Source organism: Triplophysa dalaica, chromosome 2 (assembly GCF_015846415.1).
Source record: "Triplophysa dalaica isolate WHDGS20190420 chromosome 2, ASM1584641v1, whole genome shotgun sequence".
Taxonomy (NCBI): Eukaryota; Metazoa; Chordata; class Actinopteri; order Cypriniformes; family Nemacheilidae; genus Triplophysa; species Triplophysa dalaica.
The window spans coordinates 1,485,910-1,557,998 of NC_079543.1; the positions used below are offsets into that span (position 1 = coordinate 1,485,910).

General features: G+C 35.6%; 2 protein-coding genes and 1 long non-coding RNA gene across 3 annotated transcripts; 2 read left to right on the top strand and 1 right to left on the bottom strand.

The window, feature by feature from the left end:
- Positions 1–1,244: 1,244 nt before the first annotated feature.
- On the bottom strand, positions 1,245–9,284 carry LOC130437399 (uncharacterized). Its single transcript, XM_056768782.1, has 2 exons — positions 9,226–9,284; positions 1,245–3,398 (listed from the first exon to the last, which is right to left on the bottom strand). Exon 2 carries the CDS (start codon positions 3,351–3,353, stop codon positions 1,629–1,631), a length of 1,725 nt encoding a protein of 574 aa, XP_056624760.1. The 5' UTR covers positions 3,354–3,398; positions 9,226–9,284; the 3' UTR covers positions 1,245–1,628.
- Positions 9,285–27,937: 18,653 nt separating this feature from the next.
- LOC130437355 (uncharacterized) lies at positions 27,938–42,907 on the top strand. The gene is made up of 2 exons (XM_056768722.1): positions 27,938–27,974; positions 40,683–42,907. Exon 2 carries the CDS (start codon positions 40,728–40,730, stop codon positions 42,462–42,464), a length of 1,737 nt encoding a protein of 578 aa, XP_056624700.1. The 5' UTR covers positions 27,938–27,974; positions 40,683–40,727; the 3' UTR covers positions 42,465–42,907.
- Positions 42,908–61,054: 18,147 nt separating this feature from the next.
- On the top strand, positions 61,055–63,464 carry LOC130438390 (uncharacterized). Its single transcript, XR_008909322.1, has 3 exons — positions 61,055–61,217; positions 62,430–62,478; positions 62,567–63,464. It is a non-coding gene; the product is annotated as an uncharacterized LOC130438390 (long non-coding RNA).
- The last annotated feature ends 8,625 nt before the right edge of the window (positions 63,465–72,089 follow it).

A 72,089-nucleotide genomic window follows, 5' to 3' on the forward strand; every position in this document is an offset into this window, starting at 1 on the left:
AATTAAATGTGGACTACTTCGCCAGCCAACAGCATTGGACTAGAATTTTATTTGCATTGACAAAGCAAATATACATCGAAAGCATCCAGTTACAGAATGGCAAAAGAACTTCAACATTTAAACATCTAAAGTCAAGAGACTAACTCAAGGAAACACTGATCACCATGATGGTGAGTTTCAACTAAATTAAACAAATATGAATTGTTAACCCGGCCATGTGGCCCGTACATGTTAAGGGTTAAGTATTTTGTATTTGAAATACATGCCCATCCCTGGTCACAGAACACATTGAAAGCACATACTATTACACATTGAGACTCCATCATCTCTGACTGTTTTGATATTATTTAAATATAACCGTATTCTATATTTGATTAATAGCTTCAATCCTGGCACGTAAATTATAAGTGATTTCGAGAAGTTTAAATCTGATGAATTACACAGATGCCCAGACACATGAAGAATCAGTGTATGAAACTCAACAATGATGACATTCAACAAACCTTGACTTACCCAGCATGCATTGCAGCATGAAGCCTTCTTTTCAGAGGTGGACAATCCTGGTGCCATAAAGTAAAAGTTCTGCCATATTTTTGTTTCACCCATTTTACATTTAAATATGACCGGGTCAAAACTCGTAAGATATGGGAAACACAGTTGCAAACGGACTTTACTTTTACATTTGAAATTTGGCAGTCAGTGTGCGTTTGCTTAAACGAAAAAGCAAACGGTAATGCGCGATTTGCAATTGCGTTTGGATTATGTCACATTTTATGCATCCACAAATTGAAAACGCAATTGCAAATACAATTTGCAATTCTATTTTAATAATGTCCGGAATATCGTTCCATAGGAATTCCCTGTAAATTCTTGAAACTCTTTGTTAGAGATTAAGTTGCACTCTGCTCTGGTTTCCAATTTAAAAGAAAGTGTTTTTTTGCTTATTTTTAGGTCCTTTGGTCTTTGTTCACTGCTTAAGGCATCAGTTACTTTATTGATTTGCATCCCGACTTTGTGCATCGATCCCCTAGCCTCTGGAAGAAGAAAACACAAACTACTTGCTGTGTACGTGACACTTTTAGAAATCTGTCCTCATAATAGAGAGAGCAGTTTCTTCTGAGGTGTGATGTTTGTGACAGCTGTGTTCATTATGATCACAGAAAAATAATAAGGTATTTTGTCATATTGTAACAGTGACTCATTTTGTTTAATTAGGCAGGACAAGTTTATTTATATAGCACATTTCATACACAAGGGCAATTCAAAGAGCTTTACATTAACAAAAAGAAATAAAACATATCTTTAAAATGCTAATGATTTAAGATCACAAATACAATTTTAGATTTAAATGACTTAAAATAATTCACTACACTAAATAAAACAAGTCAAATTTAATTGAAAGGGAAAATAGAGATACTTAATTATATCAAATAATTACATCTGACCAGTCAGTAAAAAAAGTTAACAGGCCAAGTTATATCTACCTATTTATTTTGTTTATTATACTCAACTTCCTTAAGTTAGTTGTTACATTTACTTTGGAGTAAAAGTTACTTGTTATTTTTTCAGCGTAGAATGGTTGAGCACATGGTGTCATTTATTTCTTGTGAAATACATTTTTACATCATTTAACAGTTCTGAGGTACCATAGCCAATTTGCCTTTGCTCTTCTCGTTGTAAGCTTTCCAATCATCAGGAAGGACTTCTCCTGTGGAAACCTTACTCATAATCTCTGCCTGCTGCCTGACTTTCATTAAAGAAATTATGCGATTTTGAAATCCAAACTTGGCTTCTTGTTTCTCCGCCTCGATCAACAGGTCTATGTAGTCAGGTGTGGAGAGAGGGTTGGGTTTAAGTGCGATGTCCTGCAGTCGCTCTAAAGACTTTTGTGATTTTCGAATGAGAGAGACCACTTCATATTGCACAATCTCAAACTCCTTGTCAAGCGTTTTAAAGATCTTTTCTTTTGACATGACTTCTCCATGTGTATCCTCAAATCGCTGTTTCAACTCTTTGTGGGTATCTTTCATCTTCTCTGGGACATATTCCCATTTATATTTTTGAATGAAGTGAACATTCCAATCACACTTTCCAGGACAGATCCGACACTTTCCATTGGTCATGGCAGAGCAACGGTATTTATACTTGTCATCTGCATAAGTACAGTTATCATGACATGTAAAATAACATTTTTGGCAGTTGAGCAAGTATCCGCCTGTGGTGTTTTTGATCTGTTTTGGAACCACTCTCTCTACTTCATATTCAAAATCCTTGTTTGCATCCATTTCAGCTTTGTGCTGTTCCAGAGCAGCAGTTGTCTTCTTCATTTCATCCAGTTTTGAAAGACCAGCATTGATCTGGGGCTGGAGACCTTCCACAAGTGTTTCTAGTTGTTGCCGCTCTTTAAGGACCTCCTGTGTCAAAGACAAACTCTTGGTTTTCATCTGTTTAAGAGATGTGAAGAATTTTCTTAAACTGGAATTACCCAACTTCCAGAACATTTGATCAAAGCTTCCACAATCAGGCTCTTCATCCTCAGCTTCCTCAGATTTGTTATTTGTGGTAAAAACGGCAGAGTTGTTAAACTTGAAGTGAAGTGGCTCGTCAGATTTATCTCTAGAACAGGGCACCTTAGAGACTTTTATGGCTTCAAGAACTGGAGGTTTGTTTCCATCTGCAAACGTGACCATCATAATGATGTTGTCAGCAATATCCTTCCCAAATATGGAGAGAATGGAGTCAAAGACGTATTGCTGTGTGTGTGTCAGGCGGGCGAGTGAGGCCTGTACTACGAAACACACAGCATCAATCTGGTCAATTCCTCCAGGTTGAGTAAAAAACTCTTGAATCTGCTTTGTGATCTTTTGGTCATGTGAGATTCCTCTTGTGTTACCAAAGCCTGGTGTGTCCACAATGGTCAGATTATATGGAACGTGAAATCCATGCATGTAATTAATGTCATAAGCTGTGATGGCTGATGTCTGACTTTCAGCCTGTGACTTCTGCTTTTCTTCATCTATTAACATCAACCGGAAGTTGTCTTGCCATTGTACGCCCAGAATGTAGTTAATCATGCTGTTTATTAGAGTGGTTTTCCCTGCACCTGTGGCTCCGATCATCATAATGGTCTTTTGCTCTTTTACTTTTGCTTCTTTTCCAAACATCTCTCTTCGGCAGGACCCATCCGTGTTCAGCCATTTTTCATTCAGGTGGAGTTTAAAGATGGGAAGACATTCCTTGGATTCCTTTTCTATTAGACTGCTCATACTCTCCTTAACAGTCTGTGCAAGACTTGAATCATTTACATTGCTGAGGTCTTTTTCCTGAATTTTGCTGCTCATGTTTCCTGACATCTTCAAGAGGAACTGTTTCTGACAAGGGACAAAAGACCAATGGACCTATAAAGGACAGAAAAAATTGAAAAAAATACTATACATGCTAGCCAAGTAGAAAAATGCAGTTGATTGATAAATACTTCAAGTCAATATGTGAGCATCATTAACCAACTACACTGTTGTTGCTTATATGAAAAAATCTACATTAATATTCAATTTTCTTTCCTTTGCTGCCTTAACGTAATCTTAGAATGATCAGAAATATGATGTTCCAGGTTAAAATTGCCCATGAACACCCGTTGCGTTTCCCAATAGGAAGTTGGGAAATAATTTTGATACCCAAGTTCCTGAGATGGACGAGCCTTAAAGATAAAAGACAAGGTGGATAGTCAAAGACACAGCAGTGTTGCAGTTAAGGAGATAATTAATGGATTAATGAACTGAGGATTGAGTAAAAATGATGAAAAAAGTGAGAATTGAGAAAAACTGTTTCTAAGTGAGAAACAGTGATATAAAAAAGTTATTTATTGTTGTTTGGACTATAATAATGGCAAAGTTTCATATCACATGGGTAAGAAATGTTTATACTATTCACTAGAAATAAAAAAATAATTTAGTAGACTAGACTCATTAAATAGCAGAGGTGTAAAGCAGTCAGGGATCAAATATCTTTACTTTTGTCTATCAATGTTTTTACTTTGGAAATTGGCTACTTCCATGTACTATAAAGCATGGCATATATCATACTTTTTACTCAACTACATTTGGAAACTACATGACAAGTGTTTAATTTTATAAAATTTTGTGGATTAAACTACATTTGTACATTTTTCATAATGTAGTGAAGTAAAATGTCATAAAAAGGAAAATCCTAAAATATAAACTTGTGCAGAGTGTCCTCCAGAGTTTAGCTCTTACACTACATAAACAAACCAAACACACCTGAAAAAACTCATCAGCATCTTCAAGATCAAGAGAAAAACTGACAGCAAGAAATCATTGAATCAATGTTAAAATGTGTTGATTAATCAATATTAATGACATTTAATCAATATCACTTTTGCACTTGCAATTAATGTTGAAAAGATTTGACATTTTCACAAATCATCATTACTGTGATCAGTGTTTGCTTAAGTTGAGCTCTTGACTCTTATGAACGTAGATCTAGCTGCTTTTTTAATTGCTTAGAGTTTTTATGAATAAATAGACGTTATTAGGTAGAGAAGGTGCAGGTTACTTTAATTATGAATATGTAATAAAGATGACACCTCTTGCAAAATAAACTTGAATCTGATCTTTCATGACTGATTAAAATTTTCTGGTTTACGAGCAAAAAATTACTGTGAACATATAAATAAAATGGCACGCTTAGAGATCAACACTCTTCACAAAAATCTGAACAATGGTGACAATCCCCTATTGATTCAGATAAACAGATCAACTACAATGCATGCTGGGAGTCATGAATGAGTTTTGTCCTAAAATGTTACCCAGCAGCATTGCAGCATGAAGTTTTATTTTGTTGATTGTCATCATTGTTGAGCTTCATACACCGATTCCTCATGTCTAATTGAGTCTTTTGAAACTTTCCGGTCAATTGATAAAAATTTGATGCGTTATCTCTGTTTTAATCAAATAAAATAATTTAAAACACCAATTAACATCACTCTCATATGTCCTCATAACAATAGCAACCACCATCAGCTGATTCTAATGGTTCATGTTTCTCTTGATCACAATAATGGTGGCTAACAACATAACATTGATTCAATTGTGTTCATCTGCTCTCTTACTGTCAGTGAAGCTACATGCAGATGTGTTTGATTTGTATTATGAGGGTTGAAGAGAATCTCTGGAGGACACCGACATCGAGGACTGAGTTTGGACACTGCTGAGTAAAATAGTACTAATACAACTCTGAATATATAGCAACTCAATTAGAGTCAAGATCCCAACTAAATCAATCACTGATCACAATAATGATGGATTGTTGATTTCTGCGCTGACAGTCTGCTGGAGTCCTGTAAAGTGCCAGCGCAAGCTTGCTTGCAGGCAGGGGTGGGCATGTATTTCAAATACAAAATACTTAACCCTTAACATGCACAGGGCACATGGGCGGGTTATCGCTTAATATTTGTTTTAATTTAGTTGAAACTCATCATCATGATGATCAGTGTTTCCTTGATTTAGACCAGAGGTGGGCAATCCTTGTCCTGGAGGGACACAGCACTGCAGAGTTTTGCTCCAACCCTCATCAAAAACATCTGATCCATCTAATAAAGACCTTCAGGATCAGTGTTTCATAATCCTGATACTCGGGGCTTCACGTCCAGAATGTTTTACATGTGTCTCTAAATAAAACACCTGATTCAACTCATCGCTCTACTGACAGAATGTTTAAAATGTTTCTCTAATGAACAAACTAACAATCTGATGATTGAATCCGGTGTTTCACAGACACTGAAAACTATGTGGAGTAGGATTTACTTGATTTGTGATTTACTCAGTTTTCACTCAGAATTGAGAGTTCATTTTGAAGGAGCTGTCATGTAAAAGTTAAGCACGATTATCTGAAGCTTCATTAGAACTTTCATGTAAAGATTACTTAAAAATTTGATAGTAAACATCTACCATCAGAAACCACCATGACTAAGATCAGTGTTTGTTTTTGTGCTCTTGAAACTCTAGAAGTTCAGTTGGTGTGTTAATAAATACTGAGCTTTATAAGGTTCCAGAGGTTCATGAGCTCTTTAAGTAGAGATCTTTTTAAGTGATTGTTTGAAGCACAACACTTGAACATATTTAATCATTCTGCATAACTTGTGAATGCAATATATGAAACCATCTTTGAGGCGAAAGTCATGAAGAATCAGTTTATGAAACTCAACATTGCACTCTAAAAATGGCTGGGTTATTTTTTAACCCATACCACTGGGTTGAGTCCGTTGGGTTGTTATGTTGGCTTATTTTTCCACATGTTAAACACTTTTTGGGTAGTTTTAGTTTTCAAGGTGTTGGGTTAAACCCGCTGGGTTAATGTGCTGGGTTGTTTCTGCTCATCGCTGGGTTATTTGAAGAGTCTTGCGAGCTTGCCGCTCTGATGACGTTGAGTGTACTTCGCAACTTTCGTTTTTATAAAGAACAAAGGGGTCACTGGCTGGAGCAATTTAAAGCGAAGTTTTTTACGTTTTAAGTGAATATTTTTTGAAATAAGCATAGTTTGTAACGTTTTGCAAGGCAACAGTGTCTTAACTAACATTATTGATGTAATTTAGACGACCAGCAACCGTTGCCTCAGATCACCATTACATAAATTGACCTCGCATAATCCTTTGAAGATGCGCGGAAATACGAATTTATAAAATTTTAGTGAACCCTATCACATGTAAGCTAAGTTTATGAACTTTAGTGAGAATTTAACAAAATTTGAGTCAAACCGGCGAGTGCCCCTCGAGCGCGGTCAAGCATTCACGGTTCAGGAACTCTTCTCTCGGTGTCCACTCTGGATATTAAGCGGCCAGTCAATTATATTGCTCCCTCTGTTTTAAACCAAACATTTCAAGGTTTGTGCATATGATAAAGAAAGACGAGTGTGGTAGCCTGTATTTAATGAGTTGATTTGCTGCACGTGTGGTTTCTCAGTGTATTAAGTGGTGTAATTCATAATGTGTTATACATAATTTATATGTCTTTAGTTAGTTTTATTCATTTACATTTGTTGCTACATATTGTGGAGTATGTGTATTAGTCATTTCTAATGTTATTTCTAATGCTTGTTAATGTTTGATATGAAACATTTTTATTTATTATAATTAAACTTATTTTATAAGTCTTATTTTAATTATGCAAATCTAAAAATATTGCTGTTCTGGGTGTAAAAGTTAACATTTTTATTAACAATTATTTTTAGTCAAATAAATTTTTTCTTTTTTTAAATAAATGTCAATTGTCTTGATTGACCATGAAGTACAGAATAAATTAAGAACAACCCAGCAAGAATAACCCAGAATTAAACACATGAGTAGTTCTAATGACTACATTTTGGGTTTTTTCAATAACCCAGCATGCTGGGTTATCATGTGTAACCCAGTGTGCTGGGTTACTTTAACCCAGCATGTGTTCTGTCCAATATTTACCCAGCGCTGGGTTGCCAATTGGGTTGTTTTTAACCCAGCCATTTTTAGAGTGTGGTGACAATCAACAAAATAAAACTTCATGTAGCAATGCATGCTGGGTAACATCATAGTACAAACTCATTCCTAACTCCCAGCATGCATTGCAGTTGATCTGTTTATTTGAATTAGTTTGATGATTGTGACTAATTTTGATGTCTAAGTGGGTCAGAAAAGGTTGCTTTTCCATCTAAATATGTAAAATTTTGCTTGTCATTCACACTCATTATTTGAGGAAAATCTGTTTCTAGCTTTTTCCAAGTAAATCCTACTCCACATTTTTTCAGTGTATATAAAACACCTGTTTCAGCTCATCAGTGTGTTCTTAGAGATTTCAAACATTCTTCAGGTAGACTGATGAGTTTAATCAGGTGTTTTATATAGAGAGAAACATGTAAAACATTCTGGGAGTCGTGTCCTGAGGATCAGGATTTGGAAACACTGATCCTGAAGCTCTTGATAAGCTAGATCAGGTGTGTTGGAGCTAAACTCTGCAGAGCTGCGGCCCTCCAGGACCAGGATTGCCCACCTCTGAGTTAGACTCTCAACTGAACTCAACTTTATTTATATATATACCTGTAAAAACAAGAAAAAGGTGAAAACAACAAAGACAGACATACAAATGCTCCACACACACAATATGCACACATATTTACACAAATTGACAAAGACGCACACACACACAAACACACTCTCACACACACACAGTGAAAGCACACAATTGAGATAAAGGAGAGAGAACCACAGGTCAAATATTAAACTGACTATAAATTCTTATATGCAATATTAATTATGTCTAACTTCTGAATTCTAAAGCAGCCCCCCGGCCAGGCAGATAGTGCAAAACAATATGTAAACGGTGGCGAGGAACCCAAAACTCCAATTGAGAAAAAAACCCTCAGGAGAACCCGAGGAGTACTTTTTACACTAGGGACTATGCTGTGAGGGACTCACCCCAGGTCTTGCACAATGGGGGATTGTTTAAACTGTTTCTAATTATTTTGATTCTCTTATAAATATTTTGTGCATTTTCTTCCTTCTAATTAAAAAAAAACATGATTTTCTTCTAATATATGATGTTTCTTAATCTCTTCATTAATAGTAATTTTTAAACAATAGAAATTTGGTAAAAAAAAAAGTTGAGATCTTATTACACTTTGGATTACGTTACTATTCTTTTGGCTTGTTTTATCATAACAAAAGTAGCCAATTACAGGCAATAAAGGCAATTACAAGCATACTTTGAAAATGTTGCTCAGGTATTTAAGAATGAGACCATTACAACATTTCAGATGCTGTTTAATAAGAAATCTGGTTAGTCAGGTTTAATATTTTACAGTAATATTTTACAGTGTAGTGTTTCATAAAAGTGAACAATAATAACAATAAAATAAATAAAAGACATATGTTCCTTTTGCCTAGTTACTTGCAAATTATTTTTATGGTAACATCAAAGCTGCCATCACTAAGAATGATCGCATGAAGCCATTTTTTTATGATTTTATTTAGATAAGAAAAAGTAGCATAACAGTTAACCATTGTAGATGAAATAAAGTCTAAATATCCCAATAGAAGGTTAAGATATAGCATTCAGACAACAATAATGTAATAAAATTATATTTTAATGAATAATAGTAAAATCTATGTTCAAGTTCATAGTAAATTATGTCCTAAATAAATGAGTTAATGGAATTAAATCAAGACAAACGTTTACTTACTGTAATTGATGTGGTCTGGATGATAGTAGTCTTGATAAACTCCTGCTGTCTCTGCAGAAAGGCTGAATTTATAGAAAGGCATTGTTGAGATAAAGACTATAAAACACATGAAGGGGGGGCTTTGGGGATCACGAAACAATGTGAAACTTTGATCCTTTGAACGTTTCACTTTTGTTTTCCTGTAAAAACATTTGTTCATGCATAGCTGAGATAAAGACTATAAAACACATTAAAGGTGGGGGGGGGGGGGGGGGGGTTGTTGGTCACCACACAAAGCGAAAACTTTGATCCTTTAACTGTTAAAAGATCCAAGCGACACATTCAAGTACACTATAAAAAATGATTATGTATCATAGATTATATTATTAATTAAATTATTAATTATGCTTTGTTAAATACAATTGCGTTTGAAATGCAAAAATTATTGAGTGAATTAATCTAAATTTCATCATTTACTTAATATTTTGTGGTGGAACTCTGAGCAGATTACACACGTTTTTTGTTTAAAAAAAACATCATCTTGTAGCTTGATTCACTGATCTCACCTGTGTTGTGTACTTCTCTTTGCGACTGGATTCCTCTCGGGGCAGAACCCAGGTCGTTAGAGTGGGCGAAACCACCTACAAAACCATCACCCTGAGTACAGCAACACCAGCGTCCTTCACCAGATGCTTGAGGTTGGGGAGGGAAGATTACACACTGCAAAGTACTCTACTTGCTGCACTGTAAAAAAATATTCTGCAATTTTTACGGAAAAATACCGGCAGCTGTGGTTGCCAGTAAAATTCTCTAAAAAATACAGGAAAAGAATGTAAACAGCTTTGCAGTTTAAAACTTCAGGGCACAAACTTCAAACTGTGTATGAACTTAATACATTTGAGTCTTTTATATTAACAACATTTCTTTATAGAAAATGAAAACTTGGTCCAAATGCATAAAAGTGATAACATAACATTATCTTAATTTATTTCTTTGTAATTCATTATTAAAGTCACTTTTAAACAAAGCAACATGCAAGCTTGACATCAGAATATCTTTTGCCTGACCGTGAATTAAACACAGACTCCACTCTTCAGCTTAGTGGTGACCCACAAAATATTTTATGTCAGAAAAGAAAAGAGAAAATAGAAATTATGTAGTTTTTACGGAAAAATACCGGCAGCTGTGGTTGCCAGTAAACTACAGTAAAATTACGGGAACATCCTGTTTTTATTCATCCAATCAAATCACAGTGGAAAACATGAGCCACACCCACTATTCATCTTGTAAATACGTCAGAATACTGAAGACGATCATCACTTCTGCGTCACAGGGACTGCAGCCAGGGATGGGCATGTATTTCAAATACAAAATACTTAACCCTTAACATGTACGGGCCACATGGCCGGGTTAACAATTCATATTTGTTTAATTTAGTTGAAACTCACCATCATGGTGATCAGCGTTTCCTTGAGTTAGTCTCTTGACTTTAAACATTTTAACGTTGAAGATCTTTTGCCGTTCTGCAACTGAATGCTTTTGATATTTGCTCTGCAAATGCAAATAAAAATCTATTCCAATGCTGTTGGGTGGTGAAGTAGTCCACATTTCATTCAATTTGTAAATAATATCAGAGTTGTCTGCTATCTTTGAAGAACATATAAAGTGGAATTATTTTTTAAATACAAATACAATCTAAAGCTCCAGGAGCGTTCTGACTCAAACTGACTTGAAGAATGAGTGTATGAATCTAAACAATGGTGACAAACAATAACAACAAAACTTCATGCTTCAATGCATGCTGGGTAGCATCCTAGTTCAAAACTCATTTATGACTCCCAGAATGCATTGTAACATTACGTTTTTTGTTGTTGTTTTTCACCATTGTTGAGATTCATACATTGATTCTTCATGTCTGTGTGATTCCAAGTTTCACTGGCATAATTTTAAATTTGCATGAAACTATTTCTCTACATCAAAATAATTCCACTCTATGTCCTTTCAAAATAAGCAAACGATCCTGAAAATAAATGTAAATTAAATGAGATGATGATCTCTTCACAAGCCAACACAATTCTCCTGAATTTTAATTTGCATTGTCCAATCAAATATACTTTGAATCCATGGAGTTACATGTCATGTACTGGAATGATGTTCTGTACCTTTAAGAAAAGTGGAATGCATCTTGGGAAACGGGAAGTATAAGTCGCTGTTCAGAATGTCAGCATGCGTGTGGCTGAGTTGATTTGACAGATGTGTAAATAAAAAACGAGTACACAACATTGGCGACGAGGATGCAGCTTTGTGGATATTAGCACTGATTGCATGCGATGGAAAAGTCAGGTATTCCTACGTTTGAGTGCTACAAAGATCCCGCAACTCTTGGTCCAAGATGGACGAGATGGCTGACATCGTTTGAACTTTACGCGGACGGGAAAGGCGGAGGCTACAGCAGCAGTTCGTCAGCGGCGCAGAGCACTACTTTTACATCATGCTGGACCAGATGTTCAGGATATTTTTTCAACTCTGGCCGATACGGGCGGTGCTGCTGATTTCGACGCAGCTGTTACAGGTTTGAACGCATACTTCGTCCCACGAGTGAATAACGCATATGCAAGGCAGACATTTTATAAACTTTCCCAAAACTCCGTTGAGACGGTTCAGCAGTTTACAACGCGTCTCAGACAGGCAGCAAGAGACTGTGCGTTTGGGGAGGACATGAATAATCAAATTCGGGACGCGATCGTAGGCAAAGGCTCATCGACTTATGTACGCCGTAAACTCCTCGAGGAAGGAACCAATCTTACACTGGATCGCGCTTTAGAGGTCGCTGCGCTCTGTGAACGGATAGAGGAACAAATGGCTTCTTCTGCGGTGAGTGACGTATCTAAACCGGATACAGAGTCTGTTAACCGCGTCTGGAAAAAAAGAAACTTCAAAGGAAAACAACGAGCAGAATGCAGTAAGTCAAATAAACAATGCTATCGATGTGGAAATACAGATCACTTAGGAAGAGATTCTAAATGTCCCGCGAGAGGTCAGACATGCCATAAATGTAAAGGAAGAGATCACTTCTCAAAAATGTGCAAATCCAAAAATGTAAAGCAGCAAACAGTCAACCAAGTTGAGGCACAACCTGAATATGCATTTGTTATCCAAGATAAAAACATGGACGATAGACTGAATGTGTGCTTGGGAAATGTCAATTTGAAGATGCTTGTAGACTCAGGCGCAACCAGCAATATCATTGATGAAAGCACATGGGAGAAATTGAAATCAAGTAATATCAAATGCCATTCGTACATCCCAGAAATGGAGAGAAAATTATTCTCTTACTCATCTGATCAGCCGTTGCCAATAAAGGGAGCTTTCAAGTGTGAAACAAGAATAGACAACCGGACGGTATATGCTGAGTTTATTGTCATCAAAGGCAATGGAGAACCGCTATTAGGGAGAGACACTGCCATGAAACTTGGAGTGCTAAAGATTGGCACAAACATTGCAGCAGTAATGGATCTCAAACAATCACTTCGTTCGCAGTACCCAGAAGTTTTTCAAGGAGTCGGTAAGCTGAAAACCAAACAAATTAGCTTATACATTGACCCGAAAGTTAAGCCAGTGGCCCAGCCTTTAAGGCGAATACCATTTAATCTTAGGAGTCCAGTAGAGGAAAAAATAAAAGAACTCTTAGAAATGGACATTATTGAAGAAGTAAATGGGCCAACACCATGGGTTAATCCAGTAGTAATGGTGCCAAAAGCCAACTCTGAAATCAGACTTTGTCTTGACATGCGACAAGCCAATCAAGCAATCATCAGGGAACGATACCCCATCCCCACTGTAGATGAACTTTTGCAAAGCATGAATGGATCCATGGTCTTTAGCAAGCTGGATCTCAAGTGGGGATATCATCAACTGGAGTTAACACCAGAGTCTCGCCAGATTACCACATTTGCAGTCCATAATGGGGTGTACCGATACAAACGACTGATTTTTGGAGTATCATCTGCAAGTGAACAATACCAACATGAGATAGCGTCTGCTCTTGCTGGAATAGAGGGAGTTGAAAACATATCAGATGATGTGATTGTGCATGCGCCTGACAGCGAAACACATAACCAACGTCTCCAGGCCGTCTTGAAACGTCTTAAAGAGTGTGGACTAACTCTGAATGAGATAATTAAGTGAGTAATTAAATGATGATTGAGTGATGAACACCGGCTGTTATTGAGATGTTGATGTTTTATTGGTTATATGATGTCATCATCATGGAGATCAGTGTTTGCTTTTGTTGGACTCTTGACCCTATAGTTAGATTTTGCACTGTATCAATTTATGTACTGTTATAATGCAGAGAGATCAGTTCTGTGAAGTGTGTAATTCTTCACTTATTTTAAATGATGAGTTGATCTAAAGCTGAAATGTTTACAGGCGAGATATTTCTTTTAGATCATAATCATGTTAATGTTTAGCATAATGAACCCAGTACACTCGGTTTTTAAACAAACTGTTTATCTAAAAGTATCAGTGAGAAAATTCAATAGCAACAAAGCACATGCTAAATTAAAACTTCTAGACAGACATCAAGAACCAGCATATGAAGCTCAACAATGGTGATGCTCAACAAAATGCTTCAAGCTGCAATGCATGAAAAACTCCCATCATGCAATGCAGTATGACTTATAATTGTCACCACTGTTGAGGTTCATATGATAAATGTTCATGTCTAATAGACTGATCCCAATATTGAAGCTTTATTGCGCCATTGATTTATGAGGTTTTATATCCAAATGCAGATCATAAACCTAGAGAGATTTAAACCAGAAACACAAACTATTTTCTGTTCCTTCAAGATTTGATTCAGTATTGAACAAATGTTGCCGTGAAAAAAATATTGTAATTATTTAAGAAGCAAGTATCTTTGAATAAATAAGCCATTTATATAACGCTCGGTTGTGTATTCCTGTACACCTAAAGTGCTTAATAATCATATGTGGGGAGTCTGTGAGACCACCAGTGCGCTCACGACATACCAGCATTCGGTTGAGAGAAGAGACAGAAAAAGACCCACAACCTATTACTGAAAGGATCAAGAGCACAACTAAAGCAAACACTGATCACAATTATGGTGAAAATGTTTTTTTTTTCAGCTGATGTCATCCAAGGCTGTGGCTGAAGTCAGTTGTAGTTCTTGTGTTTCTCTTTTCTTCAGTGATGTTGATTGTTAACAGCAGATGTTCATCACTCAATCATCATTTAATTACTCACTTAATCATCTCATTAACTTTAACTCTTTGAGGACTTGAGATTTGACTTGAGACTTGCTTGTGACTTGAAAGAAATGTTTTGGTTCCTCCGCTGGTGAAATCAGCTGCTGAGTTCATGGGTGAAACAAAAATATGGCAGGACTTTTACTCTTTGGCCCCAGGATTGTCCACCTCTGACCATAAGCCGTTAGAGTCAATATACGGTCAACACTCCAAGCCCTGTGCCCGGGTGGAGAGATGGGTTTTGCGTCTTCAACCTTACAACTTTAAAGTTGTCTATGTTTCAGGAAAGGAAAACATTGCTGATTCCTTATCGAGACTCCTTGGAAGCACAGCAATGAGAGAGAGACACTTGCATGAATCGGATGATTATGTGAGATTTGTAGCTGTTAGTGCCACCCCGAGAGCCTTAACCACAAGGGAAGTTGAGGAAGCCTCAGAAAAAGATCCAGAACTCAAAGAGGTGAGAAAAGCAATTGAAAGTGGACATTTTGAGAGGTGTATGACATATGCACCTGTAGCTAGCGAGCTGTGTGTTGTAGGTTTTCTGGTCTTACGTGGAACGCGTATTGTTCTTCCTAAAACAATACAAGCACGAGCGGTTGCACTGGCACATGAGGGTCATATTGGTATTGTTGGAACCAAACAACATCTAAGAACAAAAGTATGGTGGCCGGGCATGGAAAAAGCCGCTGAGAGGTATTGCAAGTCATGTCATGGTTGTCAAATTGTGTCTCGCCCTGATGCTCCAGAACCATTGAGGTCGTTACCATTGCCAGATGGACCGTGGCAAGATTTGGCAATAGATTTACTTGGACCTTTGCCATCAAAACACTCAATTCTTGTTGTAGTGGATTACTACAGTAGGTACTATGAATATGAGATACTGACCACCACAACAACAGCAAAGGTGATTGACTGTCTTGAGGATATATTCAGCCGACATGGACTCCCACTCACATTGAAATCGGACAATGGGTTCTCAGTTCAGGTCAGATGAGTTCAAGGATTTCTGTGAAACTAATGGAATCAAACATCTGAAAACCACACCTAAATGGGCCCAAGCGAATGGCGAAGTTGAGCTCCAAAATGCTTCGATCATGAAACGAATCAAAATTGCACAGTCGGATGGACTTGACTGGCAAAAAGAACTCAGGAAGTATGTCACAGTGTCCAGGGGAATTGTGCATAATACAACAGGCAAAAGCCCTGCTTAGGGGTGGGCGATCTAGAAAAAAATTCAAATCACGATTTTTTCCAGATAGATCACGATTTACGATTTTATCGCGGTTCTTCTTCAAGTTGGTTTTAAGACTATTTTTTAAAGGGGCTTCAATACAGCCAAACTAAGTCCCCATATAAAAATATACTCTTTACCATTTATATTTTGAAGAATATTTTAATCAAGTTAATATTTGATGCAAGTGCAAGACCATAAATCAGCTGTTAGCAAAAACTTTACATTTTGAATTTTGTTTTTCATCTTGTTGCGGAACTCGGAGTAAAGCTGTGGAATGGGCGTGGAGGATAAATATTTTTGGCTGGATATTTCGTAACGTGGATCTACGACTTTGAGCAGTTTTTTAAAGCCCTCATTTTCCACAGTCTTTATGGGAATCATGTCTTTGGCCAGGTAAAATGCGACCGCATCAGTGACATCTTTCCAGCGCTTGCTCGTTCTGTCATACGGATACGTGTTTTTTTTTCTCAAATGGTTCTTTCGCTAAAGTCGTTGTTTAAGCCCTTTAGTTTCCGTATGCTTGGTTGTACCTGATTTACTCGCGTGGGATCCCTTTATAATTTGACTGTCGGCATACTCTTTCAGTCCCTTTTATTTTGAGGTGGTTAAAAAGGTTCGTTGTGTTGCCTTACGACGCTCGAATCTTATCATTGCCACATTTGCAAATAACTGTTGTTTGGGCCGTGTCAGTTGGGGAAAACCCAAACCATTTCAATATTACTGATGTAGAATTTTTTTTAGGGACCAAGTCCTCCGTGTTTCCCTCTATCTTCACTGACCGCGTCACTTAATCTTACTGAATTCACAAGCAACGTATACGAGCTTGTTAACATGGCGCAATCTATTGCAAGTATGTTGACGAATTCTATAGAACAGCACTATATAGGACGATTTAACGATTTTCCCGAAAAAGTGGATCGTGCAGTCATTTTAATCGTTCACGATCTAATATCGTCATATCGCACACCCCTAGCCCTGCTGAGCTTCTGTTTAAAAGAAGGAGGAGAGGCAAGTTACCAGATCTTACGTCAGTGGAAAGAGATCTTGAGGTTCAAGACCGTGATGTTGAGAAAAAGGGGAGATACAAACTGTATGCAGATGAACATCGCAAAGCAGAATACTCTGATGTCAGGGTTGGAGACCAAGTCCTGTTGAGGCAGGACAAGATCGACAAGTTTACCACACCGTTTAATGCAACACCCCACACAGTGGTCAGCAAAGCTGGGAACCAAGTAATTGTTAAATCACCTACGGGAGCTCAATACACTCGCAACACAGTGTTTGTGAAGAAATATGTAGAGCGAGAGACAGAAAGCAACCAGGATAGCAAGAACGTGGGTTGTGGTGACTGTGCTATGAATGCAGAACAACAGACATTACCTGAGGACACAGAGAGACGTGTGCCTAATGTGATGTGTAACCAAAACACTATATGTGTCAAGCCCCAAAGGGAAAAGAAATTGCCTCAAAGATTTGCTGACTTTGTAATTGGTTGATATACAACACTGTTTTTTTGACCTGTTAATTGTTAAGAAACTATGTTAGAAATGTGATAATTCTAAGTTAAGGGAGTATGTTATTTGTTCTACCGAATGCAGGGAACACTTTATCTTAAGGAGCTAAAGTTTAATTGTTTTAGTTCTTTATCCGACTTTGGGGGGATGTCATGTACTGGAATGATGTTCTGTACCTTTAAGAAAAGTGGAATGCATCTTGGGAAACGGGAAGTATAAGTCGCTGTTCAGAATGTCAGCATGCGTGTGGCTGAGTTGATTTGACAGATGTGTAAATAAAAACTGAGTATACAACATTACAGATTGGCTAAATATGCTTGATACGTTAACATCAAGAGTCAAGAGCCTAACTCAAGGAAACACTGATCATCATGATGGTAAGTTTCGACTGAATTAATACAAATATTAAGTAATAACCCGCCCATCGGCCCTCTGCATGTTAAGGGTTAAGTATTTTGTATTTGAAATATATGCCCATCCCTGACTGCAGCATAACATCCATGACTTGATGCTTTATTGGTTTATTTAAAGTCACCGTGTGACTTTTGATCAGTGTTTGCTTTAGTTGCAATCTTTCAGCCGTCATAAATAAGTTTACAGTTATCTTTGTGCTGCTATGACATTGTTTTATATAAATCAAATGAAAGTGTGATTAGGTATTTACTAAATCTTTATCTGGGATGTTGTTTAATAACGTATTGTATGTTTTGTTACAAATGCATCAATGAATTTACTTTTAAAATTCACATTTCATGCAACAATCAATCAAATTTTTGAACCATTAAAAAACTTGTAATTTGTCTTTAACTCAGACATCAAGAATCAGAGTATGAATCTCAACAGTGTTGACTAACAAATGAAAAGTTTACAGCCGCAATGCATGCGGGGAGTCATTATTGAGTTTTGTGCTTTGATGATACCCAGAATGCATTGCGTTTATCTTAAGTGGTGTTTCTGTTTCCCCATTGTTGAGACAAACTGTTATATTCTAGATATCTGCTAGAACATTTATGATGTTTTTATGTGCTGTTAAAGACTTTCAGTATATTAATTAATTTTATTCAATATCATAAATGAGGACAACAAGTAACTTTAAAGCACTACCTAAACTCTTGAACATGTACATATTCTCCGTCCCAATTAATTTAATGCGTTAGCTTTATCTGAGCTTTCCACTCACGTGAGTCAGTGTGTTTTAACTCATAGATGTCAATACTGGTCAAAGAGCTTCTTCACATGGAAAGCAAATGGTCAAGACCACAACTAAAGCAAACACTCTTCACCATAATGGTGACTCAACAAAACCATCAACATGTAAACTTGTGTTAATTTTCAATTAGAACTTTTGTAGACGTGCAACAGAAATAAAGTGACAGTGGTGTCTGTAAGTGAAGGTGATAAAAGTGTTTGTGGAGTTAAAAAAACTTCTTGTGAAAACTTTGGAATTTCACTGTTCATTTCCCAGAGAATTTGACAATGTTATCCGTATTTTTATGGACGTTTTTTGACAACAGTTTTCTCTGTGAAAACTACAGAATTTCACTGTTAATTTCACAGCATTTTTTACAGGGTTTTTCCGTAAAACAAAGGAATTTTTGCTGTTAATTTTACAGACAATTTTACAGTGTTTCTCCGTATTTTTTAAGGACGCTTTCTGATAACAGGTTTTTTTTGTGAAAACAACAGAATTTTACTCTTAATTTCACAGGCATTTTTTACAGTGTGGCCTCTGTTACACCAAAGCTGATGTAAACATGTGCTGTAAGTAAGACCATTTGTGATCGCGTCTTATGCACGCTTTAAAGAAAATCTAAAGGAACAAACACTGCATTTGAAGTTGCTCATGTTAGAGCCCTGCGAAACCTTTAACATGAAAAACATCTTGGTTTAAATGCAAGATGTTTGAGAACTTATCAGCATGGCTGTTGAACGAACTGCACTACGGCCCAGTTTACACTGGCAGTCAAATGTTAAAACGCATGCATGGGAAAGATTTCCCCATGCAAGTTTACACCATGATATTAATATAGTGGAATTATAATGTAATGTTGTACAACAATGTAAGGCAGGAGCCAAGATGTCCCGACCAGAGAAATTATGTTTCTCCTTGGAAACAAAGGACGTTTCTAAGCACAGTGGGGAACCTAAACCAAAAGGGTGCCCTTCCTGAAAAACAACACACCCACTCCTAATCAAAGATAATTTTTTTCGAATAAAGACAGGGAACATCTCTCAGTACAGTGGGAGACCTGAACCAAAAGGAACCAAACCTTCCTTTGAAAAACAACAGACTTCCTCCAGTACAGCAAACTCCCTACTGACATAAGATTTACATCTCAAATGACACATACATGTGAATAACAAATTCACACCTCACCCTGCACCCCCAACTGTTCCTTTCTTCCCCTCTCACTCAACGCAGGTCACCCAAAAGCTCAACTAAGGACCTTACACAGGAAAACACTACACATAAAACGTACACATGTTTGTTATCATACAAAATGTCTCAGGGTAACTGGTACAATGGTCTCACTCCCATAACCACAGAATGTAACAAAAAAGATTTTCAAGAACTTAACCAACTTTCCTCAGTGCTGGAACATGTCTAACACATTTGGTAACTTTCACTAATCACCTACTGTATGTAGATTAAACACTGCCCCTGGGATCACAAGACCCAATCAAAGCCAAATTCCTAATTCTGAAGAATTTCCATAATGCTTTGTTCTGGTTTGGTATTTAAGGATAGTTGTCGAAAATATCGGGGAATCTGTAGTCAGATCTCCCGCACAAAGAACTGTGTGTCGTCTCTTGTCAGGTATGCAACATTGAATTTCTCTTTACTTATATTGAACCATGATGATTGACATTTGATTATTGAATTGAATATGTGAATTGGATTTGAATTATGCTTTCTATACCTGACTAATAAATTGTTATGTTAGAAATTGCTCCACAGAATTATGAATTTATAAACATGTTCTTATATTATGTATTCAGTATAAGAATTATATTGTATCCCGATACATCCTTGTAACCGCAAATCCCCGCTTAGGTTAGTAACGGACTAGAATCCTGTCTAGGTGGCAAAGACAAACCAGCTGAGAATTTTAGAGATCCGGCGAACAACTTGGCATTAGTTTAAGTGTACTTAGATCTTAGAGGCTGTTAATGAGAATTTCCGTTTAAAACAACGCAAGGGTTGTCTGACTAACCTAAATAGGGTAAGTCTCAGACTCAGACTCTCAGATTACAGTAATAATATTCCAGTTAAGTGTACATGGGAAACCATATCATGATTATATAAAGCTTCCATAAGAGAAGGTAAGATTGGTCTATCTATCGCTGTGGAGTGGTCATGACCTCTGGCTGAAAATAATTGTTGCTTGTTATTAGGTGTTAATAATCCAGGCCAGGGGTGGGCAATCTTGGTCCTTGAGGGCCGCAGCTCTGCAGAGTTTAGCTCCAACACACCTGATCCAGCGAATCAAGAGCTTCAGGATCAGTGTTTTCAAATCCTGATCCTCAGGACACGACTCCCAGAATCTTTTAGATGTGTCTCTCTATTTAAAACACCGTATTTAACTCATCAGTCTACCTGAAGAATGTTTGAAATCTCTAAGAACACACTGATGAGCTGAAACAGGTGTTTTATATACACTGAAAAATGTGGAGTAGGATTTACTTTGAAAAATGCTAGAAACAGATTTTCCTCAAATAATGAGTATGAATGACAAGCAAAATTTTTACATATTAAGATGGAAAAGCAACCTTTTCTGACCCACTTAGACATCAACATTGGTGAAAATCATCAAACTAATTCAGATAAACAGATCAACTGCAATGCATGATGGGAGTCAGTAATCAGTTTGTACTATGCAGGGGTCAGGGATGGGCATGTATTTCAAATACAAAATACTAAACCCTTAACATGTACGGGCCCCATGGCCGGGTTAACAATTCATATTTGTTTAATTTAGTTGAAACTAAAATCAGTGTTTCCTTGAGTTAGTCTCTTGACTTTAAATGTTTTAATGTTGAAGTTCTTTTGATATTCTGTAACTGGATGCTTTTGTCAATACAAATAAAAATCTATTCCAATGCTGTTGGGTGGTGAACTAGTCCACATTTCATTCAATTTGTAAATAATATCAGAGTTGTCTGCTATCTTTAAAGAACATATAAAGTGAAATTATTTTTAAAATACAAATACAATCAAAAGCTCCAGGAGCGTTCTGACTCAAACAGACTTGAAGAATGAGTGTATGAATCTCAACAATGGTGACAAACAATAACAACAAAACTTCATGCTTCAATGCATGCTGGGTAACATTCTAGTTCAAAACTCATTTATGACTTCCAGAATGCATTGTAACATTACGTTTTTTGTTGTTGTTTTTCACCATTGTTGAGATTCATTGATTCTTCATGTCTGTGTGATTCCAAGTTTCAGTAGCACAATTTTAAATTTGCATGAAACTATTTCTCTACATCAAAATAATACCACTCTATGTCATTTCAAGATAAGCAAACGATTCTGATAACAAATGTAAATTAAATGAGATGATGATCTCTTCACAAACCAACATTATTCGAATGAATTTTAATTTGAATTGTCCAATCAAATATACTCAACATGTAAACATCAAGAGTCAAGAGCCTAACTCAAGGAAACACTGATCATCATGATGGTAAGTTTCGACTGAATTAATACAAATATTAAGTGATAACCCGCCCATCGGCCCTCTGCATGTTAAGGGTTAAGTATTTTGTATTTGAAATACATGCCCATCCCTGCCAGGGGTGGACAATCCTGGGGCCATAAAGTAAAAGTTCTGCCATATTTTTGTTTCACCCATGAACTCAGCAGCTGATTTCACCAGCGGAGGAACCAAAACATTTCTTTCAAGTCACAAGCAAGTCTCAAGTCAAATCTCAAGTCCTCAAAGAGTTAAAGTTAATGAGATAATTAAGTGAGTAATTAAATGATGATTGAGCATTAGTGATGAACACCTGCTGTTAACAATCAACAACACTGAAGAAAAGAGAAACACAAGAACTACAACTGACTTCAGGCAGGGATGGGCATGTATTTCAAATACAAAATACTTAACCCTTAACATGCAGAGGGCCGATCGGCGGGTCATCACTTAATATTTGTATTAATTCAGTCGAAACTTACCATCATGATGGTCAGTGTTTCCTTGAGTTAGGCTCTTGACTCTTCATGTTAACATGTCAAGTATAATTAGCCAATCTGTAACTCTATGGATTCAAATTATATTTGATTGGACAATGCAAATTAAAATTCATTTGAATTGTGTTGGTTTGTGAAGAGATCATCATCTCATTTAATTTACATTTATTATCAGAATCGTTTGCTTATTTTGAAAGGACATAGTGGAATTATTTTGATATAGAGAAATAGTTTCATGCAAATTTAAAATTATGCCAGAGAAACTTGGAATCACACAGACATGAAGAATCAATGTATGAATCTCAACAATGGTGAAAAACAACAACAAAAAACGTCATGTTACAATGCATACTGGGAGTCATAAATGAGTTTTGAACTAGGATGTTACCCAGCATGCATTGAAGCATGAAGTTTTGTTGTTATTGTTTGTCACCATTGTTGAGATTCATACACCCATTCTTCAAGTCAGTTTGAGTCAGAACGCTCCTGGAGCTTTAGATTGTATTTGCATTTTAAAAATAATTCCACTATATATGTTCTTTAAAGACAGCAGACAACTCTAATATCATTTACAAATTAAATGAAATGTGGATTACTTCACCACCCAACAGCATTGGATCAGATTTTTATTTGCATTGGCAAAGCAAATATACATCAAAAGCATCCAGTTACAGAATGGCAATAGAACTCCAACATTAAAACGTCTAAAGTAAAGAGACTAACTCAAGGAAACAATGATCACCATGATGGTGAGTTTCAACTAAATTAAACAAATATGAATTGTTAACCCGGTCATGGGGCCCGTACATGTTAAGGGTTTTGTATTTTGTATTTGAAATACATGCCCATCCCTGACATCAGTCACAGCCTTGGATGACATCAGCTGAAAAAAAAACATTTTCACCATAATTGTGATCAGTGTTTGCTTTAGTTGTGCTCTTGATCCTTTCAGTAATAGGTTGTGGGTCTTTTTCTGTCTCTTCTCTCAACCGAATGCTGGTATGTTGTGAGCGCACTGGTGGTCTCACAGACTCCCCACATATGATTATAAAGCACTTTAGGTTTACAGGAATACACAATCGGGTGCTATATAAATGTTTTATTCTTTCAAAGAGAATTGCTTCCAAAATAATTACAATATGTTTGTTACAGCAAAATTTTGTTCAATAGTGAATCAAATCTTAAAGAAACGGAAACTGGTTTGTGTTTATGGTTTACATCTCTCTAGGTTTATGATCTGCATTTGGATATAAAAACCTCTTAAATCAATGGCACGATAACGCTTCAATATTGGGATCAGTCTTTTACACATGAACATTTATCATATGAACCTCAACAGTGGTGACAATAATTAGTCATACTGCATTGCATGATGGGAGTTTTTCAAGCGTTGCAGCTTGAAGCATTTTGTTGATTGTCACCATTGTTGAGCTTCATATGCTGGTTCTTGATGTCTGTCTAGAAGGTTTTGTAAGTTAGCATTTGTTTTGCTGCTTTTAAACTTTCTCAATGATACTATTAGATATATATTTTGTTTAAACCATGAGTGTACAGGGTTCATTATGCTAAACATGAATATGATTTAAAAGTGATATCTTGACTGTAAACATTTTACTGTTAGATCAACTCATCATAATAAACAGTGAAGAGATAAACACTTCACAGAGCTGATCTCTCTGCTCTACAAAAGTACATGACTTGATGCAGTGCAAAATCTAACAATACACACTAAGAATTGCTGGGTTAGAAAATAACCCAACCTTAACCCAGCTGCTGGGTAACTATGGGACAGAACACGCGCTGGGTTATTTTGACCCAAGTGCTGGGTTGAACCATTTGACCCAAAATGCTGGGTTGTTTGTTTGACCCAACTAGTGGGTCGGGTTAACTGTGTTTCTGGGTTAACATAACCTAAACATTGGGTTATATGTTGTCTCATTGCCTTGCTACTTTTATATTTACCAATAAAAATAAATATTCTCAAGGGAATGTAAAATTATTATAATTTTTCTGTAATACAATTACACAAAACAAATGCAATTGTAAATATGCATTTTTATTACATTTATTGAATGGGTGCAATTGTCATACATTTCATCCAACACCTACAGACACATAAAAACAAGTTTTTGTAGATCAGTTTCTTTAAAAACACAAAACTGGGTGAATTAGGCATTGTAGATTCGTATTCTATATGTCAACATTGCAGCATTAGAACACTCAAAAATATATTATTGGCACATGAGAATCAGTCCAAACAGTGTGCCATCAAAACTAAGCCAAACAAAGACTCAAAACAACAGACAATACATGTGACAACTTAAAGCATGTTACAAGTGCCCAGAAAAACTGTTGTCCTCAAAAACTTCCCACATGAAGACTCATGTCCATCAATACGATAAACTGCATGCTGGAGATATTTCTAAGTAGGAAGAGACTGCTTAGTTAACATCAAGCACAGAAAAGGACTTGAAACAGATCAACTGAGCAACAAGTCAGTTTCAATGGCATGTCCCGAAACAATGGTGAAGGTCTGGGATGTCATTGCTGCCTCGTCCCCAAGGCACAAAATGTGCAGATTACATCACTGTTCTCTGCATTTTGCAAGTATTTCACAATAAAAGTCCCCACCTGTTAAATATATGACAGTTAGTCTTAAAACATAACCAACATTTAAGTTAAGTGCATTTAATGAACAAACACAGAGGCCTTATAAAAATGCTAATTTTAGAAGAAAACTTCAAACTTCACTTTTAGTATTTTACTTCATTCACTACATTCATACTGTATATCATTTACTTCTGAGGATATACATATCACACAGTGATGGCCAAAACTATTAGAACACTAGTATTTTTACCAGCTGGAAAATGGTATAAAAGTCAGTTATTTCTATCGTTTGCTGTCGTGTGTCAGAAGGAAATTTCTGTTTAATTTTCCAAACATTATTTTTGTCATTAATTGTAATAATCAGTGAGATTAAGAGGCCTAGCTTTTAGCTAATGCAGCTAACGGTAACGTTACCTGAGGGGAAAAAAGCGCGAAAATGCTAAATTTTAAATTATTGCTAGTTGGTTGGATCCGGCACGTCACAGACACTTGAAAAAATATCCCCTTAGATTAAGTTTTGTATGAAATTATCTAATTCGGACTAAACAATACAAATCCAAACAGTAGACAAACAGTAACCGAACTATACCATGTATTTCTGACCTAAGGCTAGTTCATACATTTCCATGAGGATTTAACGTGAAGGATAAAAACCCTTTAAAGTAAAAATAAGCACACGTACACACACACATATATATATATATATATATATATATATATATATATATATAACATAACGATAAAGCGATTGTTAAGACCTTTTTTGTATAACAATTAGCATGCTAAACTGCTAAATTACTTAACGTTAATCAATCACAGAATAAAACACTTCCTCCGCACAGACACAGATCAAATACTGCATTAAACAGTAAAATCAGTGTGCTCTTACCACAAGTTATTACAAATAATCATATTATCATATTTATTTACCTTATAAAATCAGCTTGCTGTGATGTGCGTTTCCGTCTGACAATGAGACGAAGGATCCAGAAGGTTCGATGAAGTGGTAAAATAAACAATCCGGTTGGGTTAAAATAACCCAACCCAGCTGTTCAGTGGTGAAAGAACCCCTACAGTCCATTTGACCCAGCATGAGCAACCCAACTGTGTGTTTACAGTACCTCAAACAACCCAAAATTATGACCCAGCACAAATAACCCAAAAATGTGTTTACAGAAATAACCCAGCATTTTTTAGAGTGTAGAGTCAAGGGTCAAGAGTCCAACTAAAGCAAACACTGATCTCCATGATGGTGACATCATATAACCAATAAAACATCAACATCTCAATAACAGCAGGTGTTCATCACTAATGCTCAATTATCATTTAATTACTCACTTAATCATCTCATTAACTTTAACTCTTTGAGGACTTGAGATTTGTTTTGAGACTTGCTTGTGACTTGAAAGAAATGTTTTGGTTCCTCCGCTGGTGAAATCAGCTGCTGAGTTCATGGGTGAAACAAAAATATGGCAGAACTTTTACTTTATGGCCCCTGGAATGTCCACCTCTGGCGTTTAGCAGTGAGTTGCAGGGGGCAGCCACCTAAATGTTACTGGTCTCTTACCTCTGGCAATGACCAAGACTGGCGAGTTTGTGACCGTGAGATCCGCGTATAAACGGCCGGCGCGAGACTCTAAGCGACATGAGAATCAAATGAGTAAATATAGTTTAGAGTAAAGCGGTAATCAAGCATTTACCTAAATTTCATGATTAAGGTAAACAAATCATTTAATATCAGAAAATGTAAGCGAAAATACAAATTCTGTAGTTTTGTTTTGAATCGTCAACAGGTCTGGTCTTTGACCCACACATCTAGAATCAGTGTATGAATCTTCAGATCGGTGACCAACATATGAAAATCTTACAGCCGCAATGCATGCTGGGAGTCATAGATGAGTTTTGTGCTTTGATTATACCCAGAATGCATTGCGTTTATCTTAAGAGATGTTTTGGGTTGTAACCATTGTTAAGACAAACCGTTTTCTTCTTGATATCTGCTAGAACATTTTTATTCGATTTTATTAAAAGACCATCAGTAAATTATTCAATTTCATTCAACATCATAAATGATAACAACAAACCACTCCATGCTGCTATCTAAACTAAAGCATGTAATAACTCTCCAAAGTACAGAAGATATTGTTAAACTTTGTTGATCTTTATCCTAATAAGTCTTGTAGTTTGTTTTAACACATAACATTAGAAGGAAAGCGTGAAGATCCCAGCTAAAGCAAACCCACATCACCATAATGGTGAATGAACAAAACCATCAACATGTAAACTTGTGTTCATTTTCAATTAGAACTTTTGTAGATGTTCAACAGAAATAAAGTGACAGTGGTGTCAGTAAGTGAAGGTGATAAAAGTGTTTGTGGAGTTGAATTTTTTACAGGGTTTTTCCATATTTTTTACGGACACTTTCTGAAAACTGGTTTTTGTGTGAAAACAACAGAATTTTACTGTTTACTTCACAGGCATTTTTTACAGTGCGGGCTAACGAAGTCCGCAACTTAATTATGTCGTGACCCCCAACTGCACCCAACCACTCCCCCCCCCCCCCATTTGATGTGTTTTGAGGCTTTTGTCTCAACTAAGCAGCATCAAAGCTTCTACAGGAATTTAACAGTGAGACGATAAAAGGAACAAAGTTTCGTTGTGAGTCGGGACCCCAACCGCACCAGACCCCCCCCCCCCCCCATTTGATGTGTTTTGTAGCTTTTCTCTCAACTATGCAGCATCAAAGCTTTTACATGAATTCAAAAGTGAACCGATAAAAGGAACAAAGTTTCATTGTGAGTCGGGACACGCACCGCACCCAACCCCCCCTTAATGTTTTTTATAGTCTTTGTCTCAACAATGCCTTTCTATAAATTCAGCCTTTCTGCAGAGACAGCTGGAGTTTGTCAAGAACTACTATCATCAAGACCACATCAATTACAGTAAGTAAACTTTTGTCTTGATTTAATTCCATTAACTCATTTATTGAGGACACAATTTACTATAGCAACTTGAACATAGGTGGTACTGTTATTAATTCAAATATCATTTAATTACATCATTGTTGTCTGATAACAATTAATCCTTGGTTAGTCACAGCTATATACATTTTGTATTTCATTTTTGTTCATATTTTAGCAACCACTGTGTGACGATAAGAAAAGTCTAAATCTTGTTTTGTACAAAACAAAAAATGTCACTTTGGTAATATTCCCAATTGGCATACTTTATGATGTGAAAGATTAACATATGATATACGTAACATATAAATAAGAAATGTATAGTTATTATTAGATAAAGCCATATATTATTAGTCATTAACAAATCCTGTATTGGTGTATAACTGCAGTTCTCTTAACACTGGCTTTATTTGAGCTTTACTTTGCTGTTTAAAATATTTAAATTCCAAACATTCTCAATCATTTTAAGCAGATAAGTGACTATGCAGATTATAGTTCTATTGTTGAACAAGTTATAAATGTCTGCTGAAGCTAAAAATCTGCTGTAAAAAATGGTAATATTCTTAAGTTAACTATTATCATTTAAAACAGTCAAATACTGCAGAAATGTAAAATGTAAATTGTGAACTGTTTTCTGAGAAATATTATTAAAGCAATATATGGTGAATTTACAGCGCTCAGAGACCATGCTAACACTGTAAAAAGTGCTTCACTGACAAAGTAGGTTTTATTTAATTTAAATGGTTTTAATCTACTTAATTTTATTTGTTTTATACTAAAACGTATCAAAATACTTCCTCTTTACTTAAAATATATCAGTTTTTTATAAAACAATATATTTTAAGTAAAACTAATTCAATTTTTTTGGGTGGTTCTTTTTATGTGGTTATTGTGTACAAGAAATGTTATAAAAGTGAGTTGACAAAAACAATTTATTACACTGTAAAAAGTGCTTCACTGACAAAGTAGGTTTTATTTAATTTAAATGGTTTTAATCTACTTAATTTTATTTGTTTTATACTAAAACATATCAATATACTTCCTCTTTACTTAAAAATATATCAGTTGTTTATAAAACAATATATTTTAAGTAAAACTAATTCAATTTATTTGGGTAGTTCTTTTTATGTGGTTATTGTGTTACAAGAAATGTTTATTACACTGTAAAAAGTAATACCTAGATCTAACTTATAAAAAATGAGGCAAGTGGCTGCATTGAACTTTTTAAGTTGAATCAAATTGCAGCCTTTTTTAAGTATAATACACACTTTAATATTACTTAATACAAACGCAACAAAATCAAGTTGAGCTACCCCAGATAGCAAATTTTTGCGGCCCAAATCTGGCCCACACATTACTCCCCATACTTACTCATCTGGCCCACATACGGCGTGGAATGATGGCACTTGTGCGGTCCGCTCCTGTTTGCCAGATTTGGGCCACAGGCATGCCAAAGCTATGCCACATGTCAAACACCAAAACAAATAAAGCAGAGCTGAACCAAAATATAAACAACAGTTCATTTAAATTCTGACCCAGATTTATCCCAAAATCAACACCTTTCAGTGCTCCAGTTTGACAGAATTTGTATTGAGTTTCATTATTATTATAGTGATGATTGAGTTATTAGTGATGAACATCTGCTGTTAACAAACAGCGTCACTGCAGAAAAGTTCAACAAAAACTACAAAAAAAGTATTTACCCAGAGAAACATAACCACTACAACCTGAAATACAGCCTGAAATACAACCCAGCTAACAAAAAATTGTTATAAGAACGTTCATTGGAGGTTTTTCACATGTTTGAATACGTAAAAAAATGTTTTAAGCGTTTTAAGAAAGTTACCATCATGGTGATCAGTGTTTCCTTGGGTTGGGCTCTTGACCCCTGAACAAAAGTGTGTTTGAACTGCTGAAACTGGGTGCTCATAAAGTGCACTTGTCATGGCAGAGCAAATATGAACCTAACCAAATGATATTGGTGAAACCTCTGTTATGTTATAGCTTAATGCAAATAAAATCAGGAAATCTGACTCTTTTTAGATATCTGGAAAGATTTGTGAAAAACGGATGTATTTTTATCAAAAGACATTTTAGAATCACACAGATATCAAGAATCAATGTATGAATCTCAGCAATGGTGAGAAACAACCAACTAACTCAGATAAACGGATCAACCGCAATGCATGCTGGGAATTATTAATTAGTTTTGTGCTATGATGTTACCCAACATGCATCACAGCATGAAGTTTTCTTTTGTTTATTCTTACCATTGTTGAGATTCATAAACTGATTCTTCAAGTCTGTGTGTCTAAATTCTGAGTATATTTTTTCAAAAAAGCTTTGGAGACTGAAAACTGTAATCAAACTCCCAGATGTTTTACTGTAATTTCAAGATCAGCAGGACAGTAATTTATTCAAATGTAAACATGGTGACCACCAACCAACACCATTGCTCAGACCAACATTTCAATTTCTTTGACAAATGTACTTTATAAGTACATCTATGTTCAAGTGTAAAGGTCAAGGGTCACGAGCCCAACTCAAGGAAACAATGATCACCATGATGGGGACTTTTGTCAGCTGGAAATGATCTTAAAACATAAAATACTGACATTTTGAATATTTTAAAAGGAACGTTCTTTTAACGAACTTTTGTTAGCTGGGTTGTATTTCAGGTTGTAGTTGTTGTATTCCTCTGGGCAAATATTTTTTTATTTTGTGTACGTGTGTGGCCACATTTATTGCCTGTTTTGTAGTCGCTGTAAAAGTGACACTGGTTGACATTTTATAAATGTTATTGTCTTCGATCTATCTTCCCATCTTTTTTTCTTCAATTGAATTTGTAATTGTCATTGACAATGTCTGTTTATGTAAAGTTAATTACCGTAGTGCTTAGAATATAGACATTTAGATTTATTTTTTGATGTTATAGCCAGGACTCAATTAAAATGTTTATTCACATATGATTAGTTTAATTTTACTAAGAAAAATTTAAGTTCATAATACCTAAATATAATGATTACAGGTTACTTGTAGCAACCCATAAATAAGTTCCCTCTACCAATAAAAGTAGGTTTATCTAACTGAGGAATACTGGTACTATTTGTTAGCTCAACTTGATTTTGTTGCGTTTGTATTAAGTAATATTAAAGTGTTTATTATACTTAAAAAAGGCTGCAAGTTGATTCAACTTAAAAAGTACAATGCAGCCACTTGCCTCACTTTTTATAAGTTAGATCTAGGTATTACTTTTTACAGTGAAGGGGCCATTTACACAAGGCCGCTTTCAAGTGAAAGTGCAAAACAATTTATGCGATTTGGCTGTTTGTTTACACAGAAACAATGTTTCCAGGGACTGATAAAGCAAACTTTTGATAACGGGTTTGAAAGTGCAAATTTTTGAAAACCACTGCGTTCTCATTTCTGTGTAAACCCTGAAGTACGCAAGAATGAGAAAACGACATGTGCGCATTCGTATTAGATGTGGGGGTGTGCGCATGTACACCCAGACACAACAAACAACAAGAAACAAATACAACAGTGTTGGATTACATGGGACTTTTTGTACTTCTCAATAGTTTGATTATGCTTATGCTGCAAAGTGTAGATTTACTAGTCCAGTGCTATAACCACCAGTGGGGACAAATAATTTATTATACTATAATTATTTATATTATTTATTTATATGTATTATTATGTAATTATTTTATATTATTTATATTATTATTTACACTCATTCACGGCAACGAAGTTTTTTTTTTTTTTTTTTTACGGCGCTTTTGGATCAGACCCGGGGAGGACGAGTAGATTGTGGGACAACTTTATTGATGTCGCCAACTGCTAGTGTGGCATGTGTGATAATGCGTTTTAGTCATTTTTGCAGATCTGTGTTACGCGGATTGTTTTAATAATGTTGTCATGTGTACGTGAAACTTTTTAAAAACATAAAAGAAAAGCTTTTCAGTTTTCATCGTGTAAACGTGGCCCAAGAGAGTGTCTGAAATCACACCCTCATGACGCAAAACTGAACCTAATAATGTAAATGAATATAGAAGTCATTAATGATGAACACTTGCTGTGAACAAGCAAAATCACTGAAGAAAGTATGAAAAAGAACATCATCAACTATAAATAACAGATGAACACATTTAATCTGTCAAGATCTCACCAGAGAAGAATAAAACACCAACAACACAACTTTCACTTTATTTCTGTCATACATCCAGGGCCAGCCCTAGCATTTTGGGGGCCCTAAAATGATTACAAAATGAGGCCCCATCATATAATGTACACAACAAATCTGTACAGCTTTCCCATTGCTCAGTGGTTTGAGCATGGTTCTAGAAATGCCGAGATCATGGGTACGATCCCAGGAATTGCACGCTTGCCCTTTTCTTGATTCTTTCTTTTCTTTTCTCATCTTCTTCTTATTATTCTCTGCACCGGACTGATAGTGCCGCCTTTTCATTTTTAATCTTAGCACAGTTTAAAGCTAACGCACATGATGATTGACACTGATACAACGAGCAAGTAAATAAAACTTTCACCCACGGCAGGGGCACCCTAGTGGCCGCGGAGACCCCATGCAGCTGCCTATATAGCTTATGATGTAGAACAGGTGTTGTACCGAAATCCGACTCCCGGGACAAATCATACTCCCCTCGCGTGCATGCGCATTATTCACATTTGATAGGCGGAGATAAGAGTTCTGTTTGCTGCGGTTCTATTTCACACTTCTAGCCCCAAGAATGAATGTGTAAATTAGTCGTTGTCAAAGTCCTAAAATCTACGATCACCAAAAGATGTTAAGCAATACTAAGGATTAAAGATGGGTCAAGTAAATAAATACACAACAGCGTGGTAGATCGATTCAGCTCGCTCGTGGAAACAATATGTTCAAGACCACCCGGACAATTTTACATGGATTATCACAGTAAAGGGATAGTAATGCTTTTTATGCAGACTAATTTGGATGCCCGATGTCATTTATCTGTGCACAACTTTGTTCCAAAAAGTAATGTCACGATATCTTTGGATTCATGGATGACGGTTTGCTGTTGTCATGTTACTAATTCACACCGTCTTTCAAATAACTTGTAGGCTGATCCTTTACTTTTCCTTTGATACTTGCATATGAATGTCATTTAAAATACAAATATTCAATCATTGAAGTATAGAGAAATACATTTATTCAAGGTTATAATGTGCTCTTATAGAAGACGGTGTTAAAAATGCTTGTCAACGTTATACTGCCAAAATTCTTTCATTTATCTCTATTTTAAGGATTTTTTCCCTCTGTTACATTTTCGCGATTAAATCACGATTAAAAGACAAAACAAACAGTTTTCAATTGTCTTCGATAATGATAACATTGAAAATGCGTTATGAGTTATGAAAATAAAAAATATGAGTTGTTTTGTATCAGGCTATTTAACAGACCATTCTAGATTCCTCTATTTCTTTTCAGGTCTAAATATTCTATTCAATGTATGTTTTTCTAACCTTTGTGTTGTGTTAAAATACTGGAACAAGAAGCACTTCATTTCTTTAATATATCTTTGGTTGGTGGCCTCATGAACAATAAGCTTTACTTTTTCTAGAACGAGTTTAATGGGGGAGTAAAATTTCCACAATTTTAAACTAACACCTGTCAAAAATGTACTCCCCTCTTTATCTCACTTTAATATTATCACAGGCACATCACATATAAAATACTGACACATCTTTATATAGAGGTTGAGTCTTTAAAAGCATTTGACTATAGCTTCAATACAGTGGGTTTATTATAGGGGTATAATTTCCACAACAGTAACCAATATAAACGTTAATAATGTACTCCCCTCTTTATCTCACTTTAATATTATCACAGGCACATCACATATGAGATACTGACACATCTGTATATAGAGGTTGTGTCTTTAAAAGCATTTGACTCTAGCTTCAATACAGTGGGTTTATTATAGGGGGTATAATTTCTACAACAACAACCAATATACCCGTTAATAATGTAATCCCCTCTTAATCTCTCTTTAATATTATCACAGATTTGGGTCACAGTCATGCCAAAGCTATGCCACATGTCAACAAAAACTAAACAAATAAAGCAGAGCTGACCCAAATATAAACAACAATTCATTTCAATTCTGACCAAGACTTATCCCAAAACCAACACCTTTCTGTGCTCCAGTTTGACAGAATTTGTATTGAGTTTCATTATTATTATAGTGATGATTGAGCTATTAGTGATGAACATCTGCTTTGTAAAATAAAATAAATATTTACCCAGAGAAACACAACAACTACAACCAAATACAACCCAGCTAACAAAAGTTTGTTATAAGAACGTTCCTTGGAGTTTTTTTCACATTTTAAAATATTCTAAATGTCAATTTTTTATTTTGTAAGCTCATTTACAGCTGACAAAAGTTCCCATCATGGTGATCAGTGTTTCCTTGAGTTGGGCTTGTGACCCTTTACATTTACTTTTGTACATAATTATACTTTGAAAGTACATTTTTAAAAGGTAATGAAATGATTCTCTCATCAATGGTGTTTGTTGGTGGTCAGTCAGAAATCTACCATGTTTACATTTGAAAAAATTGCTGTCCTCCTGATACTGTAAGTATATTAAAACATCTGGGAATTTGATTACATTTTTCAGACTAAGAAGATTTGTTGAAAAATAAATCTGAATGTAGACACACAGATATGAAGAATCAGTTTATGAATCTCAACAATGGTAAGAATAAACAAAAGAAAACTTCATGCTGTGATGCATGCTGGGTAGCATCTTAGCATAAAACTAATTAATAATTCCCTGCATGCATTGCGGTTGATCCGTTCTATCGGAGTAAGTTGTTTGTTTCTCACCATTGCTGAGATTCATACATTGATTCTTGATGTCTGTGTGATTCTGAAATGTTGCTTGATAAATATATGTCGATTTTCAAAAATCTGTCTAGATGTCTAAATAAAGTCAAATATAACTGATTTTACAAAGTTCTTTCAGGATTTGCAGCATAGCACTCAATCTGAATGAAAGTACAGAATGAATTTATAACACCACAGTGGTTTCACCAATACCATTTGGATAGATGCACATTTAGTCCGCCATGACAAGTGGACTTTCTAAGCACCAGCTTTCAGCAGATCAAACATAATTTTGCTCAGGGGTCAAGATCACAACCCAAGAAAACACTGATCACCATGATGGTATGAACATTTAAAAAAATGATGTATTCAAACATGTGAAAAACCTCTAAGGAACGTTCTTATAACAAATCTTTGTTAGCTGGGTTGTATTTCAGGTTGTAGTTGTTATGTTTCTCTGGGTAAATAATTTTTGTTGTTGTAAATACTTAGTTTTTGTTGAACTTTTCTGCAGTGATGCTGTTTGTTAACATCAGATGTTCATCACTAATAACTCAATCATCACTATAATAATAATGAAACTCAATACAAATTCTGTCAAACTGGAGCACAGAGAGGTGTTGGTTTTGGGATAAATCTGGTCAGAATTTAAATGAACTGTTGTTTATATTTGGGTCAGCTCTGCTTTATTTGTTCTGATGTTTGTATTTAATATACATTTATAATAATCTTGTTCTGATGTTTGTATTTTATAAACATTTATAATAATCACTGTGCATGGAGACTTTAGTCCAGGACTAGGCATTAATATAATTAGGATATTTAAGCAGAGGTGTATAGTACTTGAGTTTTTTTCTCAGGGTTGCCCAAACTCAAGGTCGGTGTCCTCAATAGTTTCTCTTCAACACAAATCAAACAAATCAAACACACCTGCATGTAGCTTTGCTTTCAAATCAAAGTCTGCTCCTGGAGGGCCGCAGTCAGGGATGGGCATAAATACATGTAAATGTATTTAAAATACAAATACAAAATACTGTGTGGAAAAGTGTATTTAAATACAAATACAAAATACTGTGTGGAAAAATGTATTTAAATACAAATACAGTATTTTGTATTTTGAAAATACACAAAATACATGTGAAATTGGTGATTCAGTGCAGGTACCCCTATTAGGCTAAAATCTATCTGGGCCTATTCTAAATGCCAAAAAGCATGATGTGTTTAACTGCTAAGAAACTTTCGTTTTCATTTTATTTACCGCTTCCCTTCCCCTGCCTGGTAGGAAATACATAACTACAAAAAAAGACACTTTATAAAATGTTTTATTTTATTATGTTTTATCACCCACGGTGGCTTAACGGTTAGCATGTTCGCCTCACACCTCCAGGGTTGGAGGTTCGATTCCCGCTTCCGACTTGTGTGTGTGGAGTTTGCATGTTCTCCCTGTGCCTCGGGGGTTTCCTCCGGGACTCCGGTTTCCTCCCCTGGTCCAAAGATATGCATGGTAGGTTGATTGGCATCTCTGGAAAAATTGTCCGTAGGGTGTGAGTGTGTGAGCGAATGAGTGAGTGTGTGTGCCCTGCAATGGGTTGGCACTCCATCCAGGGTGTATCCTGCCTTGATGCCCCGTGACCCGAGGTAGTTCGGAAAAGCGATAGAAAATGGATGGATGGATGTTTTATCACCATCATAACTTCAAACTCAGTAACAAAAATAGAAAGTTTGTCTAAAATAAAAAATAAATAAAATTAGAATTTGGCATTATTCAACCAAAGGTTGTTTTTTTTCTACTAAAAGCTAAAGATTTTGTGTGGTGTATCATTAATCAGTGTCATCACAGATGCACACAATCAATACAGATTGTTGGGTTGTAGCTACAGCTGAAGCTCACGTGCATGAATGTTAGGGCTGGGGAAGGGCGTGTCTGGCCTGAATTATGTTGGTTGATGCACGAAAACACCCTGATAAAAAGGTTGACTGGCTCAAAGTATTTTGAGTATTTTGAAAATACAAAAATACTCATCTTAAATGTATTTAAATACAAATTACATTAGATTTTTCCAAAGGCTTTAAAATACAAAATACAAAATACTATTTTGTATTTCAAATACGTATTTTAAATACATGTATTTGAAATACTGCCCATCCCTGGCCGCAGTTCTGCACAGTTTAGCTCCAACCAGCTCTAAACCAGTGGTGTAGTCTAGTTTTTTGTAGTGAGTATACTCTGATTCCCCCCTAGCCTACTCATCCGTCCCAGGTCGACAACCCATGAGCACCACCACACTCACGAATGCAAGGATAGAGTTTGCCTCTATATGTAATCAAGAAAGATTTACTGTAAGCAAGATTTCAATAGCCAATGACAGCTGTGGGACTTGCTGGTTTTAAATCAGTCAGTTAAGAGTTTTATTTATGTATACAGTCACTAAAGTACAGGTTTTATCAGCTGGCAATTTTCAATGGACATTAGTGATCCACGAGAAAAGTTATTAAGTATTTCTACATAAACCCATCCTGCTAAAAATAGTATTACATACATTCTAGTGGTTTCCATTTAAATACCATTATGAAACATATTTCTTTATAATTTTTTATTTTATGCCTTTTCTATTGATTCCCATTTGCATCTCTTGAGTTTTGGGCAGGGTTCTATTGTTTTTTTAAGCAGGGCAACTACATAATGCAAAGAATATTTTGTGAAAGTATAAACTTTAGATTTTGATTTAGTTTGACTAAGGCCAAGTCAGAGACTTACAGTAAATCATATTGAAAAATATGGTTAAAATCAAACTCTGATACTCAGAGGTGGACAATCCTGGGCCATAAAGTAAAAGTCCTGCCATATTTTTGTTTCACCCATGAACTCAGCAGCTGATTTCACCAGCGGAGGAACCAAAACATTTCTTTCAAGTCACAAGCAAGTCTCAAGTCAAATCTCAAGTCCTCAAAGAGTTAAAGTTAATGAGATGATTAAGTGAGTAATTAAATGATGATTGAGCATTAGTGATGAACACCTGCTGTTATTGAGATGTTGATGTTTCAATTCATACACTTTTGTAGAGCAGAGAGATCAGCTCTGTGAAGTGTTTAACTCTTCACTGTTTATTATGATGAGTTGATCCAACATTGAAAAGGTCACAGGCAAGATATTTCTTTTTGATCATGTTTATGTATAACATAATGAATCCTGTACACTCCGTGTTTAAAAACATTCACGTTTATCTAACATTATCAGTGAGAAACTTTTAAAGCAGCGAAACAAATGCTAACTTAAAATCTTCAAGTCATACATCAAGAACCAACATATGAAGCTCAACAATGGTGACGCTCAACAAAATACTTCAAGCTGCAATGCTTGAAAAACTCCCATCATGCAATGCAGTATGACTAATTATTGTCACCACTGTTGAGGTTCATATGATAAATGTTCATGTGTAAAAGGAGGTTTTTATATCCAAATGCAGATCATAAACCTAGAGCGATTTAAACCAGAAACAAAAAATATTCATTATTTGATTTAGCATTGAACAAATTTTTGCTATAAAAAAAATATTGTAATTATTTAAGCAATTATCTTTGAATGAATAACACATTTATATAGCGCTCAATTGTGTATTCCTGTACACCCAAAGTGATTAATAATCATATGTGGGGAGTCTATGAGACCTCCAGTGCGCTCAAGACAAACCAGCTATATGTGTAGAGGAGAGACAGAAACAGATCCACTTCCTGAAAGGCTCAAGAGCACAACTAAAGCAAACACTGATCACAATTATGGTGGAAATGTTTTTTTTTACAGCTGATGTCATCCAAGGCTGTGACTGAAGTCAGTTGTAGTTCTTGTGTTTCTCTTTTCTTCAGTGATGTTGATTGTTAACAGCAGGTGTTCATCACTCAATCATCATTTAATTACTCACTTAATCATCTCATTAACTTTAACTCTTTGAGGACTTGAGATTTGACTTGAGACTTGCTTGAGACTTGAAAGAAATGTTTTGGTTCCTCCGCTGGTGAAATCAGCTGCTGAGTTCATGGGTGAAACAAAAATATGGCAGGACTTTTACTTTATGGCCCAGAATTGTCCACCTCTGCTGATACTCGTCCCTAATAACTAGATTTTTCACACACTTGAAGTGTGAGAGTTGCATCTATTATTGACATTGATAGTTAACTATAATAATTAACAATGAACATTTGTGCAGTTTTATGAAACAAATTTCTAGGTAATCTTTACCTTAAAGTTCTAATAAAAGCTCCAGAAAATTGTGTTTAAATTGACAGCTCCTTTAACATGACAGCTCCTTCAAATTGAACTCTCATTTCTGAGTGAAAATTGAGTAAATCACAAATCAAGTAAATCCTACTCCACATAGTTTTCAGTGTCTGTGAAACACCGGATTCAATCATCAGCTTGTTAATGCATCATTAGAGAAACATTTTAAACATTCTGTCAGTAGAACGATGAGTTGAATCAGGTGTTTTATATAGAGACACATGTAAAACATTCTGGGAGTAGACTCCCGAGGACCAGGATTGGGAAACACTGATCCTTTAGGTCATGATTAGCTGGATCAGGTGTTTTTGATGAGGGTTGGAACTAAACTCTGCAGAGCTGCGGCCCTCCAGCACCAGGATTGCCCACCCCTGATCTAAAGCTTTGTGATATATATTTTTTCCATTCCAGTTCATGTTTTCAGTGATTGTGTTTGTTAAGGAAGGTGTTCACCATTTTGACTCGATTACCACTTAATTAATCCATTAATTATCTAATTAACTTCAACACTGCAGCTGTTTCTTTCACTCTGTAGTGTAGACACTGTTCAGTGTTTATTTTGGGATTTAAAGGTGAAAAGAGTAAATGTATTTTATGGCATGACACTGTGAAAAAAGTACAATGCTGGCAGTACTTTACTGTTTAATTACGATGAAATGAAGGAAAACCGAAGTATACTCTTAAACATAAGACTCAGATTTAATGTGCAAAACAAGTCAGTTTCACTCAAATGTTACTCAAAGTTGTTGATAGAAACGGTAGAGTAAATGTTGCATGAAATTTCATTTTACGTGTGTAATGTTTTGGTCACCATTGAGCTGATAAGTAGAGCCTCTGTTTAATGCTGTCTTCACGTAGTTTCTGAAATGCAAATCTTTTCAAAGTAATGATTCAGAGCTGTGTGTATTTATGCCGCTTCAATGTTGGGTAAATTGATAGATGCCAGATTAATGCTTGCGTTTGTCTTGGGGTAATCCTATATGATTATTTTTTTAACTGTACATTCTACTATGTACATTTACATCTAGTCATCTTTCTGAATATTCTGCTATATTGGTGTCATACATGTTTTTTTCACAGTATTAAAAACATACAATATGCTTCAAATGATTAGACTTTATTTGAAAGTACTAATTTAACGATAACAAGGCAATGAAGTTGTTGTTATAAAACGTATAAATCATATCTGTCACTGCAGAAATCCTTCTCCCATCCACCATGTTTAAAGTTTAATGCTCATCCATCTCGGGAACTTGGGTATCAAAATTATTCCCCAGCTTCCCAGTGGGAAACAAGACATCAGAGGGCTTTCATGTGCAATATTTATCTCGCAAACTTAGATTTCCAATAATACTGAGAGCATATGCAGGCAGCGTAAGACAAGGATAGGAAATGGTATATTGATATTTTGCTTCGCTTATAAGTTGTGTAGTTGGTTAATGATGATTTCACTCAAATTGAGTTGAAGTGTTTAGCACTACTTTTGCTACCTGGGCAGTAACTATTGTCATTGTAATTTTCTGATTTCTTCCCCTCTAAAGGTCTATTGGTCTTTTGTCCCTTGTCAGAAACAGTTCCTCTTGAAGATGTCAAAAGGAAACATGAGCAGCGAAATTCAGGGAAAAGACCTCAGAAATGTAAATGATTCAAGTCTTGCACAGACTGTTAGGGAGAGTATGAGCAGTCTAATAGAAAAGGAATCCAAGGAATGTCTTCCCATCTTTAAACTCCACCTGAATGAAAAATGGCTGAACACGGATGGGTCCTGCCGAAGAGAGATGTTTGGAGAAGAAGCAAAAGCAAAAGAGCAAAAGACCATTATGATGATCGGAGCCACAGGTGCAGGGAAAACCACTCTAATAAACAGCATGATTAACTACATTCTGGGCGTACAATGGCAAGACAACTTCCGGTTGATGTTAATAGATGAAGAAAAGCAGATGTCACAGGCTGAAAGTCAGACATCAGCCATCACAGCTTATGACATTAATTACATGCATGGATTTCACGTTCCATATAATCTGACCATTGTGGACACACCAGGCTTTGGTGATACAAGAGGAATCTCACATGACCAAAAGATCACAAAGCAGATTCAAGAGTTTTTTACTCAACCTGGAGGAATTGACCAGATTGATGCTGTGTGTTTCGTAGTACAGGCCTCACTCGCCCGCCTGACACACACACAGCAATACGTCTTTGACTCCATTCTCTCCATATTTGGGAAGGATATTGCTGACAACATCATTATGATGGTCACGTTTGCAGATGGACACAAACCTCCAGTTCTTGAAGCCATCAAAGTCTCTCAGGTGCCCTGTTCTAGAGATAAATCTGGCGAGCCACTTTACTTCAAGTTTAACAACTCTGCCGTTTTTACCACAAATAACAAATCTGAGGAAGCTGAGGATGACGAGCCTGATTGTGGAAGCTTTGATCAAATGTTCTGGAAGTTGGGTTATTCCAGTTTAAGAAAATTCTTCACATCTCTTAAACAGATGAAAAGCAAGAGTTTGTCTTTGACACAGGAGGTCCTTAAAGAGCGGCAACAACTAGAAACACTTGTGGAAGGTCTCCAGCCCCAGATCAATGCTGGTCTTTCAAAACTGGATGAAATGAAGAAGACAACTGCTGCTCTGGAACAGCACAAAGCTGAAATGGATGCAAACAAGGATTTTGAATATGAAGTAGAGAGAGTGGTTCCAAAACAGATCAAAAACACCACAGATGGATTCTTGACCAACTGCCAAAAATGTTATTTTACATGTCATGATAACTGTACTTATGCAGATGACAAGGATAAATACCGTTGCTCTGCCATGACCAATGGAAAGTGTCGGATCTGTCCTGGAAAGTGTGATTGGAATGTTCACTTCAATCAAGCATACAAATGGGAATATGTCCCAGAGAAGGTGAACAATACCTACAAAAAGTTGAAACAGCGATTTGAGGATGCACATGGAGAAGTCATGTCAAAAGAAAAGATCTTTAAAACGCTTGACAAGGAGTTTGAGATTGTGCAATATGAAGTGGTCTCTCTCATTCGAAAATCACAAAAGTCTTTAGAGCGACTGCAGGACATCGCACTTAAACCCAACCCTCTCTCCACACCTGACTACATAGACCTGTTGATCGCGGCAGAGAAACAAGAAGCCAAGTTTGGATTTCAAAATCGCATAATTTCTTTAATGAAAGTCAGGCAGCAGGCAGAGATTATGAGTAAGGTTTCCACAGGAGAAGTCCTTCCTGATGATTGGAAAGCTTACAACGAGAAGAGCAAAGGCAAATTGGCTATGGTACCTCAGAACTGTAAAATGATGTAAAAATGTATTTCACAAGAAATAAATGAACGAAATGCTCAACCATTCTACGCTAAAAATAACAAGTAACTTTTACTCCAATTTTTCATTTTCAAGTTTTTGCTTAGTAAATTTAATACTTGTTAAATTAAGTACAACTTACTTACTTAAGGGATTTAAGTAAAACTAACGAAGTAAATAGGAACATGTGACTTGGCCTGTTAACTTTTTTTCACTCAGTGGTCAGATGTAATTATTTGATATAATTAAGTATCTCTATTTTCCCTTTCAATTAAATTTGACTTGTTTTATTTAGTGTAGTGAATTATTTTAAGTCATTTAAATCTAAAATTGTATTTGTGATCTTAAATCATTAGCATTTTAAAGATATGTTTTATTTCTTTTTGTTAATGTAAAGCTCTTTGAATTGCCCTTGTGTATGAAATGTGCTATATAAATAAACTTGTCCTGCCTAATTAAACAAAATGAGTCACTGTTACAATATGACAAAATACCTTATTATTTTTCTGTGATCATAATGAACACAGCTGTCACAAACATCACACCTCAGAAGAAACTGCTCTCTCTATTATGAGGACAGATTTCTAAAAGTGTCATGTACACAGCAAGTAGTTTGTGTTTTCTTCTTCCAGAGGCTATAGGGGATTAACAACCTAATGCATCTTGATATCGAATCAAATATACAACTCATGAAGACTCTTTAAAAAGTGGTTTCAATTAAGCTTTCCCAGATGCATCACTACCTGTGAAAGTCCAGCAAAAACTACAAAAAAATGATTTACCCAGAGAAACACAACAACTACAACCTGAAATACAACCTGAAATACAACCCAGATAATAAAAATGTGTTATAAGAACGTTCCCTAGTGGTTTTTCACATGTTTGAATACTTAAAAAATATATTTGAATGTTTTAAGAATGTTAGCATCATGGTGAACAGTGTTTCCTTGGGTTGGGCTCTTGACCCCTACACAAAATATTGTTTGATCTGCTAAGAGTGGGTATTCTGAGTATTATTTTTAACCTTTTAAGCTGAAAAATGTAATCAAATTCCCATATGTTATAATGTACTTTCAGGATCAGCAGCGCAGCAACTTATTCAGATGTAAACATTGTAGCATCATTTCAATATCTATTACACAGAAAGATGTTGGTTTTGGGATAAATCTGGTCCAGAATTGAAATGAACTGTTGTTTATATTTGGTTCAGCTCTGCTTTATTTGTTCTGATGTTTGACATGTGGCATAGCTTTGGCATGCCTGTGGCCCAAATCTGGCAAACAGGAGAGGACCGCACAAGTGCCATCATTCCACGCTGTATGTGTGCAAGATGAGTAAAGTATGGGGAGTAAGGTGTGGGCCAGATTTGGGCCGCAAAAATTAGCCTATACAGGCTCTGGCATGTTACCTAAAAACAGTAGCCTAATGCAAGCAAAATCTGCATTAAGGAAATTATTCCCTAGATAGGAATATGACTGCAATCAATTGGCAGTTTACTAGGTTACTTTGGCTAAAACTGATGTAATGTAAAAGTGCAAATGACAAATAAAAACCTCACAGTTTCAACACAAACTGAACAATTTTGTGTATTTACTCTATAGCAGAACTGTAGTTTTTGCTGTGGGAACCTAATGAATTCGGATGTGTGACGTTACGGGGGGGAGGGGCTGATCGCGTCGCATAACAACAGTAATGTATGGATTTACACCTTTGCTGCTGCGAGCAATTGCTGTGGCTAACTGTTCACTTAAATGTCACATATTAAAAGCAATAATGCTTACAAACTTCGACTGTATAAGTTCTGGAAAGTATTGTATGTGAACGTTAGGCATTGTCCAATATTATATTTTTGAGATAATTTCCACCGTCATGTCCTCCTCTCTCAGTGTGACTCGGGAGTGAAAAGTACAAACGAAGCATATAGAAATGCACTTGATCCCGGTACTTCACCCTAACCCACATACTAACCCTAACCTTACTCTAACCATATAAACTACATATGATTGTCAGAGCTGGACAATCCTGGGCCATAAAGTAAAAGTCCTGCCATATTTTTGTTTCACCCATGAACTCAGCAGCTGATTTCACCAGCGGAGGAACCAAAACATTTCTTTCAAGTCACAAGCAAGTCTCAAGTCAAATCTCAAGTCCTCAAAGAGTTAAAGTTAATGAGATGATTAAGTGAGTAATTAAATGATGATTGAGCATTAGTGATGAACACCTGCTGTTATTGAGATGTTGATGTTTTATTGGTTATATGATGTCACCATCATGGAGATCAGTGTTTGCTTTAGTTGGACTCTTGACCCTATAGTTAGATTTCGCACTGTATCAATTTATGTACTGTTATAAAGCAGAGAGATCAGTTCTGTGAAGTGTGTAATTCTTCACTTATTTTAAATGATGAGTTGATCTAAAGCTGAAATGTTTACAGGCGAGATATTTCTTTTAGATCATAATCATGTTAATGTTTAGCATAATGAACCCAGTACACTCTGTGTTTAAACAAACTGTTTATCTAAAAGTATCATTGAGAAAATTCAATAGCAACAAAGCACATTCTAAATTAAAACTTCTAGACAGACATCAAGAACCAGCATATGAAGCTCAACAATGGTGATGCTCAACAAAATACTTCAAGCTGCAATGCATGAGAAACTCCCATCATGCAATGCAGTATGACTTATAATTGTCACCACTGTTGAGGTTCATATGATAAATGTTCATGTCTAATAGACTGATCCCAATATTGAAGCTTTATTGCGCCATTGATTTATGAGGTTTTATATCCAAATGCAGATCATAAACCTAGAGAGATTTAAACCAGAAACACAAACTATTTTCTGTTCCTTCAAGATTTGATTCAGTATTGAACAAATGTTGCCGTGAAATATTTTAATTATTTAAGAAGCAAGTATCTTTGAATAAATAAGACATTTATATAACGCTCGGTTGTGTATTCCTGTACACCTAAAGTGCTTAATAATCATATGTGGGGAGTCTGTGAGACCACCAGTGCGCTCACGACATACCAGCATTCGGTTGAGAGAAGAGACAGAAAAAGACCCACAACCTATTACTGAAAGGCTCAAGAGCACAACTAAAGCAAACACTGATCACAATTATGGTGAAAATGTTTTTTTTTTCAGCTGATGTCATCCAAGGCTGTGGCTGAAGTCAGTTGTAGTTCTTGTGTTTCTCTTTTCTTCAGTGATGTTGATTGTTAACAGCAGGTGTTCATCACTAATGCTCAATCATCATTTAATTACTCACTTAATCATCTCATTAACTTTAACTCTTTGAGGACTTGAGATTTGACTTGAGACTTGCTTGTGACTTGAAAGGAATGTTTTTGTTCCTCCGCTGATGAAATCAGCTGCTGAGTTCATGTGTGAAACAAAAATATGGCAGGACTTTTACTCTTTGGCCCCAGGATTGTCCACCTCTGGTGATAACCCGCCGACAGGGATGGGCATGTATTTCAAATACAAAATACTTAACCCTTAACATGTACGGGCCCCATGGCCGGGTTAACGATTCATATTTGTTTAATTTAGTTGAAACTCACCATCATGGTGATCAGCGTTTCCTTGAGTTAGTCTCTTGACTTTAGATGTTTTAATGTTGAAGTTCTTTTGCCATTCTGTAATTGGATGCTTTTGATGTATATTTGCTTTGCCAATGCAAATAAAAAATCTAATCCAATGCTGTTGGGTGTTGAAGTAATCCACATTTCATTTAATTTGTAAATAATATTAGAGTTATCTGCTATTTATAAGGAACAAATAAAGTTGAATTATTTTTAAAATACAAATACAATCTAAAGCTCCAGGAGAGTTCCGACTCAAACTGACTTGATGAATGAGTGTATGAATCTAAACAATGGTGACAAACAATAACAACAAAACTTCATGCTTCAATGCATGCTGGGTAACATTCTAGTTCAAAACTCATCTTTGACTCCCAGAATGCATTGTAACATGACGTTTTTTGTTGTTGTTTTTCACCATTGTTGAGATTCATACATTGATTCTTCATGTCTGTGTCATTCCAAGTTTCAGTGGCATAATTTTAAATTTGCTTGAAACGTTTTCTCTACATCAAAATAATAACACTATGTCATTTCAAGATAAGCAAACGATTCTGATAATAAATGTAAATTAAATGAGATGATGATCTCTTCACAAGCCAACACTATTCAAATGAATTTTAATTTGCATTGTCCAATCAAATATACTTTGAATCCATGGAGATACAGATTGGCTAAATATGCTTGACATATTAACATCAAGAGTCAAGAGACTAACTCAAGGAAACACTGATCATCATGATGGTAAGTTTCGACTGAATTAATACAAATATTAAGTGATAACCCGCCCATCAGCCCTCTGCATGTTAAGGGTTAAGTATTTTGTATTTGAAATACATGCCCATCCCTGCCCGCCGATCGGCCCTCTGCATGTTAAGGGTTAAGTATTTTGTATTTGAAATACATGCCCATCCCTGCTGACAGCCTTATTAAGGAGAACTGGGTAAATTGCATTCTTCGTCAATCATAGAAAAATGTAAAGAGAATATATGTATTTTTATATTTTAATTTCACAAACCTGTCATTTTAAAATGTGTTGTGTAGGCTAAGAACATGCATGTTATGCTATATTGTATTTTGCCAATGTTGGCAATATCACATTTTCAAAGAAATGTAGATATGATGGCTAATTGGATTAATCAACCAAAAACATAATGGCCATCAATTTCTACAATAGTAGATAGCATTTTGTAAAGTTAAGCCAAATAAATAATCTGCCTTATTCAGTCAGGCAAAATAACAAGCAAACATACTTTTTGGGAATGAGTATTGTGTTAACATACATCTTAACATATTTTGGGTTTGTTAATAATTTCATAGATGCATAATTAATAATGGGTCTCTTTCTTTGTCGTAGGCTATTGAGGATATTGGTATTGATGCAATGACGGAAATGGAGAGACTTGCTTTGGGTGTCTACATTGTTCAACGTGATGGAACAGATGCTACAGATCCACCTGAGGTTTTTGGCATCGTCATTGAAGACTGCACAGTGCTGCGAGATCTGAGAGAGATTGCAAATGGATGTGCAGTCCTGTTTGGCTTGATCTACTGTTTAAACTTGAGTTATCCCAAGGAGTTGCGATACACTTTCGAATTTCTTCAGAAAGTGTTAATGGAATTGGATGGGAACAAGCTCTCCACTAAAGTGCAGGTCCTAAAAAACAACTGCATGAGTAAAATCACCGGCACCAGACAAGACTGTACCCGGCGTTGGACTTTTGTTGACTATTACTTTATTTTTGGACTGCTGCTAGACAAAATAAAGCTGTGATCAATGATGGTTTGTAATAATCGCCATTACATGTGGTAAGATCACCTAAAGCAGACAAGACTGTAGTTGGTCATCGACTGAGGCTAAGTTCTTTGGATTTTGGACTGCTTCTAGACAAAACATCTAGCAATCTAAAGACAGAATGTTGGTTTTGGTAATTGACATTTGTTTCGTGATTTCAAATTGGATCTAAACGTATTAAATTGTACGCCGTGCACTGGTTTGTTATAATGTTGAAATCTTAAAGAATTTAAGGTTGTTGTTTCTTTGTTCCATAAACATTATGCATAAATTGAACATTATTGGATGGTAAAAGCTTCACAGACAAGTTTTATGTTTTTGAATTTTTATTTATATTCGTCTGTTTGTTTTTTGTTTAGTTTTTTAATTCATTCATTTGATGGTAATTAAACATGTGAAGTGCTTAAGTTTACTGAGGCCTCAAGGTAAAATATGTGTTTATGAAAATCTGGCATATAGTGGACATATGCTGTGTAGTTTGTTAGTCAGAGTGGTCAAATTGTTTTTTTTTTCTTCCTTGAGAAACGTTTATATTTAAAGCAGTTTATTAAGCTAAACAACAATAAGGATTTGCCTTTAGTTTTTTATTTCGGCAGGCAACACCTGTTACATGTTATTGACGTTGTCAATGGGATTAAACATCAGATGGTGAAAGAGATTCACAGATATTTGTTTGAATTTTTATTTAAATTGGTCTAATTGCATTTTGTAAGTGGATTTATGTTAGTGTCTTAAATTGTATTTGTACACTTTGTATTTGTATGTGAGTTTTGCTTACATTTTTTCAATCATTTTGTCATTCATGATAGTCCCAGATATAGTGAAGGTCAAAATGACCAATTATATTTCAAAACCAATGTTGAATAAAAGTTAAAGTGACTTAAGTAGTTTTTATTTGACCTACAGACTTTGTTGCTCTAAGTTTCAATCATTAATCAACACAAATGAATAACATTAGCAAAGCTTATTTCTGTGAAATAAATTGAATTTAATCAGGTGATCTTAGATCAAGCTTTAGTCATTAAATTCAAGACAATAATTTACATTTATTTAAAATAAGTGTGTGATGTTCCATTTAATTAACACAGTTATGAGCGATTTACTTAAAACATTATGTTACAATTATTTGTATATTACCTTTTCCATTTAAGCAACTAAGTTTTGTGGGATCGGTTGACATAACTTTATTAATTAAATACAACATTTCATTTCTAAGTGTACGTGGAAAAGTGTTTAACACCACATCAGGGTCTGAACAGACATACACACGTTTTCATCTGCGAGTGCTGCAGGTTTCATTTGACAAATGAGGCCTCTGGTATCTGTAGTTTATTTCAGTTTGTGTGATTGATGTTGTGTTCATTTCAACACTGAAGAAACATCTCTTTATGACTTTAACTTAATTCTCTTGTTTATTTTATATTGTCAACAAGATTTTTCAGCATTACCTGCGATTGCAAAAGAAATGATGATAAAATACTGTTAACATTGCACATTTTAACATTTAATGGTCACTTCCTTTTTTGGGAATGACAAAAACACACAAACAACTAAAATATGATACTTAATTGTGTAAATGGTAAGAACAGCTTTAATGAAAAATAAAATCACAAAATACAAGCACTGATATTTTGTTTGTAACAATTGACAAACATGAAGCTTATATTATGTGTTGCGGTTTTCGTTGATTTGTTCTTGTCATATTTTCACCAGCAGGTGTCGCCAGTATACTGTGAACATAAAACAAGTGTATATGCAAAGAAAATATCAAAGAATGTTTGTTTCAGAAATTGAATGAGAGTGAAAACAGATCACATTAACATTCAGAGGTGTTTAGTACTTGAGTATTTTACTCAGCAGTGCACAAACTCAGTCCTCGAGGTCGGTGTCCTCCAGGGATTCTCTTCATCCCTCAACAAACACTAATAGCAAGAGAACAGATAAAAACAACTGAATCAATGTTAAAACAATGTTCATTCGTCAATGTTATGTTGTCAGCCACCAGTAGTGTGTCCTTCATAACATCTCTTTCTTTATAAATGCACACAGAAATGTATTACTTTCTCACAGAAACACTATTGTAAGCACTTATAGAGGAGCAGGAATTAAGTGAATAAGAGTCAAGAGCTCGTCTAAAGCAAACACTGATCACAGTAATGGAGATTTGAGGATTTGTCAACATGTGTTAAACATTAATTGCAGGTGCAAAAGTGATATTGATTAAATGCCGTTAATATTGGTGAATCATCACATTTTAACATTGATTCAATGGTTGTCAGTGTTTCTCTTGATCTTGAAGACGTTGATGAGTTTGCTCAGATGTGTTTGATATGTTTGAGTATAGTAAGAGCTAAATTGCTCTAAAGTAGAAAAAAAAACTTTCTCTCAACAGGTAGTGGTCTAGCTTTAGTTGAAACCAGTAACTTTGTATTGGCACCTAATGTATTATTGCTCCTGTATGACATATTGCTTATTGATGAACTCTTTGTAAGTCGCTTTGGATAAAAGCGTCTGCTAAATGATTAAATGTAAATCTAAATTGCTCTCGCTCTACAATGAAAGCAGATATAAATTAAGAAAACCAACCAGCTACAAAATATATTGACATTACAAATAAAAGATAAAGAACACTGCAGCACAATTTAATCTTTTCACAATAAAACCCATTCTGTAATGATCCGAATGTACTGTAACATTTAATGATGTTACAGAAGAGCGATGAAGCCCTGGTCATCCAACACTTGTAAAGCAATGCTCTATACTGTTACTGTAACATCCAGAACACATTTTTAATGGAAAAATTAGGAGGTAAATTAAATCATTATTTCGGCAAAAATATTAAGGAATAGCAACATTATAGGCACAGAGACAATTCAAGAAAAGTAAAGATAAGTGCATTATCAGTTCAAGTTTATTTATATAGCGCTTTTCACAATGTGTATTGTTTCAAAGCAGCTTTACAGGGGCAAACAGGAAAAACACAGCACAGTGCATGGTATTTATACAACGAGTAAGTAAATAATATCTAATTTCTAAATAAATAAATAAATGAATGAATGCAGTCTCCCGGTGAGCAGGCCAACACTGCCCTGCTGTGGCGAGGAACCCAAACTCCAATGATTAATTAATGGAGAAGAAAACCTCGGGAGAAACCAGGCTCTGGCACCGGGAGGGCCAGATCCCCTCTGACGTGTCATAGCTGCACTCAAACTGCTGACGTGTGGTTTAGGTTTAGCATTGAATACCAGATATTGTAACTTCAATCACTCTGAGTCACTTGAACTTTGTTTGTGCTTCCGGGTAAAACTGAACAAGTAAAGATAATAAAAGTCATATGTGGATTTCATGGTCATGATGCATTCAGGGATAATCTCTTTCAGTTTGGTCTTTCCATAGCAAAAGAAACCTCAGCACAGCATTAGAAATAAAGAAATATCAGGTAACCCGTGACGAGCCTTTTAGACAAATAACTGAATCCATAAATTAGTGTTAATAATAAATGATGTTGCACTTTTGTTTTGAACACACAAATCTCAACCATGGTAACAACGATATTAAAGCATAAATTTAGCCAGCAAGAACTAAAACACTAATCTTTAAAAGAAAAACAAATAAGAAACACAGAATTGAACATGCTGCAATGCATCTTGGGAACTTTCAAGTATTTGCAATATTTTTGTTCAGAATACACTGTTTTGTAAACTGGGCAAACTTTCTGACGCATTTTGGCCAACACTTTAGAAAGTCCATTGAACAAAATAATCTTTGTTAGAAACATGTTAAGGCTCATTTTGTTCAGTATATGCAAAACAATCACTTTGATTCCGTTAACTAAAAATGCTTTGTTCAAGTTACTTATTTATCTTTGTAGAGAGAACAGTTTGCAAGTTGGATTTTTACAGTGATTCTTGAGGAGGCTCTGCTGTGTTTTGAGAAGTGATAAAAAACATGTTTGGACTTCAGACTGAAGAAGAAGAACATTGATAGACCACAACATGGTTCAGACATGAATGAGAGGTTTATCACCAGCTATTTAGAAAAGTCATTTATTCTCTGTTTCTGTTCATATGTGTGAAAATAATCTTTTCATTACGTTCCAGTATTAAACTGAAGAGGACCAAACTGCCTTAGATCATAGAAATAAAAAAGAGTTTTCAATGCAGAAAGTCAAAGTGTGTCTGAATGGAGATAAAGATCATCAGTTGATCTGTTTTGAGAATCTATTGTATACGTGTCTGTTGTAGAATCATTATACAGTTGAACTTGTGAAACTAGTTTAACTTCACATTAAATCACAGATTGTTTCTCATTATTCTTGTCATCATTAAACACACACTCTTTTTTAAACTGACATCAGGTGAATGTTCTAGTAGGTGTGAGATCAGGGCGTCTTAGATGTTGTGAATACATGATTATATGATCAAACTGAAGCAGATACATTATCAGATCATATGAGACAAGAGATCAAAACCACAGAAAATGGATTGGAAATCTCTTGATATCTTAATGAACACAGATAATGTGAAATCAACAATGTCTGTAAATATATGTGATATATGTGATCAATAAGGTAAAGGCTGTATTGTAGTCACTCACACAATACACATATTAAATAATAATAACATTCATGTATTTTAAATGCATGTGTATGAATGCATTATATTACTGATAGCACATTATTTATTATACTTTGCATCATGTCCTATCATGTATATATATTTGAAATACTGTGGCTCAATTACTTACTAATAGATCTCATTCTGAAACTCTATTTTCATCAGAAGCAGTCGTGTTTTACTGAGGACACTGATGCATTGATGAAACAGTCTTTAGTTTTATAGCTTTAGTTGACCTGACTACATCATTTAGGAAACAGGAGTGATGAGAATTAAAAAGGATTAGTAAAAGTGCTTAGCCCAAAAAACAAATGTTGTTTTTGTGGTTGTTGTTGTTGTTGTCAGGGGCGCCGCCAGGAATTTTGGGCCCCATGACAAAAAATCAAATTGGGCCCCCCTCTGTGCAGCTGTTGTCACCACCACCTTGACAACTGTCCCATCAAAAGCTTTACATAACTTTAATTAAAGGCTTACAACTGTCCTGCTTCTTGTATTCTAATGCTAGTAGTAGCACAATATTTACTGTTGGTGATTTGTATATGCATGCAAGTCTAGTATGCAGTTTACTATTTGATGCAAGATTAAAAGCAACCATAAGAATGTGCTGAGGGCTTTCTTTTACAGTCTCAATGTATTTTTATTGTGATATTTGACAAAAAAATAATTTTCTTAACAAAATTATTATTAATGAAAGATTTAAAAAGAGAAATACGAATAAACTTAAAAATTACATCATCTTCTCAAAACAATGAAAACGGCAGATTTTTTTACTAAGCTGCACATATATGGCAACAAGATAATAAAGTGGACATGTAAAATGGAATTTCCACATCAGGCTTTTTATAGTGCTAAACGTTTCCTACCACTCACAGACTATAGGTCAGTGGTTCTCAACTCTGGCCCTCGAGATCCATTTTCCTGCAGAGTTTATCCCCAACTCTGATATAAAACACCTGAACAAGCTAATCAGTGCCTTTACAATAGATGCGTTCAATTTAAGAGTTGGTTCTAAACTCGGCAGGAGAGTGGATCTCGAGGGCCAGAGTTGAGAACTACTGCTATAGGCTACACACCTTTCTTGGTGAAAAACTGGGTTACAGTTTGACACGCTTTCCTTTGTCTTTCCTCTCTTTTATGGAAAACCAGATTTTGATTTAACGTTACTAGGCAACATTGTGGTGACTGTAGTTCTAGCGCATCTACTGACGGCAACTAAACACCGTCACTGAGAGCGCTAAGACAGGACCGAACGATTTCATGCAGATACAAGGGGGTGGTCGGTCGATATGGATGTTTCATTAATTTTTAAAACAAAGCGATCATTAATTGTATTATTCTATAAAATTATATAATGAATGATGATGGTTTGATAATGTTATATACGTTTTTACATATGTTTGGGGTGGGGCCCCTGTCAGTCATGGGCCCTTGGAATTGTCCTAACTTTTCCCCCCATACGGCGCCCCTGGTGGTGGTGGTGGTGGTGGTTGTTGTTGTTGTTGTTGTTGTTGTTGTTGTTGTTGTAGATTATGTAAAAATTCAGAGCAGGTTGGCAAATGTTTTGCTTGTCCAAATAAATCACATCAAAACTTATCACACCTCAACAATGGTGACAACAGGAAAGTTCTGTTCCTATGTATTCATGCTGCAATGCATTCTGGGAGTCATGAGTTGTTTACTATGAGCTCACCCAGCATGCAAAAGCACTTTTCAGACCATTTAAGGGAGACAAGCTCTGTAAAGAAATCTTTTTCACAGTTTAGTTTCACTTCAATTTTCACTTTCTTGTTTATCAAAGGTCTCATAGCTTGTGCTGTTGTGGTGTCTGCTGTTTCTAAACAACCTTGAGTTGCACTCGTTGTGAAGTTTCTGGCAAAGGATAAATGGATTTTCAGTACTTATACACGCTACAGTAGAAATAAAGGTTGGTTTGATCGCAGCATCCACCACCAGTGTGTCCTTGAGCAAGACACTTTACTCCATGTTGCTCCAGAGGCATTGTCCCTGTAATAAGCAAGTCGCTTTGGACAAAAGTGTCTGCCAAATGTATGGAAGCAAATAAGAGACATAATGTTTTGAAATTTAACAGCCTATGAATAATTGATATTGAATTATTTTACTTTGGAAACCATCTATCTGAATTTATTTGTTTCGAATTTACCTCTATGAAATTTAAATATGAAAATTCTTGATTTCCAATTTAAAAATCTGAATTTAATGCTCACAGATTCAGATACAAAAAAAATCAACTTACAGAATTTCAGATAAAATACATTCAGATTGATCAAATTTGATTGCTCTTATTCAGATCTCAAATTTCAAGTTAATACTTTTCAAAGAAAACATATGTCTAATTCGACTGCTCAAATTCAGATCGAAAAATTCAAGTTAAATATTCACATGGTAACATCCGGGCTACCCAGGATAGGAAAAACAGTTGAGCCCAGAGACCGTCTGCAATTGAACCGAACCATTGAACCGAATCAATGAACCGAACCAATGAACCGAACCACTGAACCGAATCAATGAACCGAACCGACGTCGAAAAATAATAATAATAATAGTTCCAAAAAATAATTACCAACAACATACTTTTGTTCTGTAGAGTCTGATTGTACATAAATAGCAAACTTACCAGAGCGCCTTCGTTTTCCCTAGAAGTCATCTTCTTTACAGGTTTAATATCCGTGCCTTGGCCTCTTCTTGGATCATGACAGACAGTCAGGTTGTCGTGCTCTGATAGGCCGGCCGACGTCGGTTCAATGGTTCGATTCAATTGTTCGGTTCAATGGTTCGGTTCAGTGGTTCGATTCAATTGTTCGGTTCAATGGTTCGGTTCAGTGGTTCGGTTCATTGGTTCGGTTCAGTGGTTCGATTCAATTGCAGACGGGCTCTGGGCTCAACTGTTTTTCCTATCCTGGGTAGCCCGGATGTTACCATGTGAATATTTAACTTGAATTTTTCGATCTGAATTTGAGCAGTCGAATTAGACATATGTTTTCTTTGAAAAGTATTAACTTGAAATTTGAGATCTGAATAAGAGCAATCAAATTAGATCAATCTGAATGCATTTTATCTGAAATTCTGTAAATTGTTCTTTTTTGTATCTGAATCTGTGAGCATTAAATTCAGGTTTTTAAATTGGAAATCAAGGATTTTCATATTTAAATTTCACAGAGGTAAATTCGAAACAAATAAATTCAGATACATGGTTTCCAAAGTGAAATAATTCTAAATCAAGTATTCATAGGCTGTTAAATTTCAAAACATTATGTCTCTTATTTGCTTCCATACAAATGACTAAATGTAAATGTTTTCACCTGCTCTCTTGATATCTAAGGTTACTAGCAGATGAGTTGAATCTTCTGTGAAGCTCCACCAAATAACCTCATCTCAACCTTTAAAAAACTCCACATCGTGACCACATCGGAACGTTCTGGGAATGTATTCGACACCAGCAGAGACGTTCTGAGAACAAAACATTTCTTGGGAGGACTAGTTGCATTACTTTCACAGGAATTCACTGTAAGAAAATGACAGAAAACTTCTGGAAAGTGACAGCGGAATAAAACTAGTTGCATTACATTCACAGGAAATTCTGTATTGTGATTTCACAGTTAATGACAGGACAGGCAGTATTTTAACTGCATGTGTTATAATACACATTTAAGCTATAAAATACTATTTTGTTTTTTAACCCTTAGCGTGTGCAGGATCTGTGGGCGAGTAACACCCCAGCAAGCAAAAATGTGTTCCTTAGACGTTCTTTAGACGTTATTTAGACCACTCCAGTCCACGTGCATTACTACAGGGAATGTTTTGGATGTCTCCCTAAACAACACATGAACAAGTTAATGAGTAAAATCATGTTGAGTTAAGTAATCAATCATCACTTTATTATCTCAGTAATAATGAACAGCTGCTGTTAACAAACACAAACACTAAAGAAAACATGAGCAATAAGAAGTCACCATAATAGTGTTTAGTGTTTCCTTTAGTTGAGCTTCACCCTTGATTTATATGAGAAGTTTTCTGAAGAACAAATCTAGCAACCAAGAAAAGTGAAAGTAATCTTGATTCTTGTTGTTGGGAATGTTTGCAGAACTTTTGAGTGCTGGTGTGTTATTTATTAGACGTTTGTGTCCCCAGATTACATCTCTGTTTTGACAGCTTAGATGTAAGCAGCAGAAATCCAAAAGATCTCAAAGAATATACAGTTAAAACTTCCAGACATCAAGAATCATCTTATGAATCTCAACAATGGTGACAAAGTTGAGTTGCATCTTTTCTTCGTGCAGCAATGCATGCTGGGAGTCATTCAGGAGTTCTGTTCTAGGCTGTTACCCACAATGCATTGCAGCATAAAGCTTTCTTTTGATGAGTGTCACCACTGTTGAGTTTCATGAGCTGATTCTTGATGTCTGAATTGTTCACGTGATATTTCTGCTGTTGAAAGAGTCAAAAATATTTTCCTTCATAAAATTTTTCAACTCTCTGTCACACAATATCAAAACAGGTCTACATCATGTCCTCTATTGTAATCACCACCTGATAGAGAAACAATCCATCTCTGCTTTTGTCAAGATGTTTTGAATGTGCTTCAAAAACACACAATAACAACTATCAAGAAACTTTCCACTATAAATCAAGAGACCCCCACTAAAGGAAACACTAAACACTATTATGGTGACTTCTTATTATTTCTGGTTTATTTCACTGATTGTTGTTGTTATTTCATCATTAATGAGATAATGAAGTGACAGTTGATGCCTTAGGACGGTCAACCCGATTTAACTTCATGTGTTATTTAGAGAGACATCCAAAACATTCAGGGTGGGAATGCTCGTGGACTGGAGTGGTCTATGGAACAAACCTTTTGCTAGCTGGGACGTATCATTTTTTGTTTTGTTGAAAGTAATTTGTTTGGATGTCACCATCATGGTGATCAATGTTTCCTTGAGTTGAAATCTTGACATTTTCAAAACAGATTTTTAGATTCATCACCTGGTGTTTTTAGAATTAATAACTGTGTTTCTGTTCATGTTTAAACGATGTTTTCATTATATTGCAGAAGACAACTAAGATTTCTTAGTTGGTAACAGTGACAAAAGTCTAAATGGAAATGGAGACAAAGATCATGAGCTGATCTATTGTGAGTATCTATTGTATACATGTCTTTTATCAAATCTGATGTTCAATCATTAAACAGAAGAACCTGTGAAACTGGATTAACTTCACATGAAACCACTGAACGTTTCTCATTATTCTTGTCCTGTATTTTTAAACTGACTTTCTTGAGAATATTTTAGTAGGGTGTGAAATTAGGGAGTCTCATGTTATGAATACATGATTATAGGATCATATGAAGCAGACACATCATCTAATCATGTAGTCAGAGGTGGACAATCCTGGTGCCATAAAGTAAAAGTCCTGCCATATTTTTGTTTCACCCATGAACTCAGCAGCTGATTTCACCAGCGGAGGAACCAAAACATTTCTTTCAAGTCACAAGCAAGTCTCAAGTCAAATCTCAAGTCCTCAAAGAGTTAAAGTTAATGAGATGATTAAGTGAGTAATTAAATGATGATTGAGTGATGAACACCTGCTGTTAACAATCAACATCACTGAAGAAAAGAGAAACACAAGAACTACAACTGACTTCAGCCACAGCCTTGGATGACATCAGCTGAAAAAAAAACATTTCCACCATAATTGTGATCAGTGTTTGCTTTAGTTGTGCTCTTGAGCCTTTCAGTAATAGGTTGTGGGTCTTTTTCTGTCTTTTCTCTCAACCGAATGCTGGTATGTCGTGAGCGCACTGGTGATCTCACAGACTCCCCACATATGATTATTAAGCACTTTAGGTGTACAGGAATACACAACCGAGCGTTATATAAATGGCTCATTTATTCAAAGATACTTGCTTCTTAGATAATTACAATATTTTTTTCACGGCAATCATTTGTCAACGCTGAATCAAATCTTGAAGGAACAGAAAATAGTTTGTGTTTCTGGTTTAAATCTCTCTAGGTTTATGATCTCCATTTGGATATAAAAACCTCCTTTTACACATGAACATTTATCATATGAACCTCAACAGTGGTGACAATTATAAGTCATACTGCATTGCATGATGGGAGTTTTTCATGCATTGCAGCTTGAAGCATTTTGTTGAGCATCACCATTGTTGAGCTTCATATGCTGGTTCTTGATGTCTGTCTAGAAGTTTTAATTTAGCATGTGCTTTGTTGCTATTGAATTTTCTCACTGATACTTTTAGATAAACAGTTTGTTTAAACACCGAGTGTACTGGGTTCATTATGCCAAACGTTAACATGATTATGATCTAAAAGAAATATCTCGCCTGTAAACATTTCAGCTTTAATGCAGTTATTGAAGTTATAGTGCAGTAGATGAGGTAATGAAGTTATTAAAGTTACAGTGCAGTAGATGAGTTAATGAAGTTATTAAAGTTACAGTGCAGTAGATGAGTTAATGAAGTTATTGAAGTTACAGTGCAGTAGATGAGTTAATGAAGTTATTAAAGTTACAGTGCAGTAGATGAGTCAGTGCAGTTATTGAAGTTACAGTGCAGTAGATGAGTTAATGAAGTTATTAAAGTTACAGTGCAGTAGATGAGTCAGTGCAGTTATTGAAGTTACAGTGCAGTAGATGAGTTAATGAAGTTATTAAAGTTACAGTGCAGTAGATGAGTTAGTGCAGTTATTAAAGTTACAGTGCAGTAGATGAGTTAATGCAGTTATTGAAGTTACAGTGCAGTAGATGAGTTAATGAAGTTATTAAAGTTACAGTGCAGTAGATGAGTTAATGAAGTTATTAAAGTTACAGTGCAGTAGATGAGTCAGTGCAGTTATTGAAGTTACAGTGCAGTAGATGAGTTAATGAAGTTATTAAAGTTACAGTGCAGTAGATGAGTTAGTGCAGTTATTGAAGTTACAGTGCAGTAGATGAGTCAGTGCAGTTATTGAAGTTACAGTGCAGTAGATGAGTTAATGAAGTTATTAAAGTTACAGTGCAGTAGATGAGTTAGTGCAGTTATTAAAGTTACAGTGCAGTAGATGAGTTAATGCAGTTATTGAAGTTACAGTGCAGTAGATGAGTTAGTGCAGTTATTAAAGTTACAGTGCAGTAGATTAGGTAATGCAGTTATTAAAGTTACAGTGCAGTAGATGAGTTAGTGCAGTTATTAAAGTTACAGTGCAGTAGATGAGTTAATGCAGTTATTGAAGTTACAGTGCAGTAGATGAGTTAGTGCAGTTATTAAAGTTACAGTGCAGTAGATTAGGTAATGCAGTTATTGAAGTTACAGTGCAGTAGATGAGTTAGTGCAGTTATTGAAGTTAACGTGCAGTAGATGAGTTAATGCAGTTATTAAAGTTACAGTGCAGTAGATGAGTTAATGCAGTTATTGAAGTTACAGTGCAGTAGATGAGTTAGTGCAGTTATTAAAGTTACAGTGCAGTAGATTAGGTAATGCAGTTATGAGAGTAGTCCATTAGTGCAAATGAGCATTCAGTGTAATATTCCTGGTGTGCAAGTGAGCAGTATAGAGTGCAAATGATGCTGTGTGTGTAAACAGTCCTGTAGAGCAGATAACATGAAGTACTGGTGTGTACAGTTCACTCATGCATGGCAGCCCTGTAGTGCAATGTAAACATTGTAATAGCAGCATTACAGTTAAAGTTATGAGGGGTAGTGGAATCAGTGGGGAGCAGAGTTCAATAATGAAACAGCTCTGGGAAAAAAGCGTGAAATTTTATTTCACGTCTATCTTTAGGTATTACAGCGTTCACACTAAGAGTTTTGTTAAAGGTTGCAATTAATGGATTTTAAATCAATGTGATGCGTTTAAAAATCTGAACACCAGTATTTTCTAGACACACACAGACATCAAGAACCAGCAAATGAAGCTCAGCAATGGTGGCAATCAACAAAAATGCTTCATGCTGCAATGTAAGAAAAACTCCCATCAACTACTGTAAAGGTTCATATGACAGATATTCATGTATAAAGGACTAAAGGATCAAGTTAACGAAATATTGAAGCATTATTGTGGCATTGATTAAGGAGTGTTTTTAGTATCCAAATGTAGTTAATAAACCCAAAGAGATTTAAACACACATTTATCAAAAGCATAAACTATTATAAACTATATTCATGATATAATGCATGATCTGGTTATCTGAATTAGTTTGATGATTATCCCCATTGGTGACGTCTTATGGCCAAATGTTTAAGCAATTTTTTAATTTATTTTATCTTTCTACTTTCACACTATTGAACCAGAATTTGACACAAATCACATTGGAGCAAAGTGAATTACCATTATTTAAATAAGACAGCAAAAAGGTCTTTGAGAACAGAAAATGAATCACAGAGCATCAATACTGTGCAACTACATCTTCTGTCTTTGTTCCTGCAATTGTGTTCGCCTACGAATGACAAACGGTCTATACAAAGGGTGTTGATGTGGCAGCATTTATCTTTTTAAACAGTCAGTTCTGACAGCAGTCTTTGTGACACACCTACATAGTTTAATGACAAAATATTTCCTGAAAGACTAATCAAATATTTGCATCTCGTGACCTTTAAAAGCTAGAATTTTTTTATTAAACTTAGACCTTGTCAGAAAAAAAGAAGCAGCACATTGTCTTTATCATCACATGAAGAGGGAAACATTATCGACCAGAAAAACAAGCTAAACAGCCTGGACCTGCAAACCAAGAGAGCCAAAGGTGAACAGTTTTATGTATATTTTCTTAAATGCACATTTATTTGATCATTATACTGCGCAGGAATTAAATACCATAAATGACTAAACAGTGCTGTGATGTGGATTCTATTGACCTTAATGATTTGTTCTATCTCCCATGATCTGTACATATAGATCTGTTATGGATTAGTTCCCATACAGAAAAATGATATATGGAAATATATATGTAAAATACATGATCTTTTATAGATTCCACAGATATACAAATATATGTCAAATTTATCTAACTTGGAGTGTTGTGTTCATTCTCTCTGTTTTTTTCGGTAATTTTCAATTAAAACAGCACAGTTTACCATGTCCAATAAAATCAGACTATACATAGCAGAAGTTTTAAAAACATTACATATTTTTAATGTTTTTGACAATGTTCTGATGACATTTTAAATGTTTCTGATGTAATTATAAAAATGTCTACGTGAATGTTTGGGGAACATTACATTATGTCATCTTTAAAAAAGAAAAGATTTATTTGTTCTGTTATGGAATTCCTGTACAAAACATTATTCCAGAGATAGTTAACACTGGTCCTGGGGGCTAGTGATTTGCTTGGCTTGGTTCCAGCCCAAAGTCATCATTTTCAAGTAGTCCTGAACCTGCGGTAGGTAAGTTCGGTGCTGTAGAATCATAGTCCTGCAGAGTTTAGCTCCAACTCTCGCCAAAAACATACAAACAAGTTAAAAAAGATCTTCAGAATTCACTATTTGCAGAAGATGGTGGTGATAATATCCAGTTGTATGACACTGGATGGGAAAAGAAGGCATCGCAAAAGCTCATCGGCGCCATCTTGTGCAAAAATCCCGTTACTAACCCAGATAATAAGAGAGCAGATGAAAACCATTGAATCGATGTTAAAACTCTGCGGATTACTAACACTCCAGGACCGGAGTCCAGTAGTCGAGCTTTATGTATATAAATGAGAGAAGAGATCAGCGAGAGGATGACATGTTTCAGAACTATGAATAAGTCAGAGAACATTGAATAGTATTAAATCAATTTATCTTTTTACAAATTGTATATTTTTCAAAGGATCACTGACAAAGTAGTACTTTTAACCACAAGAAATATGAGAAATATTTAAGAGCAGTTGTCCTCAACTCTCAACACTGCTTTGGCCCATCATAACTGGCTGCAGCTATATTTCATTTGTTGTTTACTGTGTTGTTTTCATTTAAAGATAAACTACAAGAGGAATAAGAAACTACATACTTGTGAGAACAATTGAAGTAAGTATAAACATTATTACAAATGTACATGAAATAAAACAATTCTATGCACAAAGGTTGCTAAAATTACATTCTTTACCCATTAAAGGTAACTTAAGCACAGGACAGTTGGCCTCCACACTTCCAGACTATCAAGTTGAAGCACTGTCCAGCTCATCAAAGGCCTGTGAACCGCACCGCTATGGCAGATAATAAAGATGAGGAAACAGAACGCAAACATCAACAGATAAAAGAAAACCCAGAGATCCTGACTGAGGACAGAAACAGAAGAAACAGACTCATTAACCTGCTCTTTTACACACCACGGTCACATGTGTGGAAGACAAACATCTGTGATTATTTTACAAATGTTGACAAGAAATATATTGATATCAAAGGGGAACAAATGTCTATATATGAAGATGAGGAACATAAAAATAGAGTTCTTTCAGTGAACTTTTATGAAACCGGGATTGTTCTGATACATGCACAACAGGACGACCTCATAACATTTCAGAACACCTTCAACACCTTAAAAGAACGCATTCAGGTTCCCTAATCTATCTATCTATTTATCTATCTATCTATCTATCTGTCTGTCTGTCTGTCTGTCTGTCTATCTATCTATCTATCTATCTATCTATCTGTCTATGCAATGCCATTAACATTGACAAATCAACAATTTGTAACAGTGATTAAATATAAATGATTTGTAGGTTTTTAGGAAATTTAAAGGTGAAATTTTGAGGTGATTTAAAGATAAAGGACATATATCTGATGTATTTCATTGATTGTTTTCTCATCCATATATGCATACTCATTCACATTCATGTTTTCCATTATGTCTATTAATGAGAATGTGTTGTTGTGTGTTCTTAAGTAAAGACAAGTGAATGTTTCTTTGTTATCATTTTCAATGGCATCAGATGTTGTGAAGCAGTAATTTTCAGTCTTTGTTTGATTTAATAAAACATGTTGAGTTAGATTCTAGTCAGACAAGGTCAGACTGAGTATGTAATACAGTTCAGAATATTCAATAAACTTATGTTTATTGTTATTTCTTATCTTAAGTGACTTGCTGGGGGGTCTTTACTTAAGGATAGTTGTGCTAAGGCTGTTTAGCTTACAATTTGACATTTGAAACATCTCCTATTTAGCCATATGGCCATTGTCTATAAAGGAGTCAAAGTAAATTATAGTGGAAATAGTTGCACTTTAATACAACAATTATTATTAAATGAATCCTTAAAAAAAAATATTAAATAGCACCTATTCCAACAAAAGTCTAAATTAATTTATTTTTCAAAAAGAACAGACTCTTGTTTGTTGTCATAGCATTTAAGACATTTTTTTCTTTACACAACAACTACTGCCTGCAGACTGGATCAATAAAGGGAAAGTATCTCTCTTCTGAGACCATGTCAACAGTTTTGGCCATCCTTACACACTGACACCAATCCCCAGATATAAAATATGTCAAATACTTTTACATGAATGCAACATAGGGATGGTTTCTACTTCTTAAAGAAACACATACAGGTGGAGGCTCTTCCCTGTTTCCAGTGGGTTCTCCACTGTGTCTTCATCTACTGACACCCTAGCTGTCTTCTCCACAGTCTCCTCCTCTGTCCTGGCCACCTTTTTACAGGGAGCTGATTCTTCAGAGCGAAGCATGAAAGAGTGCTCATTTGCCTCTTTCCTGACATCTTTTAAATAGACAAATGGAATAATTTATATTCCATAATAATTTGTATCTCATAGGATATGGTCTTGTCTCACGTCGATCAGTCTGTAGCCACTTCGGTGAGATGTGAATCAATGTGACAGCTGTCCTCTTCTGTAGCTACTTCAGCGAGCATCTGAATCAATGTCGTGTCGAGCGAGCTCGTAAATCACAGAATGTCTCGTTGGAATCAGGAATATCTAAATCGTACCTGGATACAGCAATGCTATTTTCTGATTGGCTGTTCGGTAGCTATATATTTTTATTAGATCAGCCGGTGTGTGGCAGGGCCTACTGAACTCTGTTGTGAACTCATTGGATTCAGGGCCGGCCCTGGGCATAGGCGGAATAGGCAAATGCTAAGGGCGCCGCCCACCCCTTGGGGCGCCCGAGCGCCCAAATTACTATTTTTATGAATATATTTTAATTTTTTTATTACCAATACTACTTAAATATTATGGATTAAAAAAAGCGATCGTCCGATAAAGACAAAACTACAACATTGCTTTCCCGAATCCCGATCCACCCCGGTCCGACTGAGTGACGCATCAATCTCCCCCGCCCCCGCCCTGCTGAAAAACAAAACAAACATCCGTTACCTGTGTGTGATTGTGAGTGACAGATGGCCGAATTCACTGACACTGATAAGTTGTCATTATGTCAAAAAGGCCGAAGCCATCTGGTGCCCAGGGAAGAAAAAAAAGAAGAGAAGAGGAAGAAAAACGCGAAAAAGACAGAGGTAGGTAATGATTAGTTTATCTATGTTGCATTAAGTTAGTTCAACGATGCCTGTAAAGTTCGCTAATTTGATTTAGCTTATGACATAGTTAGTCGAACTTGTGCAGTATTTTATGGTATTTTTATTTGAATTGGCTAAATTAGTAATGTTATATGTATTATTTTTTCAGGAGATGTTTTACTTTAACTTCACTACATTTGAAAGACAAATATCGTACTTTTTACTCCACTACAATTCTGTCAAGGTCCTTGAGTAGAAAGTAGTGACATATAACTCTTTATTTAAATGAGTTCTGCATAAAATGTTGCTATATAAACGTAAATCTTTATTTAAAATGAGTCCTACATAAAATGTTGTTATATATATGTATTATATATATGGATTTATTAAAAATAGCTACATTAAAATTCAATTTAAATAAAGATTTACGTTTCACCTCTGTTTCATGGTTATAACATCATAAAGTGTAGTTAGTAGGACATTGCTGCCATGCCAGATATACTGGAAAACAAACACTTTCAAAATTAATTTTGAAAATGTAACTACTGTATGCTAGAGAAGTGCTCAATGAATAGAATTTTGTGCATGAATACCAGATGTAATTATTCTTGCTGTTTGTGTGTTTAAGCTATAATGTGGTTTAGGTGCTGCCATATTTTTATAGTTTCACTATCATCAGCTTTTTAATAATAAAATGTAACACCCAATGGTCACATATAATCCTCCTCTTCTCTCTTCAGATGCACTTTTGAAATATATGTGGGTCGCTCTGAGAATCTTTGCCACTCTACCTGTGACAGTCGCTGCTGCTGAAAGGAGCTTCTCTAAGCTCAAACTGTTTAAAAACTACCTGAGATCTACAATGGCTCAAGAACGTCTCAGTGGACTTTCAGTCATTAGCATACATCATGTAGTCTCACAACAGCTGTCTTATGATGATATCATAGATGACTTTGCTGCTAGAAAGGCAAGGCGAGTAAGACTGTAGAACATTTGCTATACATTTGCATAGTTCATTCAAGTTTGTATATAGTTATTTATTTTTTGTGCAGCACTCTTATTTATAATTTCTGGAATGTTACATATGCTGTAAGAAAGGCAAGGAAAGCAAAGGAAAGCAATGTTTCTGTAATATAGTTTTTTCTGCACTAACATAATATAATATAAACATATTTATATTGTATCTATAATACGTTGTGTGTGTGTTTCCAAAATATTTTCAAAATAAAGAAAAACAAGACAAAGCTGTGCAGTTTGTTTCTGTGTAAGTTTATTAACAAAATTCCTGGGGCACCAGGTGAAATCTTGCCTAGGGCAGCAAATTGGCCAGGGCCGGCCCTGATTGGATTCCTCTAATAGCGGAGAAACTTGCTGTGCTGGGCGTTATGCTGCACATTTCTCTGCGTGAGAAATACAAGGTGTGGCGTGTGAGTGTGTGAACGGGTTGAAATGTGTGTGAGTCCTGTAAATCCTAACCTGAATAAATCTCTTTGTTCTGCTAAACACAAAGGAAGATATGTGGAAAAACCGAACAAGGCTCGATCCCTACTTTAGTAGAGAAAATAAATACTATGTGGGCAAATGGGATATTAGATCTGTTGGGTACTGACATTCTTCCAAATACCTCTCTCTGCGTTAAGCTGAACAAAGAAAATGTTGGAACTGAGAGTCAAAGACAGAGCAGTTTCCTTCACTTGGATGCTGTCAAATCAACAAATATCATAAAGTAATGTGGAGTTAGAAAGCAGTAATGTTGGTTGAGGAAGTGCTGCTGTTTTGTTAAAGGTCTTTTGTAAACGCTTTAATAGTGGCCATTGAGAAACACTTCAAGATTCCACACTGAAGGCGACAAACAATCATGTGTCAGTTTGTACAGCTGAAATCCAGCATATGTAGCTTTGAAGTTATTTGTAATCAAGTTTATGACAAAACACCACATCAAGGAATTATGAACACCTGCTGGTTACAAACACAATTGCATAAAACCATCAACAATAAGTTCAAGTGTGACAGCCTTACTAAAGGAAACACTCTACAGCGTTATGGTGACTTCTCATGATTATGTTCATTTCAGATTATCTTCAGTGACTTTGTTTGATATCACCAGATGTTCATTATAAATGACATAATCATCACTTCATTATCTCATTAACTCGTCCATGCGTTCAATAATGAGACGTCTGAAATAGTCTGTCGGGGCCCTGAGGACTGGAATTGGGAACCACTGTTCTAAAGGTCTATATGAAATGTGCTGCAGACGTCTCAGAGATGTCTCGCAGATGAGCAAACAACCAAAGACAAACATCTTAGACATCTGACAGATGTTTGTGTGCTTTCAGGAATTAATGTTATGCTCACAGAGCTCTTGTGCAGTTGTTGAGTCTTCTTCTGCCCTCCTGTGTTGTGTTGTATTTCTTCAAAATTTGTGTTACAGTAAAGATGAAGTGCTTTTGATGAATCATGAGAGAGGAGTCATTTGAGAGAACTTTGTCAGCACAGAATAAAATGTGAACTCACAGTTCTTGACATTGTGGTTGACTGAAGTACAGCAGGTACACAGACTGTAAAAGAACACCATCTTTTATTTAATTCAAGCCATTAACACCATAAAGTTTTTTAGTTTAAAAACACTGTTTGCATGTTTAGTATATGTGTTAAATTTTTTAGTACATGTGTTAAATGTCTTCGAGCGAGAAAAAATTATAATAGAAGATCTGAAAACAAGAGATGAAATGAGAAATAAAACAATGTTTCGTTATCTACCAAAAAACATCCCGGATTATCCAAACCCTGTTGAATTTCACATCACAGAGGTGACTCATGTCACTAACAAGACAAATCTACCAGAGATCTAGAAGTCAGAAGGATTCAAGGGATTTAAAGATTGTCATGGTGGAATCTGACCATTAAAGAAGAGAATATACGAGAAGCTGAGGAGCGATATCTCGAGAGCTTGTTCCCAGACAGAACCCAAGAAAAATCGGCAGAATAACAGCCGTTCCTGAAAGATCTCACCAAATCATCCACTTTTGAACTTTCGGTTCATGTTTCCTCTGACTGAACTTATGTAAGAGTACAAACAACAGATGTGTGACGGTGAAGATCCAGTTCTCAGAGTGTATCAGACCAAACTCTATAGGCAGGCAATGGTGTATGCTGTCCTCATTCACAGGCCTCAGATGAATGAGAATTTTAAAGATTATCCAGATCTTAGATTGAGTTACCAGCCTGTTGAAATCATCTGGAAAGCACAAGTCATTTGTGAAACACCCACAGCAAGAAGATGATATTGAACCATTAGAACAAAACAGCTACAATAGAACAACTGCTTAAACACGAGAAAGAGTTATAAGTGTGGGATGATGTGAGTCTCACCTTTCACCTCAACGAGATCTTTTATTTCCCTAGAGAAAGGCTTAGAGAGGGTCTCAGTTGTCCAAAAATAAATCTTTCACGAGGAGAAATCTGCAGTACAGTACACTCGAAAAAGCTAAAGAAACAGTTGAGATGATATGTGTAAATAGTGCTAACGTGACGAAAGAAGAAGACCAAAAACAGTCTGGAGATAACATGATCTACAGCGGAGGAACATCTGAGCTCTTCAGAAATACATTGAATATACAGGCTGAGACTTAAATTAGAGAATCAGGGTTAGAACTAATAATCAGGTGAAGGATGATTTTTGTATCTTAATGTAGTTTTTGGTCTTATTTGTTCTGTATTATTGATTCTACATTCAAATGAATACATTCGAGTAATCGTATTTGTAAAGATTTATCTTATTTTATGTGCTCATGTTAATCGTTGTTGTCAAACATGTTTAAATTTATTTGAAAACAAACCATCTGCTTGTGCTTTCATCCTTTCCTTAAGGTTTGTGGAGGTGTATTTCCATGTTATTTTAGCATAATATCATATTGTGTTTTCTTAAAGAAGCTTCAATAATGTTTTTGATTGACTATGAAAGTGTTTTTTGTATATGGAGAAGAGGGAATGAACACGCCAGTTATTCTGTGTCAATTGGAGTTAAAGTAATAACAATAATGAAAGCTCTACATTCAACCGAGGGAGGTGGATCTACTGAGAATATATTTTCAATATATATTTTTATTATAAAGCTGAGGGTACATATTACATTAAAATATGTTTAGGAACCAGTGAAGTCTCACAATAAGTCACTCTGTCAGTGCTTTCTTATGGCGCCATCTTTTGGCCGTAGTGAGCAACACGCTTGCAACTTCACTTTTGCAGCCTTATGGTTCTGTTTAGTGCTTTACATGTTAATTTTGACAGAATAGCACATTCAGCTCTGGCATCCATCTAAACGACTGTTATAAACGTATCCACTGCTAGCAGAGAATTAAAGGATTGAAATGCACAATGTGGAGCCCAAGAACCACCCGACTGGAAGGAGGTCGACTCTGCAAAGTACATTAAAATCCTTTAATGCAAGGCTAGCCATGGACTATCCCGCTTATACCATGGTCGTGTGCCAAGTTACATCTGTTATTGATGTTTGCAGATGTTTCATATTGGGAGAGATCTAAAACATTCTGTCAGGGGTGTCCTGTAGGACTGGGTTGTGAAACACTGCTCTATATATCAGATCCTCTTTACATTGCTGAGCCAAAACAACTCGATAGTGAATACGAACGGAAATGAGTTTGCCCAACCAGACGTCTCAGACTCACCGGCACCAAATCAACATTTATTTCAGGTGCAAAAGTGATATTGATTAAATTCCATTTGTATTGACAAATCAATTATTATTAACATTGATTCAATGGTTTTCATCTGGTCTCTTGCTATCTGGGTAACTAGTATTGTGTATAATTCTGATCATATTCTGTATACTATGGGGCTTTTTATTCACCCGGTTATGAAGAAGTAATCATAGGAATGTTTGTAACATAGATGTGTTAGGTAGATCAGAAATCACATTAACTTAGAGAATTAGAATCAAGATAAGATTGTTTGCATGGTAGAATCAACATATATTTACTTATGCAGTGATTGCTTTCATAAACTATTTTAATCATTTTCGGCAATACAAAATCCAGTGATGGTTTAAAGGCCTGACCCAAATAAGTCAAACTTATGATGGATTATAGCACGACTTGTTTTTTGGAAAAAGACAGTCAAGGTTGTCTGCCACCATTAGACAAGAAACCTTGTTGCCTAGATTTAATGGTGGCAGACAAGGACAGTTGGATAATAAAAAATAAGAGATAGCGGGACTTTACCTGATTGGTTTCGAAAGGAAACACCTTTGAGAAGTTTCACTATAACTAGGGCTTGGAAAACACCAAGTTTTCAGATGTTTTCGGAGACTTGGAACATCTCAATTTGTTTGACTTGTACGAATAAAGTTAAATCTTTGACACCTGGACCTTCCTTGTCTGAGCAAATTTTTGAGCTTCAAGATCAACATTTGCCCCATCACTAGCAGAGCAGTTGAATCACTAAAATGCGTTTTCTTACTTTTGTTCTTTTCTTTTGGGGCTCCGTATGGAGAGTTCTTCATTTTTTTATGTGTTTAGAATAAACCTCAGACATGTCACCTGATCAACAGCAAAGGCACTGTGTAATAATTTACACGATGGGTTTAGAATTTCAAATCAATATTTTGTGTCCTTTGACGTCCATCCAGCACCCAGCTGAACGTATGTTTTCTTAACCTGACACACACTAATCTGACTGAATTATATCCAGTTATACAACATATGGACATTTGATTTGAATCATAAAAATGTGCTGCACTCACTCTCACTATTAAACTGGTGATGTGGGCTTTACAAGTGGAACTTGTTTAATAACATATTTATGACGGCTGTGAAGGTGTCAAAGAGATCTTGTGCTGAATAGCTCATCTGTCAGAACAGAAGAATCAGATGTGACAGTTGTGTGTGTTTGTGTTTGTTAAAGAAACTCTTGAACAATTATAGGATTTATACTTCGTATTTTCTAGAATTTCTGATCCCCGTGTCATTTCCTCATGCATTGAGTCCCTCTCTCACATATTGAACTCTTACAGAAAATGGCTTCTGTACCTTGAATTAAGATCCCCATCCAACTGACATTTTCACCTCGAGCTAGTGATGTTTTGCGTTGTCTTTGTCGTAAGAGCCTGTCAGCAAATGTCAGAGAAATGATCTTTGAAATTAAACCAGTTTATCAGCTTTGAGTCTCAGCGCTCGGGGATTCTCACGAAATCTTGCTTTCAAGACGTCAAACATGATTGTCTTAAAAACATTTATAATAAACAAATTTCCTTTACATTAATTTAAAGCAGGGTATGATATTCATAAACTGTCAGGGTTATGTTGTGTTTTGTTTTTGTCTCTTTATTAGTTCATTAGTCCCTCACCTGATTCTGTTCACCTGTATTAAAGTCTGTCTGTCACTTTAGTTTCTTGTCCAGTTTATGTTGTCATATTGTGTTGCGTGTGTTTGTGTTCGGTTCCGCTGGATTTATTATAAAGAAATCTGTTGGAATAGACTCTGTTGTCATGTGTCTGTGATCACAAAACAACCCGTGACATAAACATAAACTGGATGTTTTATAATTGAAATCTTTGCTGCCGTGTGAATGATCCGTCTACATTTTTGGATAGTTTGTTGTCATAATTTAAATGCCTCACATACATCACATATGAAACTGTCACTTCACTTGTTATGAATGGTGATAAACTGTCCAAGAAGCACAGGAGAATGAACTCTTTAAACCTTTTTGAACTCTACAAACCGAAGAAAACAGAAAACACAGACAGTGAACGGACTACTACTTGTATGAAAGTACATTTACATTTAGTCATTTAGCATACGCTTTTATCCAAAGTGACTTACAAGTAGAGGAAAACAATACAACAATTTGTGCAACAACAGAACATCAATGCACAGGTGCAGTAAAACTGGTCTCAGTTAGCCGACCACATCATATGAAGCTATAATGTTTTTTTCTGGAGGGTGAAAGGAAAGTAGAACAGAAGCAGAAGACTTTACTAATGGGTCAGATGTCAGAAGTCAATCTGTCACACTTGTAGTTTACTTTTATATATTATTGATATTATTTGTGATAATGTTACAGTACTACGAGTTTATAAGACAATACTTTATATAAAACAACATAGAAAAGGATTTAATAGGCTATATGGATTGTTATATAAAACA

Coding starts and splice junctions, on each gene's coding strand:
- LOC130437399 (XM_056768782.1), bottom strand. CDS start 3,353: ATGTCAGGAAACATGAGCAGCAAAATTCAGGAAAAAGACCTCAGCAAT.
- LOC130437355 (XM_056768722.1), top strand. CDS start 40,728: ATGTCAAAAGGAAACATGAGCAGCGAAATTCAGGGAAAAGACCTCAGA.